The sequence below is a fragment of the Carassius gibelio genome, chromosome A4 (assembly GCF_023724105.1).
Source record: "Carassius gibelio isolate Cgi1373 ecotype wild population from Czech Republic chromosome A4, carGib1.2-hapl.c, whole genome shotgun sequence".
NCBI lineage: Eukaryota > Metazoa > Chordata > Actinopteri > Cypriniformes > Cyprinidae > Carassius > Carassius gibelio.
Genome location: NC_068374.1, coordinates 35,764,655 through 35,836,419, shown reverse-complemented (window position 1 = coordinate 35,836,419; position 71,765 = coordinate 35,764,655). Strand labels below are relative to the sequence as shown.

The following is a 71,765-nucleotide window of genomic DNA, read 5'->3' as shown; positions in this document are numbered from 1 at the left end:
AACTTCACCACTTCCGACCACTTTACCCAAGTATGTCACAGTGGCCCGAGCAAAATCACACTTGGCTAAATTCACAGTCAAGCTAGCTTCCGAAAGGCGCATCAAAACTGCATGCAGACGTTGTAAGTGCAAATCCCAACTGTCACTGAAGACAACCAGATAATCTAAATACACAGCACACCCCTCAAGGCCTGATACCACACGATTCATCAGGCGTTGAAAGGTGGCAGGAGCATTTCTAAGCCCAAAACTCATTACTTTGTAGGAGTAAAGACCTGATGGTGTAATGAAGGAAGAGATTTCTTGAGCTCGCCGAGTCAAGGGCACCTGCCAGTAACCTCTTAGCAGGTCAAGTTTAGTTACATACCTAGCTGAGCCTACCTGGTCAACACAATCGTCCACCCGAGGGAGTGGAAAACAATCAGGCTTTGTCACAGCGTTTACCTTTCGAAAGTCTGTACAAAACCTTACAGACCCATCAGGTTTTCCTACTAATAGACACGGAGACGCCCAGTTGGAACACGAAGAAACTGCAATATCATTTTCTTGCATATACCTAATCTCTGCTTCCATCAAATCTCTTTTTTCTGGTGACACACGATAATAACGCTGTCTGACAGGGGAAGCATTACCCACATCAATATCATGCTCAACCCAATCTGTTCGAGACGGCGTATCTCCAAACAACCCAGGGAAACTCCGCAAAAGTGCACTCAACTCCGCCACCTGCGAAGGAGACAAGTGGACCAGATCATCGTTTAACCTTTCCAAAGACTCAGAATTATTTAAACGTCCACGTAAAATACCATCATCTGGTTCTTTACCCTCATTCTCCATTTGCCCGGAGCAAAACCCAGCTCCAACACCTGAAACAGCAAGGAGAGCAGAACAAACAGGGTTTACTTCCCCATTAGACTTCTCATAATATGGTTTCAGTAAATTCACATGATATAATTGAGTTAACTTTCTCCGAAACGGAGTGAAAATCTCATAATTTTCATCACTCAATTTACGCTTCACCACATACGGGCCTTCAAATTTTGCCTCGAAAGGAGAAGATGGCAAAAGACGTGACACAAGAACTTGGTCTCCTGGCTCAAAAACACGACATTCCACCTGGCGATCATACAACCGTTTCATGCCTGCCTGTTGTTTTTTTTGTTGAACTCTGGCCAATGCTCTAGCCTCAATTAACCTCTGTCTAAACCCATAAACGTACGACAACAGATTTTTCGGTGAGTCAGAAATTTTGACGGAACTTTGTAACACTCCCACAAGCCCACGAACTTTATGACCGAAAACTAAATCATTGGGACTAAACCCAGTGCTTTCGTGCACAACCCCACGTGCAGCCAGTAGTAACCAGGGCAAACCCTCCTCCCAATCTCTGTCCAACTGCACACAATAAGCACGAAGAAGAGACTTCAACGTTTGATGAAATCTCTCCAACGCTCCCTGGCTTTGCGGATGATGCACACTAGCAAGATTATGTTTGATTTTAAGCTGTTTTAAAACCTGTTGGAAGAGATGAGAGGTAAGGTTAGTACCCTGATCACTTTGAATGATTTTAGGAATGCCAAAAAATGACATGAATTGTGACAAAGCTCTTACAATTGATCGCGATGTAATTGTTCGCAATGGATAGGCTGAAGGAAAACGTGTAGCCAAACACATGACCGTAAGCAAATATTTGCTTCCCGATTTTGAAGGTGGCATAGGGCCCACGCAATCAACTATAAGATGTTCAAAGGGATTACAATCAGCAGAAATCGGATGTAATGGAACTGGTTTCAGTTTTTGATTTGGCTTACTGGTTACCTGACAAACGTGACATGACCGTATATAGGTTGAAATATTGCTCTTTAAATGTGGCCAAAAAAAATACTGCAAAACACGATCATAGGTCTTACGCACCCCAGAATGCCCCGACTTTTCGTGTGCAACCTCCAACACGCCACGCCGAAATTTTGTGGGAACCACTACCTGAACAATAGGATCTCCCACAAAATTCTCACCATGAGGACTCCATTTCCTCAACAATAACCCATCTTGTACAAAATAGCCTCTAGTCTTATCTGATACATCGCCATCCTGAAGTGCAGAGGTAAACAGCTCATCCAAAGTGGAATCTAACCGTTGTTCTTTACTCAGGTCATCTGCAGACAGAGGAAAAGGCAGAGAAGACAAATCAGGTACAGGCAAAAAAATGTGCTGTGCCTTTAGCTCACTTCTTTCTTGAGGCTTCAAATGCTCCATACTTTTAGCCATAGCGCGAGTTACAACACCCACAGGGTCTACCACCATTTCGTACTCACTCAACTCTCCACTAGATGAAACCATAGGAGACGGAGACGCATTTGGCCACACCTTATCTCCTGCTAATTTGTTTCCCAAGATAAGGTGTACACCCTCAATTGGTAAAGCAGGACGCAAACCCACTACTACTTCCCCAGTCACTAAGTCAGAGTGAAGCTTAACCTTATGAAGAGGAACTGTTAATGTATTTAAGCCCATACCTCGAACTAAAACACTATTACCAGTTTCAGATTGCACTGAAAACGGCAAAATGGACTCTAAAATGAAAGAATCCATAGCACCTGTGTCACGTAGAATTCTGACAGGAACTTCAACTCCATCTGACAATAACACTCGACCTTCTGTAATAAAAGGAGCATAAGTGGACAAATAATCATTAAACAGTTTATCCTCAGACTCAGCACCACTAGAATGAACAGAATTTGCTACTGCAGCAGGCTTAAACTTATTTACGTCAATCTGTTTATTTTTCTCTTTAAGTATAGGGCAGTCCCCTTTCCAATGGCCTTTTCCCCGACAGTAATTACATATTTTAGACGAATCAAACTTCCCTGAAGAAAAGTATCCACCCTGAGAACCAGCATATGTAACGCGATTCGCGGCAACTTCACGTGTTCTCCAATCAGCAGCAGTGTTTTTATGAGTGAGCACAAAGTCATCAGCCAACAATGCTGCCGCCTCAGGAGACTCAATTTTGTGCTCACTGATATACATCGCAATTGGATCAGAAACGGAAAGTTTAAACTGTTCAACTAGAATCAATTCCAGCAGTTCCTCAAATGTTTTGGCCTTTAGCGACGCACACCAACGAGTAACATGTCGTCTTAAATCTTGCACAAACTCCAAATGAGTCTGTCCTTGCTCTTTTTTACAAGACCTAAAACGTTGTCGATATGTTTCTGGTACACACTCATATGCTTTCAAAACTGCCAATTTAACGGTTTCATAATCTCTACAGTCATCTGTACTCAAAGCAGCAAAAGCTAACTGAGCCTTACCGACCAATACACTCTGTAGTAACAGAACACAATCGGTTTTAGACCAACCTTGTAACACCGCAACACGTTCAAACATAGTAAAGAAAACATCCGGATCAACCTCATTAAATTTAGGAACAAGTTTTAAGCTTTGATTCAGTGGAAACTTCTCACTCTGACCAACAATTGACCCAACGTCACCAACTTTACCTTCTTCAATGAGCTTCAGTTTTAAATACTGCAAGTCCATCCTTGCTTTATCCAATTCTATTTTATCACGCTCCGATTTCTGCTTTATTTTCTCATGTTCCATTTGTAACAATAATAACTCTTTTTGCTGGTCAAAAGTTAAAGCAGACTGTGTAGTCAAACTTTTTACATGCTGGTCACTTTCACTCATTTCAGCTGTCAGAACTTTCTTATCAACCAGTTTATTCCTCAGCTCAGTTTTAATACTACTTTCTTTTATTCTCTTATCGCTAAGTTTTACTTCATAATATTCAGCGATTTTCAAAAGTTGTTCTTTTGTACACTTATTTAACAACACGTACGACGGCGATTCAACAAACTGGTCAATATCAGCCATAAGCAAATAAACCACAGACTGAAAGTATTCAAATGTGCAATCAAATACTTGGAAATTAGCCCACTATCTAACTCCCAAAAATCTACCTACTTAACTAAAACCTAAATCTTCATGTGGATACTGGCGGGGGGAAATTAAGCACACAAGCCCAGTGGGTGGAACTGCAACTGGTTAAACCAGCGACAATTCTCAACACCATGGAAATGCTCCCGAGACAACCGCTACTACCCGCGTTCACCACAACTCTACAAAAAATAACAAAACCCGATATGTTTCAAAGGAAACACACCGCTAAACCTACCAGGGATAAATTCCAAGTCAAAACAAACACTATTGCACAAAAGAAACTTACCAGTCGGAGGATTCAAACGACGACCAAACAACTAGCTACACCAAACGCTTTCAGATGTCCCAAAGCAGCTATCATGACGTAATTATTCAAATTGGGATCCCCCAAACGTCACGACCAAATAATTTCCAATCCCCTTTAAAGGAATAGAAAACAACAAAACAATCCAAATAATCAAACATATTCAACTAAGGCATAGAATTAGCCTAAGAACGGACGAGCCCCCATTTGTTACGTCCCGTGACTCAAAAAGGGGACGCAACAAAAACTGGGACATAAGAAAGCCAATTCGTAAAAAAAAAAACGTTTTATTTAGCTCAAACAAATATACCAAAACGTCTTAAGATAGTATTCAAAGTCAGTAATGGCATCCTAAAGATATGTGCGAGAATGTAATATCCTGTGGTGTGGTCTCGTGATGTGTGCAAAAAAGATACATCAAACTATAACGAAAAACAATCAAGTTGGCCGCCCGCTCTTCTGCCATCAAGCTTGCTTCTTATAAAGAGGCAAGGGAAATTGGGCACAGGTGTCACGGATGCAACCAGGTTACGGTGGGCGGAGTCATCCGACGTCTACTGGAAAAAAGCCCAATGAATACCCAGGTCGTCACAATGTGCTTTCTGGAGAAGATGAGAGAAAAGCAACATGAAAGTGTTCTGAGCATCCAGACCTTCCAGACACAGCAGATCCACACATGGCTCTTTGATCTGGGTTTAACACACATCTAATGTGCTGAAGTCCTCAGTAAAAGATAGTTAGCAGATTATTCATGCTGCTCTTCTCATGCAGTGAGCCGTGCAGCTCCCAGAAGCTCAGAAAACACCCTGTAAACATGTCTTCTGAAGCCATAAAGTGCCTGATGTGAGGAACAGAGCTAATGAAACACTTTCACTGAAAGCAAAAGAGCATCAGAGAAATGCAGAAGCACATCAAATGAGTTCCAGCAGGACGATGCATCAATCTGTCGGCTCTTTCTTCATTAATACATCAGATTGAATATCCTGTGAGTCACAGAGAATATGAGGCTTCTGCTGGAGGATTGTTATGGAAGAGAAAGCCTTCGTGACTCATCTTCACTCTGTGACCTTGAGTTAAAGTCATCTCGCTCTGAGTGGAGACAGAAATATAAGAGTTCAGGGAAACAGAGGGAAGAATGACTGGACGAGCACAACATGAAACCAGCACAGTGTGTGTGTGTGTGTGTGAGTGAGAGAGAGAGTGTGTGTGAGTGAGTGAGAGAGAGAGAGAGAGAGAGAGAGAGAGAGAGAGAGAGAGTGTGTGTGTGTTTGTCTCTGTGTTTGACCATACATGTGTGTGTGTGTGTGTGTGTGTGTGTGTGAGTGAGAGAGAGAGTGTGTGTGAGTGAGTGAGTGAGAGAGAGAGAGAGAGAGAGAGAGAGAGAGTGTGTGTTTGTCTCTGTGTTTGACCATACATGTGTGTGTGTGTGTGTGTGTGAGTGAGAGAGAGAGTGTGTGTGAGTGAGTGAGTGAGAGAGAGAGAGAGAGAGAGAGAGAGAGAGTGTGTGTTTGTCTCTGTGTTTGACCATACATGTGTGTGTGTGTGTGTGTGTGAGTGAGAGAGAGAGTGTGTGTGAGTGAGTGAGTGAGAGAGAGAGAGAGAGAGAGAGAGAGAGAGAGAGAGAGAGAGTGTGTGTTTGTCTCTGTGTTTGACCATACATGTGTGTGTGTGTGTGAGTGAGAGAGAGAGAGAGAGAGAGAGAGAGAGTGTGTGTGTTTGTCTCTGTGTTTGACCATACATGTGTGTGTGTGTGTGTGTGTGAGTGAGTGAGAGAGAGAGAGAGAGAGAGTGTGTGTGAGGGAGACAGAGAGAGAGAGAGAGTGTGTGTGTTTACCCACTTAAAGGAATAGTTCATCCAAAATAGTAATTCTCTCATCCTTCACTGTTCCTGTATGAGTTTCTTCTTCTGAAAAAGATTGAAGAATGTTTTTTGTAATTCTATGGAAGTCAGTGGCTACCAGAAACTGTACCAGAAACTCTAACATTCTTTAAATAACCTTGTGTTTGTGTGTGTGCGTCCGTGCGAGTGTGTGTGTTTGTCTCTGTGTTTGTGTGTGTGTGTGTGTGTGTGTTCAGCAGAAGAAGGAAACTCTAACAGGTTTGGAACAGCTTGAGGGCGAGTAAATGTTGACAACATGTTCATTTTAAACTATAGTAAACTCTCTGGCGCACACACACACACACACACTCTAAGAACTGAGACTATAATATCTAATACAGATGTTTCCTCAGAAACATGTCAGAAACGTCCCAGCTAAGACACAATTGTTCTAAGAATGGTTTCCTAATGTTTCCAAGATATTAAAACGTATTTTCTGAATGCTCTCTGAACATCCAGTTATTTCATATTTTAAAATGGTGTTTTTCCTGGTTATTTGAATGTTAAGGAAACATTACCTTGTATCATTTTGCAAACATTATAGCAATGTTACTTTTGAATGTTTCTTAACGTTCTGAAATAAACAGTAACAACTAAAAAAACACGCTAGATGGACGTCCAAATAAAAAAAAGTTTCAGAAAAAACATTCCATAAATATGTTTTTGCGGTAACGGTTTGAGAACAACAACGTTAATGTTATCTTTGAGAGAGCTTCAGCAGTTCTGTAGCTGAGCTGAACATATTCTCACAAACTTCCTCTCATGATGCAAACACACACATTTCTGATTGTTCCACATCAAATGTTAATTTGCTGACTTTAAATGTTTATATAGACTGATATATGTTCCCATCATTCCCTGTGTGTGTACGAGGAAAATAAAATATTCTGATATATTTCAGGCTATGAGCGTCCTCTAGTGGACGCAAAGTATATTTATACTTATATACTTCTTTTTGTGATGAATTATAGCAAATACAAAGAGAAGGAAGTTCCCGTATGTTTGCGCTCGAGAAACTCTCATCTGATTACATTCATTTAGCGGACGCTTTTATCCAAAACGACTTACAATTGCTATATATGTCAGAGGTTGCACGCCTCTGGAGCAACTAGGGGTTAAATGTCTTGCCCAGGGACCAAATGAATGGGTTCCACAATCCAGCCCCTGGTGTTTCTCTTCTGTCTGCCAGTGGTACATCATACAGATGGTCTCCAGAGTGTTTGACGTGTGTCTCGTTCCACTGTCACTGTATTATCCTCCGAGTCTCTGAGGAGCTGCTGGACATTCCCCAAGAGATTGACCTCCTGAAGACCCCAGAACACATGGAGACAGCGCTGGGCTCAAGCTGATGCTGTCTTCTGATCTTAATCCTGAACTATACTGTAAACGGTTGTAAAAAGTACTTTCAATTAGTGACCAATTTGTTTTAATTTGTAAAATATTTTGTATGTATATACAACTTGCACCACAAAAATAAACTACAGAAATTAGGTTGTTCATTGACAATATGACAATTAAAAAACATTTTGGCTAGAACGTGAACCTCTATAATCCTGCCCAGGTTTAATGATTTGCAGGCTGTGCATGCTTACTGATTATGTATTAATGAGTTAACAAGCTGTCCAGGTGGCACAAATTGTTTTCTGTTTGGCTTTAAAAGTCCTGGTTTGGTTGGAATTATATGTATAGTTAGTTTGGCTGCCAGGAGGTTAAGTGAGTGGGAAAGCATGGATGTGATTAAATTTACTTTTTTGGTGTTTCTTTATCAGCAGTTGCTATGGCAAGGTGAGTTTTTAATAATTTGGTTAATGTTTGATTGCAGAAATTCACTGTTGTATTTGTTTCAATGTGTTTTCTCCCAATACTACTGATCAGAAGAACCAGTCATTTTATTGACCCGTTCATCAAAATCTACTTTTTCCTTCCAAAACTCTTTGGTTGAGCAACATTAAGTGACTTGCTTTTAATAGCCAAACACATCCACCTATACGGTCTTGTTCATATTCTGAACTTTGAAGTCTTTATAATGCTTCTAAAACTTGAGAACTGTTTATTACATGGCCTCCCAAGTCTCTTGTTCACTTGTTAATTACTGTTCCATATTCAGCTCTGTGCCTTAACATCGCTTTTTTTTTTTTTTTTTTTTTCTTCTACAAGAAACCCCTATTTATGTCAGCCCAGGAGTAAAGTAACTTGAGCTTAACCTTTTACTTTACATCACTTAAATCTCTCTACAGACAAAGTTGAATGGACACCCGTAACTTGGTTGGTGCATCTCTTTCTGTCCCCCCCCCTTAGGAAACGTCTGGAGTCAGGCTGCGAACACCACCACCACCCCGCCGTCTCTGGAGGACAGCCCTGTAGTTAACCACACCACCACCACCCTGCCGTCTCTGGAGGACAGCCCTGGAGCTAACGGCAACACCACCACCCCACCGTCTCTGGAGGACAGCCCTGGAGCTAACAACACCACCACCCCGCCGTCTCTGGAGGACAGCCCTGGAGCTAACAACACCACCACCCCGCCGTCTCTGGAGGACAGCCCTGGAGCTAACAACACCACCACCCCACCGTCTCTGGAGGACAGCCCTGGAGCTAACAACACCACCACCCTGCCGTCTCTGGAGGACAGCCCTGGAGCTAACGGCACCACCACCACCCCGCCGTCTCTGGAGGACAGCCCTGGGGCTAACGGCAACACCACCACCCCACCGTCTCTGGAGGACAGCCCTGTAGTTAACAACACCACCACCACCCTGCCGTCTCTGGAGGACAGCCCTGGGGCTAACGGCAACACCACCACCCCACCATCTCTGGAGGACAGCCCTGGAGCTAACGGCACCACCCTGCCGTCTCTGGAGGACAGCCCTGGAGCTAACGGCACCACCCTGCCGTCTCTGGAGGACAGCCCTGGAGCTAACGGCAACACCACCACCCCACCGTCTCTGGAGGACAGCCCTGGAGCTAACAACACCACCACCCCGCCGTCTCTGGAGGACAGCCCTGGAGCTAACGGCACCACCACCACCCCGCCGTCTCTGGAGGACAGCCCTGGGGCTAACGGCAACACCACCACCCCACCGTCTCTGGAGGACAGCCCTGTAGTTAACAACACCACCACCACCCTGCCGTCTCTGGAGGACAGCCCTGGGGCTAACGGCAACACCACCACCCCACCATCTCTGGAGGACAGCCCTGGAGCTAACGGCACCACCCTGCCGTCTCTGGAGGACAGCCCTGGAGCTAACGGCAACACCACCACCCCACCGTCTCTGGAGGACAGCCCTGGGGCTAACGGCAACACCACCACCCCACCGTCTCTGGAGGACAGCCCTGGAGCTAACGGCACCACCCTGCCGTCTCTGGAGGACAGCCCTGGAGCTAACGGCAACACCACCACCCCACCGTCTCTGGAGGACAGCCCTGGGGCTAACGGCAACACCACCACCCCGCCGTCTCTGGAGGACAGCCCTGGGGCTAACGGCAACACCACCACCCCACCGTCTCTGGAGGACAGCCCTGGAGCTAACGGCACCACCCTGCCGTCTCTGGAGGACAGCCCTGGAGCTAACGGCAACACCACCACCCCACCGTCTCTGGAGGACAGCCCTGGGGCTAACGGCAACACCACCACCCCGCCGTCTCTGGAGGACAGCCCTGGGGCTAACGGCAACACCACCACCCCACCGTCTCTGGAGGACAGCCCTGGAGCTAACGGCACCACCCTGGCGTCTCTGGAGGACAGCCCTGGGGCTAACGGCACCACCACCCTGCCGTCTCTGGAGGACAGCCCTGGAGCTAACGGCAACACCACCACCCCACCGTCTCTGGAGGACAGCCCTGGAGCTAACGGCACCACCCTGCCGTCTCTGGAGGACAGCCCTGGAGCTAACGGCAACGGCAACACCACCACCCCGCCGTCTCTGGAGGACAGCCCTGGAGCTAACGGCACCACCCTGCCGTCTCTGGAGGACAGCCCTGGAGCTAACGGCAACACCACCACCCCACCGTCTCTGGAGGACAGCCCTGGAGCTAACGGCACCACCCTGCCGTCTCTGGAGGACAGCCCTGGAGCTAACGGCAACACCACCACCCCGCCGTCTCTGGAGGACAGCCCTGGGGCTAACGGCACCACAAGCTGGCTTCAAACGTTGCCTTGAGTCCTGTTGAATGGGTTCCAGGTGCTGTGTAGTTGTCAAACATGGTTTCATTAGCCAAATAAAGCTTTTAAATTACTTGTTCCGTGTCTTTTCAGAGTGAAAGTTTGTAGACCGCTTTAAAGCTGATTGTTCTTGGGGTGGGCTTTATTTTTTGCAGTTGAGCACTTCTGATACATGCCTTGGCTTTTTTTATTTTTTAAATGCATGGTGGTAACTAGAGCTGTAGCCAAGTCCAGCTTTGAGTCGAACACTGAGACCAAATGAGAGAGAGGATCCTCTTCAAAACCACACTTAAAGGGTTAGTTCACCCAAAAATCAATTGTCACTAACTCGCCCTCATGTCGTTCCAAACCCGTGAGCCCTCCGTTCATCTTCTGAACACAGTTTAAGATATTTTAGATTTAGTCTGAGAGCTCTCAGTCCCTCCATTGAAGCTGTGTGTACGGTATACTGTCCATGTCCAGAAAGGTACGAAAAACAAAGTAGTCCATGTGACATCAGAGGGTCAGTTAGAATATTTTGACGCATCAAATACAGTTTGGTCCAAAAATGGCAAAAACTACGGTTTTATTCAGCATGGTCCTGTCTCTTCCATGTCTGAGTTCAAAACGCAGTTTGTGGTATCTGGTTTGCGAACGACTCATTCGACATAACCGGATCCTTTTTGATTTGGTTCACTGAATCGTTTTAAACCGTTCGTGTCTCCATGACTCAATCCACCAATGACTTTAAGCTGTTCACTTTTTTTTTTTTTTTTTTTTTACGTTGTTGACCCAAAACAAACCAATATCCCGGAGTAATTTACTCAAACAGTACACTGACTGAACTGCTGTGAAGAGAGAACTGAAGATGGACGCCGAGCCAGATAACGAACAGACTGACTCGTTCTCGAGTCAAAAACAGTTTCTGTCAGATGCGTCTGATTCGTGAACCGAGGAGCTGATGACACTGCGCATGTGTGATTCAGCGTGAAGCAGACCGACACACAGAGCGTCTGAACCGAACTGATGCTTTTGGTGATTGATTCTGAACTGATTCTGTGCTAGTGTTATGAGCCCAGGTAAACCGAAGGCTTGAATCAAGGCCAATAATCACCAATGATGCCATTACGTCGAGGGCAAAAGAACCGGTCAACCGGTTTTTTTTCAACAGGTTTATTGAATCGATCTGTCCGAAAGAACTACTAGTGATCCAAAAACCGATGCAACCGGTTCTTGACTCGAGAATGAGTCAATGTTTTGTTCATTATCTGTCTCGGCTCGGTGTTCATCTTCAGTTCTCTCTTCACAGCAGTTCAGTCAATGTACTGTTTGAGTGCATGCATTACTCCGGGATATTGGTTTGTTTGAATTGGAGACGCGAACCGTTTAAAATGATTCAGTTCGATTTGGTGAACTGGTTCAAAAAGATCCGGTTACATCGAGTGATTCGTTCGTGAACCGGATATCACAAACTGCTTTGTTTTGAACTCTCTCACAACAGACACGGAAGAGAAGACAATGCTGAATAAAGTCGTAGTTTTTGCTTTTCTTTTTTTGGACCAAAATGTATTTTCGATGCTTCAAAATATTCTACCTGACCCTCTGATGTCACATGGACTACTTTGATGATGTTTTCCTTACCTTTCTGGACATGGACAGTATACCGTACACACAGCTTCAATGGAGGGACTGAGAGCTCTCAGACTAAATCTAAAATATCTTAAACTGTGTTCTGAAGATAAAAGGAGGTCTCACGGGTTTGGAACGACATGAGGGTAAGTTATTAATGACAATTTTTATTTTTGGGTGATCCCTTTAACTACTGATAATGCATGTGATTACTAGAGACCGCATATCTCCTTTTCTAAGATAATTTTACATTATTATTTGTAATCAAAAAACATGTGCAAAGTAACAACTTTGTAGGACTGGTCTCAACTAAATCCTGGAGGGCCAATGCCCTGCAAAGTTTAGCTTTAACTGGCTTTAACACCTCTATCTGGAAGTTTCTAGTGTCTAGTAAGCGCTTGATTGGCTGGTTTAAGTGTGTATAATCAAGGTTGGAGCTAAACTTTAAAGGACACAGACCCTTTTATAATACAGACTTTTGCAACACGATGCATTGTTGTAGATTAAACTACCCAACAGTATATTTACTAGGCAGCTTTAAATTGAATAACATCAAAAATATTTAGAAGTAAAGCAGACATCCCGACCGGCACAAAAGTCATTTCAGGGAGGTATCCCAAGACCCCACCCCCCCACCCCCCAAGGAAGGAAATTACATCTCAGCTGTAGTCACCTTCTCAGTGAGACTTTGCCTATCTGAATGGGAGAGATATATTGGAACAGCCTTCCCTGCTCTTATCCTCCCTATCATGGTGTGGTCCCTAAAAGATATAGCATATAACATTTTATTCTATAAGCTATAGGCCTATGTAATTATTTGTTAATTATGTTTAAATATGTAGATTACTTTTACTATTTATATAATCTGCTTATACAATTTATGTAAACTGCTTTTATTTATTTTCCATTGCAACTTTAAAAAGGTCTAAAGAGTTTGTTGTTTTCATGTAGCCTTGGCAACTAGCCTGAATAATATGCAGATGAAATGAAACTTGTCAACTCACCTCAACATGCCTTTTGCAATCATTTAACCCGCCATGGGCAATGCTAGAGCAAGACTGTCATTATGTTTTACATCTATAAGACAGGGGTACACTTTTTTTTTGTGGCACTTTCCCTCTGCCATGGTGCTCCTGTTTCTAGATAGACATAACTGATTAATTTTGTTCGGGAGAAGGGATAAAAGCCCACCCACACTGACTATTGATTGGTTGATTTGCAGAAACAGGCCAATCAGGATGCTCTCTGTCTGACATACGCTTCGCACACACGCACACTAGCACACACACTCAAGGTCTCTCGCTCCCTCTCCCTCTCTGCCGTGCGCGCGCTACACGGTCGAAAACACAGTATCTGTTTCGCATGCGCGCTTTTGCTCACTCGGTCTGGATTCTGGGAGATTTTAACTAATTTGCGGGTCTCAGGGAGCCACTTTCAATATGCGGGAGACTCCCGGAACTTCCGGGAGACTTGGGATGTCTGGTAAAGCGCAACATACACAGTAGTGCAGAAGTAATATTAATGTAATGTTATTTTTCAGAATAACAGTCAAGTCACCTTTTTTTTTTATATAGCGCTTTAAACAAAATTCATTGCGTCAAAGCAACTGAACAACATTCATTTGGAAAACAGTGTGTCAATAATGCAGAATGATAGTTAAAGGCAGTTCATCATTGAATTCAGTGATGTCATCTCTGTTCAGTTTAAATAGTGTCTGCATTTATTTGCAATCAAGTCAACGATATCGCTGTAGATGAAGTGACCCCAACTAAGCAAGCCAGAGGCGACAGCGGCAAGGAACCGAAACTCCATCGGTGACAGAATGGAGAAAAAACCTTGGGAGAAACCAGGCTCAGTTGGGGTCAGTTCTCCTCTGACCAGACGAAACCAGTAGTTCAATTCCAGACTGCAGCAAAGTCAGATTGTGCAGAAGAATCATCTGTTTCCTGTGGTCTTGTCCTGGTGCTCCTCTGAGACAAGGTCTTTACAGGGGATCTGTATCTGGGGCTCTAGTTGTCCTGGTCTCCGCTGTCTTTCAGGGATGTAGAGGTCCTTTCTAGGTGCTGATCCACCATCTGGTCTGGATACGTACTGGATCCGGGTGATTGCAGTGACCCTCTGGTCTGGATACAGACTGGATCTGGTGGCCTCTTTTGTTTTTATTTTTTTGCCAAAACTCCACAAGTTATCCCTACATCACTTCAGTCCACAATACATGGCTTATCGCCTCTCGTTTCCCCGTGTACACTGCACGACAAACGACGCACGAAAATGCTGAAATTCGGCCCGACCCAAAAAAAGAGTCGCACGAGTCAGAATTCGGCTCAAAATCGGATGAAAATCGCACAGTGTATGCCCGGCCTAAGGAGAGCAGTCTCAGTACAATGATACGGTGTAAATCCTGACTGGAAATCCTCACAGATACCATATTTCTCTAAGAAGGAATATAATTGTGAGGATACCACCTTTTCTAGTATCTTGGACCATATCTAATGCTGTACATTTACTTTTACTCTCAATATCTTAAATATATTAGAGTATGCAAGATAATACTTTTACTTAAAAGGATTTTTTTGGGGGGGTTTAAACATGATTATTAGATTTTAGCCAATATGGTATTGTTAGATATAAAAAGTAGTTTACTTAATACATCTTCTACCAATCACGTTGTCAGAGCTCTAAACAGTTTTCTGTTCCTTCTGTCCCTAAATCAGACTAGACTCCTGTGCAGGATAAAGCTGAATGTTGGAGTGCTGGACGGGTGTTTAATGGTTTTGTTAACCCTGGTGTTTCTCTTCTGTCTGCCAGTGGTACATCATACAGATGGTCTCCAGAGTGTTTGACGTGTGTCTCGTTCCACTGTCACTGTATTATCCTCCGAGTCTCTGAGGAGCTGCTGGACATTCCCCAAGAGATTGACCTCCTGAAGACCCCAGAACACATGGAGACAGCGCTGGGCTCAAGCTGATGCTGTCTTCTGATCTTAATCCTGAACTATACTGTAAACGGTTGTAAAAAGTACTTTTAATTAGTGATCAATTTGTTTTAATTTGTAAAATATTTTGTATGTATATACAACTTGCACCACAAAAATAAACTACAGAAATTAGGTTGTTCATTGACAATATGACAATTAAAAAACATTTTGGCTAGAACGTGAACCTCTATAATCCTGCCCAGGTTTAATGATTTGCAGGCTGTGCATGCTTACTGATTATGTATTAATGAGTTAACAAGCTGTCCAGGTGGCACAAATTGTTTTCTGTTTGGCTTTAAAAGTCCTGGTTTGGTTGGAATTATATGTATAGTTAGTTTGGCTGCCAGGAGGTTAAGTGAGTGGGAAAGCATGGATGTGATTAAATTTACTTTTTTGGTGTTTCTTTATCAGCAGTTGCTATGGCAAGGTGAGTTTTTAATAATTTGGTTAGTGTTTGATTGCAGAAATTCACTGTTGTATTTGTTTCAATGTGTTTTCTCCCAATACTACTGATCAGAAGAACCAGTCATTTTATTGACCCGTTCATCAAAATCTACTTTTTCCTTCCAAAACTCTTTGGTTGAGCAACATTAAGTGACTTGCTTTTAATAGCCAAACACATCCACCTATACAGTCTTGTTCATATTCGGAACTTTGAAGTCTTTATAATGCTTCTAAAACTTGAGAACTGTTTGTTACATGGCCTCCCAAGTCTCTTGTTCACTTGTTAATTACTGTTCCATATTCAGCTCTGTGCCTTAACATCGTTTTTTTTTTTTTCTACAAGAAACCCCTATTTATGTCAGCCCAGGAGTAAAGTAACTTGCGACTTAACCTTTTACTTTACATCACTTAAATCTCTCTACAGACAAAGTTGAATGGACACCCGTAACTTGGTTGGTGCATCTCTTTCTGTCCCCCCCCCTTAGGAAATGTCTGGAGTCAGGCTGCGAACACCACCACCACCCCACCGTCTCTGGAGGACAGCCCTGGGGCTAACGGCGGCACCACCCCGCCGTCTCTGGAGGACAGCCCTGGAGCTAACGGCACCACCACCCCGCCGTCTCTGGAGGACAGCCCTGGAGCTAACTGCACCACCACCACCCCGCCGTCTCTGGAGGACAGCCCTGGAGCTAACGTCACCACCCCGCCGTCTCTGGAGGACAGCCCTGGAGCTAACTGCACCACCACCCCACCGTCTCTGGAGGACAGCCCTGGAGCTAACGTCACCACCCCCGCCGTCTCTGGAGGACAGCCCTGGAGCTAACGTCACCACCCCGCCGTCTCTGGAGGACAGCCCTGGGGCTAATGGCACCACCACCACCCCGCCGTCTCTGGAGGACAACCCTGGGGCTAACGGCACCACCACCACCCCGCCGTCTCTGGAGGACAGCCCTGGGGCTAACGGCACCACCACCCCGCCATCTCTGGAGGACAGCCCTGGAGGTAACGGCACCACCACCCCGCCGTCTCTGGAGGACAGCCCTGGAGCTAACGGCACCACAAGCTGGCTTCAAACGTTGCCTTGAGTCCTGTTGAATGGGTTCCAGGTGCTGTGTAGTTGTCAAACATGGTTTCATTAGCCAAATAAAGCTTTTAAATTACTTGTTCCGTGTCTTTTCAGAGTGAAAGTTTGTAGACCGCTTTAAAGCCGATTGTTCTTGGGGTGGGCTTTATTTTTTGCAGTTGAGCACTTCTGATACATGGTTACAAATTCTGTCTAAATCGTAGCTATGTGCTTGCCTTGGCTTTTTTTTTTTTTAAATGCATGGTGGTAACTAGAGCTGTAGCCAAGTCCAGCTTTGTCGAGTCGAACGCGGAGACCAAATGAGAGCAAGGATCCTCTTCAAGACCACACTTAAAGGGTTAGTTCACCCAAAAATCAATTGTCACTAACTCGCCCTCATGTCGTTCCAAACCCGTGAGACCTCCGTTCATCTTCTGAACACAGTTTTAAGATATTTTAGATTTAGTCTGAGAGCTCCCATTCCCTCCATTGAAGCTGTGTGTACGGTATACTGTCCATGTCCAGAAAGGTACGAAAAACAAAGTAGTCCATGTGACATCAGAGGGTCAGGTAGAATATTTTGACGCATCAAATCCATTTTGGTCCAAAAATGGCAAAAACTACGGTTTTATTCAGCATGGTCCTGTCTCTTCCTTGTCTGAGTTCAAAACGCAGTTTGTGGTATCTGGTTTGCGAACGACATAACCGGATCCTTTTTGATTTGGTTCACTGAATCGTTTTAAACCATTCGTGTCTCCATGACTCAATCCACCAATGACTAAGCTGTTCACTTTTTTTTTTTTTTTTTTTACACGTTGTTGACCCAAAACAAACCAATATCCCGGAGTAATTTACTCAAACAGTACACTGACTGAACTGCTGTGAAGAGAGAACTGAAGATGAACGCCGAGCCAGATAACGAACAGACTGACTGAAGACCCCAGACAACATATAAGAACTCCTCTTTTATTTACACATGACAAAATCTACAGAAATGTACTCATTATTTATGAACAAAATCACACACAAAAAACATAATTTATACAACTTGCACCACAAAAATAAACTACAGAAATTAGGTTGTTCAGGTATGACATTTAGAAAACATATTGAAAAGCTGTACAATGAATAAAAAAATTGTCCATTCTCTTGGTAATTTTTAAGTCTTTCCCCAGCAGGCTCACTTTCTCCAGAATAGTACTAAAACAAGATAAAATGCAAACACTTATGAAAAATACAAAGCAATCTTAACATTAGAAAATATGACACAGCAGGCATGTGTACAAAATACTGAAGTGCTAAAGTTTGGTTTAAACATTTGTAGACATCTCTTGAACAACAGCACTACAGAAACACAACACAGGGAAAGACCATTGCCTTATATAGTGGCTGTCTTGTTGTTTGTGGGCTTTAGGTAAAAAAAAAACACTGGCTTTTAACACTTTCGCTAGGTATTTGGGTAAAAGAAAACACAATACTTACATTTCAATATAAAGTCCCCCAAAGAGCTCTCACCTGCCTTGTTCTTTGAATATAAACTCCGTCGTCGTATGCACACACGTGATTCTGGGATATGGTAGGGTGCGAAGTGTCCATAAGATCTACACTTCAGAGTCCACCCTTCGGAGTGCGCATTCTGACTTTTGGACAGCTTACGTCGTGACGCTGTGACGTAATCGCACATCGGAGTCCACACACTTCAGTTTGGGACATAGCAAAGGATTCTTGCTAGAAAGTGAACCTGCCCAGGTTTAATGATTTGCAGGCTGTGCATGCTTACTGATTATGTATTAATGAGTTAACAAGCTGTCCAGGTGGCACAAATTGTTTTCTGTTTGGCTTTAAAAGTCCTGGTTTGGTTGGAATTATATGTATAGTTAGTTTGGCTGCCAGGAGGTTAAGTGAGTGGTGAAGAATGGATGTGATTAAATTAACTTTTTTGGTGTTTCTTTATCAGCAGTTGCTATGGCAAGGTGAGTTTTTTTATAATTTGGTTAATGTTTGATTGCAGAAGTTCATTTTTGTGTTTGTTTCAGTGCGTTTTCTCCCAATACTACTGATCAGAAGAGCCAGTCATTTGAGTTGTTTCTCAAAATAAATCCACTTATTTTTCCTTCCAAAACTAGTTTCGTTTGAGTAACATTAAGTGATTTGCTTTTAATGGCCAAACACATCCACCTATACAGTCTAGTTCATATTCTGAACTTTGAAGTCTTTATAATCCTGCTAATACTTAATCTTTGTTACTTGGCCTTCCAAGTCTCTTGTTCACTTGTTAATCACTGCTACAAGAAACCCCAACTAATGTGTCAGCCCAGGAGTAAAGTATCTTGAGATTACCGTGTGGGATTTTTTTTTTTTAAACTTTAGAGAGATCTAAGTGATGTAAAGACCATGTTGAATGGACACTAACTTGGTTGGTGCATCTCTTTCTGTCCCCCAAGGAAACGTCTGGAGTCAGGCTGCGAACACCACCGTCAGCACGACGCCGCCGCCTCAGGACGACCCCAACTCTGGGGATAACGCCACCGTCAGCACGACGCCGCCGCCTCAGGACGACCCCGACTCTGGGGATAACGCCACCGTCAGCACGACACCGCCGCCTCAGGACGACCCCGACTCTGGGGATAACGCCACCGTCAGCACGACGCCGCCGCCTCAGGACGACCCCGACTCTGGGGATAACGCCACCGTCAGCACGACGCCGCCGCCTCAGGACGACCCCGACTCTGGGGATAACGCCACCGTCAGCACGACGCCGCCGCCTCAGGACGACCCCGACTCTGGGGATAACGCCACCGTCAGCACGACGCCGCCGCCTCAAGATGACCCCGACTCTGGGGATAACGCCACCGTCAGCACGACGCCGCCTCAGGACGCCACCGACTCTGGGGATAACGCCACCGTCAGCACGACGCCGCCGCCTCAGGATGACCCCGACTCTGGGGATAACGTCACCGTCAGCACAACGCCGCCGCCTCAGGATGACCCCGACTCTGGGGATAACGCCACCGTCAGCACGACGCCGCCGCCTCAGGATGACCCCGACTCTGGGGATAACGCCACCGTCAGCACGACGCCGCCGCCTCAGGACGACTCTGGGGATAACGCCACCGTCAGCACGACGCCGCCGCCTCAGGATGACCCCGACTCTGGGGATAACGCCACCGTCAGCACGACGCCGCCGCCTCAGGATGACCCCGACTCTGGGGATAACGCCACCGTCAGCACGACGCCGCCGCCTCAGGATGACCCCGACTCTGGGGATAACGCCACCGTCAGCACGACGCCGCCTCCTCAGGATGACCCCGACTCTGGGGATAACGTCACCGCCAGCACGACGCCGCCGCCTCAGGATGACCCCGACTCTGGGGATAACGCCACCGTCAGCACGACGCCGCCGCCTCAGGATGACCCCGACTCTGGGGATAACGCCACCGTCAGCACGACGCCGCCGCCTCAGGATGACCCCGACTCTGGGGATAACGCCACCGTCAGCACGACGCCGCCGCCTCAGGACGCCACCGACTCTGGGGATAACGCCACCGTCAGCACGACGCCGCCTCAGGACGACTCTGGGGATAACGCCACCGTCAGCACGACGCCGCCGCCTCAGGACGCCACCGACTCTGGGGATAACGCCACCGTCAGCACGACGCCGCCGCCTCAGGACGCCACCGACTCTGGGGATAACGCCACCGTCAGCACAACGACGCCTCAGGACGACTACTCTGGGGATAACAGGACCACGAGCTGGCTTCAAATGTTGCCTTGAGTCCTGTTGAATGCGTTCCAGGTGCTGTGTAGTTGCATTGTCAACATTGTTTCACTAGCCAAATAAAGCCTTTAAGTTATTTTTCTTGTTCCGTGTCTTTTCAGAGTGAGTGCTAAAGTTTATAGAACCACTATCTGGAAGTGTCTAGTAAGCACTTGATTGGCTGGTTTAAGTGTAATCGGGGTTGGAGCTAAACTGTAAAGGACACTGGCCTTCTAGGACTGCGTTTGGAGCTGAAGGGTCAAATAATTTTTATATACTTTATTTACATTTACCTTTATAATGCGGTTTGCTCATGTCTGTGGTCCATTTAAAGGGACGGCGCACACACTCAAAGCTCTGAATATGACATGCATGTGGTTAAGGTTAGAGGACATATGTTTGGCCCTACTGGGTATGTGCACAAATACAGCAAAATTTGTCCTATGGACTAGGTGCACAAGATGGCGCCGGTGAGCTTCAGTGTGTGCATACACTTCCGGTCTTCTGACGCTCGCATTGACTGGAAGGGGAAACTTGCATACAAAACTTGGCTAGATGTATATGATTTTCAAATTTAACAGCTGATCGTGGTATATTAAAAAACATGGGGAAACCACATTCTCCAAACATTTAGCGTACGTCTGTGTGGAAATTTCATTAAAATCGGTTCCTAGCCCTGCTTAAATAGTGCGATACCTCACGAGAGGCGACCAACATTTCTGATGTGTCAGAAATCCATCCGACTAACCGACTGCCGGTCGGGAGAGGCTTATCGCCTCTCGTTTCCCCGTGTACACTGCACGACAAACGACGTACGAAAATGCTGAAATTTGGCCCGACCCAAAAAAAGAGTCGCACGAGTCAGAATTCAGCTCAAAATCGGATGAAAATCGCACAGTGTATGCCCGGCCTAAGGAGAGCAGTCTCAGTACAATGATACGGTGTAAATCCTGACTGGAAATCCTCACAGATACCATATTTCTCTAAGAAGGAATATAATTGTGAGGATACCACCTTTTCTAGCATCTTGGACAGTATCTAATGCTGTACATACCTTTACTTTTACTCTCAATATCTTAAGTATATTAGAGTATGCAAGATAATACTTTTACTTAAAAGGATTTTTTTGGGGGGGTTTAAACATGATTATTAGATTTTAGCCAATATGGTATTGTTAGTTATAAAAAGTAGTTTACTTAATACATCTTCTACCAATCACGTTGTCAGAGCTCTAAACAGTTTTCTGTTCCTTCTGTCCCTAAATCAGACTAGACTCCTGTGCAGGATAAAGCTGAATGTTGGAGTGCTGGACGGGTGTTTAATGGTTTTGTTAACCCTGGTGTTTCTCTTCTGTCTGCCAGTGGTACATCATACAGATGGTCTCCAGAGTGTTTGACGTGTGTCTCGTTCCACTGTCACTGTATTATCCTCCGAGTCTCTGAGGAGCTGCTGGACATTCCCCAAGAGATTGACCTCCTGAAGACCCCAGAACACATGGAGACAGCGCTGGGCTCAAGCTGATGCTGTCTTCTGATCTTAATCCTGAACTATACTGTAAACGGTTGTAAAAAGTACTTTCAATTAGTGACCAATTTGTTTTAATTTGTAAAAAAATATTTTGTATGTATATACAACTTGCACCACAAAAATAAACTACAGAAATTAGGTTGTTCAGGTATGACATTTAGAAAACATATTGAAAAGATGTACAATGAATTAAAAATTTCTATTCTCTTGGTAATTTTTAAGTCTTTCCCCAGCAGGCTCACTTTCTCCAGAATAGTACTAAAACAAGATAAAATGCAAACACTTATGAAAAATACAAAGCAATCTTAACATTAGAAAATATGACACAGCAGGCATGTGTACAAAATACTGAAGTGCTAAAGTTTGGTTTAAACATTTGTAGACATCTCTTGAACGACAGCACTACAGAAACACAACACAGGGAAAGACCATTGCCTTATATAGTGGCTGTCTTGTTGTTTGTGGGCTTTAGGTAAAAAAAAAACACTGGCTTTTAACACTTTCGCTAGGTATTTGGGTAAAAGAAAACACAATACTTACATTTCAATATAAAGTCCCCCAAAGAGCTCTCACCTGCCTTGTTCTTTGAATATAAACTCCGTCGTCGTATGCACACACGTGATTCTGGGATATGGTAGGGTGCGAAGTGTCCATAAGATCTACACTTCAGAGTGCACCCTTCGGAGTGCGCATTCTGACTTTTGGACAGCTTACGTCGTGACGCTGTGACGTAATCGCACATCGGAGTCCACACACTTCAGTTTGGGACATAGCAAAGGATTCTTGCTAGAAAGTGAACCTGCCCAGGTTTAATGATTTGCAGGCTGTGCATGCTTACTGATTATGTATTAATGAGTTAACAAGCTGTCCAGGTGGCACAAATTGTTTTCTGTTTGGCTTTAAAAGTCCTGGTTTGGTTGGAATTATATGTATAGTTAGTTTGGCTGCCAGGAGGTTAAGTGAGTGGTGAAGAATGGACGTGATTAAATTAACTTTTTTGGTGTTTCTTTATCAGCAGTTGCTATGGCAAGGTGAGTTTTTAATAATTTGGTTCATGTTTGATTGCAGAAGTTCATTTTTGTGTTTGTTTCAGTGCGTTTTCTCCCAATACTACTGATCAGAAGAGCCAGTCATTTGAGTTGTTTCTCAAAACAAATCCACTTATTTTTCCTTCCAAAACTAGTTTCGTTTGAGTAACATTAAGTGATTTGCTTTTAATGGCCAAACACATCCACCTATACAGTCTAGTTCATATTCTGAACTTTGAAGTCTTTATAATCCTGCTAATACTTAATCTTTGTTACTTGGCCTTCCAAGTCTCTTGTTCACTTGTTAATCACTGCTACAAGAAACCCCAACTAATGTGTCAGCCCAGGAGTAAAGTATCTTGAGATTACCGTGTGGGTTTTTTTTTTTTTTTTTTTTTTTTTACTTTAGAGAGATCTAAGTGATGTAAAGACTATGTTGAATGGACACTAACTTGGTTGGTGCATCTCTTTCTGTCCCCCAAGGAAACGTCTGGAGTCAGGCTGCGAACACCACCGTCAGCACGACGCCGCCGCCTCAGGACGACCCCGACTCTGGGGATAACGCCACCGTCAGCACGACGCCGCCGCCTCAGGACGACCCCGACTCTGGGGATAACGTCACCGTCAGCACGACGCCGCCTCCTCAGGATGACCCCGACTCTGGGGATAACGTCACCGTCAGCACGACGCCGCCGCCTCAGGATGACCCCGACTCTGGGGATAACGCCACCGTCAGCACGACGCCGCCGCCTCAGGACGACCCCGACTCTGGGGATAACGCCACCGTCAGCACGACGCCGCCGCCTCAGGATGACCCCGACTCTGGGGATAACGCCACCGTCAGCACGACGCCGCCGCCTCAGGATGACCCCGACTCTGGGGATAACGCCACCGTCAGCACGACGCCGCCGCCTCAGGATGACCCCGACTCTGGGGATAACGCCACCGTCAGCACGACGCCGCCGCCTCAGGACGACCCCGACTCTGGGGATAACGTCACCGTCAGCACGACGCCGCCGCCTCAGGACGACCCCGACTCTGGGGATAACGTCACCGTCAGCACGACGCCGCCGCCTCAGGACGACCCCGACTCTGGGGATAACGTCACCGTCAGCACGACGCCGCCGCCTCAGGATGACCCCGACTCTGGGGATAACGCCACCGTCAGCACGACGCCGCCGCCTCAGGATGACCCCGACTCTGGGGATAACGCCACCGTCAGCACGACGCCGCCGCCTCAGGATGACCCCGACTCTGGGGATAACGCCACCGTCAGCACGACGCCGCCGCCTCAGGATGACCCCGACTCTGGGGATAACGCCACCGTCAGCACGACGCCGCCGCCTCAGGATGACCCCGACTCTGGGGATAACGCCACCGTCAGCACGACGCCGCCGCCTCAGGATGACCCCGACTCTGGGGATAACGCCACCGTCAGCACGACGCCGCCTCAGGACGACTCTGGGGATAACGCCACCGTCAGCACGCCGCCGCCGCCTCAGGACGCCACCGACTCTGGGGATAACGCCACCGTCAGCACGACGCCGCCGCCTCAGGACGCCACCGACTCTGGGGATAACGCCACCGTCAGCACAACGACGCCTCAGGACGACTACTCTGGGGATAACAGGACCACGAGCTGGCTTCAAATGTTGCCTTGAGTCCTGTTGAATGCGTTCCAGGTGCTGTGTAGTTGCATTGTCAACATTGTTTCACTAGCCAAATAAAGCCTTTAAGTTATTTTTCTTGTTCCGTGTCTTTTCAGAGTGAGTGCTAAAGTTTATAGAACCACTATCTGGAAGTGTCTAGTAAGCACTTGATTGGCTGGTTTAAGTGTAATCGGGGTTGGAGCTAAACCGTAAAGGACACTGGCCTTCTAGGACTGCGTTTGGAGCTGAAGGGTCAAATAATTTTTATATACTTTATTTACATTTACCTTTATAATGCGGTTTGCTCATGTCTGTGGTCCATTTAAAGGGACGGCGCACACACACAAAGCTCTGAATATGACAAGCATGTGGTTAAGGTTAGAGGACATATGTTTGGCCCTACTGGGTATGTGCACAAATACAGCAAAATTTGTCCTATGGACTAGGTGCACAAGATGGCGCCGGTGAGCTTCAGTGTGTGCATACACTTCCGGTCTTCTGACGCTCGCATTGACTGGAAGGGGAAACTTGCATACAAAACTTGGCTAGATGTATATGATTTTCAAATTTAACAGCTGATCGTGGTATATTAAAAAACATGGGGAAACCACATTCTCCAAACATTTAGCGTACGTCTGTGTGGAAATTTCATTAAAATCGGTTCCTAGCCCTGCTTAAATAGTGCGATACCTCACGAGAGGCGACCAACATTTCTGATGTGTCAGAAATCCATCCGACTAACCGACTGCCGGTCAGGAGAGGCTTATCACCTCTCGTTTCCCCGTGTACACTGCACGACAAACGACGTACGAAAATGCTGAAATTTGGCCCGACCCAAAAAAGAGTCGCACGAGTCAGAATTCGGCTCAAAATCGGATGAAAATCGCACAGTGTATGCCCGGCCTAAGGAGAGCAGTCTCAGTACAATGATACGGTGTAAATCCTGACTGGAAATCCTCACAGATACCATTTTTCTCTAAGAAGGAATATAATTGTGAGGATACCACCTTTTCTAGTATCTTGGACCGTATCTAATGCTGTACATTTACTTTTACTCTCAATATCTTAAGTATATTAGAGTATGCAAGATAATACTTTTACTTAAAAGGATTTTTTTGGGGGGGTTTAAACATGATTATTAGATTTTACTTAATACATCTTCTACCAATCACGTTGTCAGAGCTCTAAACAGTTTTCTGTTCCTTCTGTCCCTAAATCAGACTAGACTCCTGTGCAGGATAAAGCTGAATGTTGGAGTGCTGAACGGGTGTTTAATGGTTTTGTTAACCCTGGTGTTTCTCTTCTGTCTGCCAGTGGTACATCATACATCATACATCATACATCAAAAATATTTACAGGATTAAAAAAATAAACTATATGTTTTGTGAAAAATTATAAACTGCAATAAAACAAATTAATAAAATATAAGAACTTCTCTTTTATTTACACATGAATATGCAAAACAAAAATACAAAATCTACAGAAATGTACTCATTATTTATGAACAAATCACACACAAAAAACGAATAATTTATACAACTTGCACCACAAAAATAAACTACAGAAATTAGGTTGTTCAGGTATGACATTTAGAAAACATATTGAAAAGCTGTACAATGAATTAAAATTTCTATTCTCTTGGTAATTTTTAAGTCTTTCCCCAGCAGGCTCACTTTCTCCAGAATAGTACTAAAACAAGATAAAATGCAAACACTTATGAAAAATACAAAGCAATCTTAACATTAGAAAATATGACACAGCAGGCATGTGTACAAAATACTGAAGTGCTAAAGTTTGGTTTAAACATTTGTAGACATCTCTTGAACGACAGCACTACAGAAACACAACACAGGGAAAGACCATTGCCTTATATAGTGGCTGTCTTGTTGTTTGTGGGCTTTAGGTAAAAAAAAACACTGGCTTTTAACACTTTCGCTAGGTATTTGGGTAAAAGAAAACACAATACTTACATTTCAATATAAAGTCCCCCAAAGAGCTCTCACCTGCCTTGTTCTTTGAATATAAACTCCGTCGTCGTATGCACACACGTGATTCTGGGATATGGTAGGGTGCGAAGTGTCCATAAGATCTACACTTCAGAGTGCACCCTTCGGAGTGCGCATTCTGACTTTTGGACAGCTTACGTCGTGACGCTGTGACGTAATCGCACATCGGAGTCCACACACTTCAGTTTGGGACATAGCAAAGGATTCTTGCTAGAAAGTGAACCTGCCCAGGTTTAATGATTTGCAGGCTGTGCATGCTTACTGATTATGTATTAATGAGTTAACAAGCTGTCCAGGTGGCACAAATTGTTTTCTGTTTGGCTTTAAAAGTCCTGGTTTGGTTGGAATTATATGTATAGTTAGTTTGGCTGCCAGGAGGCTCTGGGGATGACGCCACCGTCAGCACGACGCCGCCTCAGGACGACTCTGGGGATGACGCCACCGTCAGCACGACGCCGCCTCAGGGGATGACGACGCCGCCTCAGGGGATGACGACGCCGCCTCAGGGGATGACGACGCCGTCAGCACGACGCCGCCTCAGGACGACTACTCTGGGGGTAACAGGACCACGAGCTGGCTTCAAATGTTGCCTTGAATTTCTGATAAAGCATGTTTTAACTTTACTTGATAACATAATTTACTAACTGTACAATTAAACAATTGAAACTTTAAACAATTTAAAACTGCGTAAAATAAAATGTGAAAAAGATGAAATCGACTGATGTATGTGTACAACTGAGAAATGGATACTTCTGAAGATAATAATTCCTTACATTTATATAGCGCTTTTCTAGGCACTCAAAGCGCTTTACATAGTCAAGGGGTATCTCCTCATCCACCACCAGTGTGCAGCATCCACCTGGATGACGCGACGGCAGCCATATTGCGCAAGACACCCACCACACACCAGCTTACTGGTGGAGAGGAGACGGAGTGATGAAGCCAATCAGTGGATATGGGGATTGTTAGGAGGACATGATGGCCAGAGGCCAATGGGTAAATTGAGCCAGGATGCCGAGGTCACACCTCTACTCTTTTTGAAAGACATCCTGGGATTTTTAATGACCACAGTCAGGACCTCGGTTTAACGTCTCATCCGAAGGTGCTTGTTGACAGTATAGTGTCCCCATCACTACACTGGGGCGCTAGGGCCCACACAGACCACAGGGTGAGCGCCCCCTGCTGGCCTCACTAGCACCTCTTCCAGCAGATACCTAGTTTTCTCAGGAGGTCTCCCATCCAGGTACTGCCCAGCTCAGCCCTGCTTAGCTTCAGTGGGTGACCAGTCTTGGGCTCCAGGGTGATATGGCTGCCAGCTATATGGGGATAAATCGCAGCCCAAGTCTCATGAGGTAAATATTTAATATAAAAAAAAATAAAGCCAACATTTTTGAGAATTAAGTGATTTATACATTATATAGCTGTGTATACACACCGTGAGTTCAACTTTCATCTCGTGAACATTCGTGTATTTAAATCATTCGCCAGACCCAAACATACGCAAGTTTCAAATCCACTGGCTCAGTTAACATTTATAGTATAGTGATTTATAGCAGTGTAATAGAGGTCTTCACAGTGCACCCAAGACCCGTCGACCCTGGACACGACCCGGGACCCGTATGGGTTCGGGTCTATATTTTTAAATCATCAGCCGGGTCCGGGTTGAGTCCGAATCTATTACCTCGGGTCCCGGGTCTGTTTAACACATTGTGTGTAATACCCGTGCGATCAGAGTCATCGGACTCGGATAACATCCGGCCATGATCAAAGACTGCTTGTGTTTTTTGTAACTTGCAACTTGTAAAATTAGGAAAAGAAAAGAGTGAGCCAAAAAAAAGTGATCTCTCTCTCTCTCTCTCTCTCTCTTGCTCGCACACTCAGAGTTAATATACAACCCTTACGAAAAATGACCATGGTTTTATTATAGTAAAACTGTAGTAACCCATGGTTTTTTGGCGTGTTGACCACCATTTGTACAACCACAGATTTACTACAAATACCATGGTTAAACTATGGTTAATATAGCAAAACCGTGGTTATTTTGTGGTTACCATGGTTTAACTATAGTAACCATGGTTTTTTGGTTTTATTTGTAGTAAAACCATGGTTAATTTTCGTAAGGGAAGTGCACGCTTGGTATTAATGCTTGCAGACTTGACACACTCATATTTAATATATTTCAAATCAGCAACACAATCTGAGGTGAACTGTCACATGAATGTTTTCTATTACGCTCAAATTGCGTTAAAGCGTCTTTTAGGTTGATACAGCTAGCACGCATGTGCAGTCTCAAGCGCATTTCATGTTTCTATGGCAACCAGTGAGGGACACTTAGACTGCCAAACCGCGTTTTACATTTTCTCCCATTTTTATAATATTATAAATGAACCGTTTAATCTTAAAGTTTTAGTGGTTCAGATTCAGACTCTATGCTGAGCAGAGAGCACAGACAGAGATCAGATGATAGTAAATAAATAACGTCAGCGGCCCAGGCATTGCACGAGCCATCGTTATTATAGTTCAAAAGGCAAACAGTGTAAGTTATTACGCGAATTAACTCGAGTCAGAATGTACATGTGCACAGTAGCATTTGTCATCCGTCACCGTGACATCAAGTGGACTTCTGAAGCTGAAATAATGAGTGGATTCAGCTTGGACTTGGAATAACGAGAGGAATAACATGAATAACTTTCTTGACGGAGGATTGTAATGCATCACAGGCAGTCAGGTACAAGGAAGAGAGACCACGGCTCTTTAAATTAGGTAAGACAAAAAGCTGTATTCTTCGCAACAGGTTTATTTACTTGTAATAGCAATTTAAGGTGGAATATGTGAATGTCGGGTCCAGTCGGGTCTGTGTCTTCCCGGCGGGTTCGGGTCCAGATTTCAAATAATATACGGGTCCGGGTCGGATCCGGGTAGACATTTCTCGGATCTACACGGGTCCGGGTCCAGCTTTTGAAATATTAGACGGGTCCGGGTCGGTTCTGTGTAGTACATTACGGGTCTCTGTCGGGTTCGGGCACAAATTTTTGGACCCGTGAAGACCTCTACAGTGTATGTCTTATTTGCGTTTGAAGTGATATTATAAATCCTGTAAACATATACAAGGTCATATTTGGACTTCTCCGGGTTCTCTGCACTGAAGTTTAGCACAACCGGAAAAATATCTACGCACACACTAGTAAAACCGAACATCCAAGATGGCGGACATATGCAACTAGCCCATTGCACTAGGGCTTGCATAGACTAGTCAAGCACTGTCGGACACGATGGACTACTCCAGCATGCATTAACCATAATGCATACAAAGTGTTTGCAAGTATGACGTGAATTTAATGATTACAATATTGCGTGGAGCTGTTACTATCTATGACCTTATCTGTTGCATGTCAAAACAAAATATTTAATGAAATAATTTTTGGTGTGCCTGAAGCCAAATACATTATTCGGAATGGCACGGATGATGACTTCAAAAACGAATAATGGACAAGGAATAATTCTGCTCAGAATTTTCATCTGAAATGGACACAGACTGGTGTTTGCTAGATAACAGTTGTTCCAGGGGATCGGCGCAATATTATACACAGATCTCCAAAGTCATGCAATAGAGTATGAAGTGAATGAATGAATACTTTATGAATGAAAAGGGCGCAAATCAAACACCGCATTGCTTTTGCCTTTCCGTGCATCTCTCATAAATCAGAACTTTGCTAGAGTAATTTCACCTATAATTATACATCATACACATTATTTTTTTGTATATATTTAAAAGGCAATGATTTAAACCTTAGGCTACGACATGAAACAACTGAATAGAATAAGCACTGCACGCTCACCAATCAAACAGCCTCATTGCGTGTCTCAGTCTCTCAAAAACCCATTCTCTCTCAAGACTAATAATCAACTTAGATACAGATACATTTTCTACTTGTCCTACATGTTTGCATCTTTAGCCTCTGCTGGTTTGCGTGGCACATGCACATCTAAGTTCAATAAACATTAAGACTCTCTGAAAGAGTTCTGCATGATGAAAATGTGAATGGATTGAATGGATTCAGTCGTGTTTATATCACTAAATGTTTGTCATGACATCTCTCTGTTTGCATGATGAATATTATTTTAGAAATTAATATTTATTTTAGTTTAACACAACATACTTGCTCAGTGATAACTATATAAAAAAAAAAAAAAAAAAGATTATCATGGTCTTATCAAGTAACTCTACGACATTGTATCCGAATACAGATAGGAAAAATGTTGTAATTGTTACAGATACAAATACTGGCTGCTACATGAAAATTTAAATATGTAAAGTCATAATTATAAAGTTTTAAAAAATGTACATATATAATTGTTGCATAAGGCTATACATTAATAAGCATTTATTGATTAAAAATGATTTAATGTGTTTTCATTTACAATCGCATGAACTACGAGCAGTCGAGTAACTCAAGTATTTTTTAAATAAAAAAATAGACTAGGAAAAAATCAGTCTTGCAACCCCTATACTGTACAACATTAATTAGTATTTCATTATGGTAAAGGGTAAGTTTAAGGCTATATAGGTGTAGACATAAATAAAACACAATCTAACAGCTAGAAAATTAAATTAGAAACATCTATACTTTTCAGAAGCAGCAAGTGCTTGCTAAGTGCCAGCTAAGCCAAGATGGAGAAATTTGAGCTGATCATAGCTGTACAAGGATAGCCATTTTATTAAATGAATTTATCAGCAGAGCTACTCCAAGGTATTTTTAGGCCTGGAAATCCATTTATTCTTTGCTGAAATTTCTGCGTCTTCATGGAGATCGGGCCATGGTTGCCTTGCAACAGCAGATGCCACTGGAGCGCAAGCATTGAGCACAGGCCATAGGGTGCTTTGGAAAAAAGGAGAAAGTGGCAGTGCAGCTAGCGTTTGCAAATATGGTTTTGTTTTGAAAGATAATTTTATTTATTTTTTTGCTGGACTCGGTCGAGACCAACGAGAACATTTGGTCGAGTCCGAGACAAGTCCGAGTGCAAACACCAACAAGTCCGAGACGATAGAAAAATGTCCAAGATCGGACTTGAGTACTAAAGCTCTAGTGGTAACTCATTGAGACCTTCCACCCACTGCGAGACTGCAACAATGATCTGTTTAGACACATTGATCTTCCAGGAATTGGGTATGTTGGTGTCAGTTTAGTCAAGTAACCTTTTATACTGCTTTTATATAATACAGTTTTTTTCAAAGTAGCTTTACAATAAGGAAATGATTTGAACTGATGGAAGCAATTTGGGTATGTTGTAAAGCAGCTCTAAAAGCCCCCAGTAAACAATCATTCTGCTGGAAGCAGTTATTGTTCCAGTGTGGTTTAATAACTACACTAAAACTGCTGTTTTTTTTTCCAACCCAATATTTGGGTCAAGACTGCTGGGTATGACGTTGGGTTGTTTTAACCCAAACTTGCGATGAAAATTGGTCTCTATTATAACCCAGTGATGCTGGGTTGCGGATGTGAAAGGGAGCACTTGGCTAGGCCAGTTGTTTGGAATGAATGCATCAATAGAGCCACCATCTTGGAACAGGGGAGACCCTCCATTTTAATGGATCAGTATCAATGTAAGCAAAGGTCTAATGGAAATAGGATAACTTCACAATGACCAATGCACATTCTCTCTCCTCCTTCTCTCCACTCTCAGAGATGTTTCCAAACTTATCCTGTCCTGTCCTTGTCCACTTGATCTGATCCCCACTCACCTCCTTCAATCCTTCGATCTCTTCTTCAGTCATACCTTCACTTACTCACACTATCAACTCCTCTCTTCACTCTGGAACATTTCCCTCAGCATTCAATCAGGCTCGGGTAAGCCCACTGCTCAAGAAACCATCTCTGAATCCAGCGCTTCTTGAAAACTAAAGACCGATATCCCTTCTTCCATTCATTGCAAAGACACTTGAGAGAGTTGTGTTCAACCAGCTCTCTGTGTTCCTTGTACAGAACAACCTCCTGGACAGCAACCAATCTGGCTTCAAAAGTGGCCACTCAACTGAGACTGCTCTGCTCTCGGTTACTGAAGCCCTGAGTCAAGAGCAGCTTCAAAATCCTCGGTACTCATCTTACTGGACCTGTCTGCTGCTTTTGACACCGTTAATCACCAGATTCTCCTGTCCACCCTCAGAAAGATGGGCTTCTCTGAAACCGCACTCCTATTGTTTAAGACCTACATCTCTGACAGATCCTTCAACGTGTCTTATAGGGGTGATGTTTCAAAGTCACAACACCTTGCTACTGGGGTTCCTCAAGGCTCAGTACTTCGACCACTTCTCTTCTCCATCTACATGACACCCAACTCTACTTTTCATTACAACCAGATGACCCGACGGTAGCTGCTCGCATTTCAGCCTGTCTGAGTGACATCTCTAGCTGGATGAACGACCATCACCTTCAACTTAACCTTACTAAGACAGAACCCTGGTGACTCCAGCTAACCCATTGCTTCATCACAACTTCTCTTTACAGATGGGCTTGTCAACCATAACTCCTTCGAGGACAGCCAGAAACCTAGGAGTTGTGATGGACCATCAATTAAGCTTCACTGACCACATTGCTACAACGACTCGGTCCTGCAGGTTTGCCTTATACAACATTAGGAAGATTAGACCCTTCCTGTCAGAGCAAGTCACCCAACTTCTTGTCCAAGCCCTTGTTCTCTCCAGACTGGACTACTGTAATGCTCTCCTGACTCTTCCTGCATGTACTGTCAATCCTCTGCAACTGATCCAGAATGCAGCAGCGAGGGTTGTCTTCAATGAGCCAAAAAAAGCTCACATTACTCCTCTCCTCATCAGGTTACACTGGCTACCAGTAGCCGCTCGCATCAAATTCAGGGTACTGATGCTTGCCTACAAGACGACCACTGGCACGGCACCAACATACCTAAACTCACTGGTTAAATCCTATGTGCCCTCTAGAAGTTTGCGCTCTGCAAGTGAACGGCGCCTTGTGATGCCATCCCAAAGAAGTTCAGAATCTCACGGACCTTTTCCTGGACTGTGCCCAGCCCAGCCCTAAACCTACAATCACTATGACGTCAGCCATATCATGGCCTAAAAACAGCCTGATCTGGTAACTCCCATTACTACCTTTCAGAAACCTATACTTGTATTTGTGTAATATGAAGAAATGGTCACTGGACAAATCAGTGAACAAATCTGAACGAATAATTTGAAAGAATAAAAATTTCCATCACTAAATAGCACGCAACATAAATTGATTTTTTACATTTTCTTTTCAAAGACCCACCCCGTGAATAAAGTGCCAATTTCTTTGCATGGTTCGACATGACCTGAGGGTCATGAGACGACCCGCGCATCACTACTGCACTCGGATAGTGCGCTGTTGTCCGCGAGCCCTCCTGATGACGAAAATTATGTAATGCGGATGGCTGACGTATATTTTTCCCTTTACTCTCTTTCCTTGTCCAAACACCTACACTATTGGCCACTTGAGAGCGCATGCACGCGACAGAGAGTAAATGTGCAAGACTGTCCAGATCTTAAAAATGCCAAAGCACAGTGCCCTTAACGCATACTAAAACTCGAATACAAGGCTTAGTGTATACTATCATATATCATATGGCGGAAATAAGTTGGGAGACTTTTTCCCAAGATCACGATAGGTCACGGAAACCTTTCCAGTGTAAGTTAAATAATAATAATAATTAGATTTAACATATAATTTGGTAGTAAAACAAAGTGATACATTGCTGCATAGACTAGTATATTTATTTTGTACAACATTTGGAACTGTTTATCAATTAATTAGAAATATTACAAATTAAAATGATCATGTTATAGGGATGATGACATTTAGAAGTTGATTTTAAAATGCAAATTAATTAATTCAACGACAATTTTGTTAGTTAACTTTTATTTTTATTTTCAACTGCAGTTTCAAAAATTGAGTTTCAAAATGTTGCACTTTGCACAATTTACAAAACAAAAAAGTGTGCTCCCCACAAATTATAAACAAACTGGCCCTACAGATTTGCCTTTAAAAACATCTATCTGCATACTCAGTTATGCAATCACAATGAATAAATTCCAACACGGCAAAGTTATTGGCATTTACATGTTTTTTCCACAGTGTCAAACAATCTGTACAACTTTACATTTTAAAACAACTTCTTCACAGTAAACCCCATTTTTAAAACATCTAAAATTGCTACTGTCACAAACAAGCATATATAAATGCTACTGACATTCGTACATTAACCTTAACCTTAACTTCATTAACCAGTTTTTCACGCAGTATGACATATAACACAAAGATCAGCCTATAGTAGACTTCAAATTACAAAAAAAGATAAAATTTACTCTGGAACAAGTAGAGATTTCAGAAAATACTGTTCTTCAGACGCATTACTTTTGCACTGGGTTTCAGTCCATCAAGTTCAAGAAAAAGCTTCTGAGGTATATTTAAGTTCTTTGGGGTAACTCAGATTCAGAGCATATATTATGCCCATCAGCAGAGCACAGCACCTTGAGATATCCATTCCATTTCGGATTTTGATGCCCTCAACCAACCTCAACCTCAAGTCTTGTGGTCAAATCCTGAAGTACGTTGATCACCAATGATGGCAATTGTCATCACTCAATGTCTTCCTCAAACTCTTGTGTTATTGTAAAGCAAGGGAAAATATAGTTAGAGCTAATGAATTGGATTATTATTTCTTATTTTTTTCAGTTAATCACTGGAAACTTTGTTCTATTATAACTTTAACTATTTTCTTTTTCATATATATATATATTTTTAATGACCATGCACCTAGTTACTCAAATGGCCAAAATAGGTTACATCAATAAGTAACGATCAAAAATATTTTATCATAAAAATAATAGTAAGTTTCAGGAAATAATTCAAATGGGTAAGTGAAAAGCAACAGCCATACATATTTTTACAAGTCTTTTTCAATACATCTTTTTTTTTTTTTTAAATTAAACAAAATAGCTCATCTTTATGATATCTCTGACTTGGGTAGACCCCGTGTGTGACCAGTGTCATATACCTACAATTTGAACTGAAAGAGAGCAATGCAGGAGCACGTTGTTGCCCTGTGTGTTTACACTGTGCCAAGTGAAGATTTAATTTTATTCAATCTTTAAACCTCTAAACAAATGAATATATTTTATTTGTAAATGAAATAAAACTCAGATTACTCACCTTGAAATGTCCTTTGTGTCATACTGGTCAGCCTAAAACATGCCTGAATTTGCTCCTTGCTTGTTAATTGGGGGAGGAGCTTTGAAATCCTGAACTCAAATCACACTCAAAGTGTGGAAAAATTAAGTTAGCAAGCCAATTTCATTTGGTTGCTACAACGTAAATATTGTTTTAAACTAATCAACACATATATTTATGTTTACATACATTATTAAGTTGATGTAATTATCAACATTATTCTGTCATGACAACTCATTAAAATAATGCTGGCAACTTGAAAGGTTTAGTCAAATTAACAATTTAGAATTTTTAATTTACAACAATGTATTAAATTATGTAGTGGTAACCAATCCCTTGAATTCTTTTTTAGAGTAAAGTATGTCATTCAATACTGGCGAGAAAGTGAACCTCTTTAATCCTGTCCAGGTTTAATGATTTGCAGGCTGTGCATGCTTACTGATTTTGTATTAATGAGTTAACAAGCTGTCCAGGTGGCACAAATTGTTTTCTGTTTGGCTTTAAAAGTCCTGGTTTGGTTGGAACTACATGTATACTTAGTTTGACTGCCAGGAGGTTAAGTGAGTGGGAAAGAATGGATGTGATTAAATTTACTCTTTTGGTGTTTCTTTATCAGCAGTTGCTATGTCAAGGTGAGTTTTTATAATTTGGTTTTTGTTTGATTGCAAGTTTTTTTCTTCTCAATGTGTTCTATTGCTACTAGTGGTTAGAGCCAGTCAGTTTATTGGCTCAAAGTGAACCAATTTATTTTAATAAAAAAAAAAAAAAAACTAGATCAACTTTAATGTTAAGTGATCTTACAAATTCCACAAACACAATGTATGTAGCCTCAATTCTGAATCTTGAAGTCTTTAATCTAGCTAAAAACTTTGAAGTGTTACTTGGCCTCCCAAGTCTATGGTTCATTTGTTAATCACTGCTCCGTATTCTGTTCCGTGGCTCTCCTACTACAAGACTTCAACTTAAGAAACCCCAAATCATTTGTCAGTCCAGGAGTAAAGTAACTTGTTTAACGCTTTACACTCTGATCAAATCACATAGTTTACTCAACAGACAATCTGTTGAATGGACACCGTAACTTGGTATGCGCATCTATTTCTGTCCCCCTAGGAAACGTATGGAGTGTTCCGGCACCTCAGCTGGACTATCCCGCAGTTAACACTACCACCAAGGCGGCGCCTCAGGCGGACGATCCCTCCGCTAACGCCACCACCACCAAGGCGGCGCCTCAGGCAGACGATCCCGCAGCTAATGCCACCACCACCAAGGCGGCGCCTCAGGCAGACGATCCCGCAGCTAATGCCACCACCACCAAGGCGGCGCCTCAGGCAGACGATCCCGCAGCTAATGCCACCACCACCAAGGCAGCGCCTCAGGCAGACGATCCCGCAGCTAATGCCACCACCAAGGCAGTGCCTCAGGCGGACGATCCCGCAGCTAATGCCACCACCACCAAGGCGGCACCTCAGGCAGACGATCCCGCAGCTAATGCCACCACCACCACCAAGGCTGCGCCTCAGGCAGACGATCCCGCAGCTAATGCCACCACCACCAAGGCGGCGCCTCAGGCGGACGATCCCGCAGCTAATGCCACCACCAAGGCAGTGCCTCAGGCGGACGATCCCGCAGCTAATGCCACCACCACCAAGGCGGCACCTCAGGCAGACGATCCCGCAGCTAATGCCACCACCACCACCAAGGCTGCGCCTCAGGCGGACGATCCCGCAGCTAATGCCACCACCACCAAGGCTGCGCCTCAGGCGGACGATCCCGCAGCTAATGCCACCACCACCAAGGCGGCGCCTAAGGCGGACGATCCCGCAGCTAACGCCACTACCACCAAGGCGGCATCTCAGGCGGACGATCCCGCAGCTAACGCCACTACCACCAAGGCGGCGCCTCAGGCAGACGATCCCGCAGCTAATGCCACCACCAAGGCGGCGCCTCAGGCAGACGATCCCGCAGCTAATGCCACCACCAAGGCGGCGCCTCAGGCAGACGATCCCGCAGCTAATGCCACCACCAAGGCGGCATCTCAGGCGGACGATCCCGCAGCTAATGCCACCACCAAGGCGGCGCCTCAGGCGGACGATCCCGCAGCTAATGCCACTACCACCAAGGCGGCGCCTCAGGCGGACGATCCCGCAGCTAATGCCACTACCACCAAGGCGGCGCCTCAGGCGGACGATCCCGCAGCTAACGCCACTACCACCAAGGCGGCATCTCAGGCGGACGATCCCGCAGCTAATGCCACCACCAAGGCAGTTATCACCACGAGCCGGCTTCAAACGTTATCTTGAGTACTGTTGAATTGGTTCCAGGGGATATCTAGTTGCACTTTGTCACATGTTTTACTAACCAAATAAAGCTTTTAAGTGTCCCTTCAGAGTGCGTGCTAAAGCTTGTAGAGCTGCTTTAATGTTAATTATTCCTGTGGTGGGCGGCTTTTTGCAGTTGACCACTTCTGGTACACTGCGGTTACAAATTCTGCCTAACTGTAGCTTTGGAAAGAAAGTGAATATGTATTTACCCACTTAAATGTATAACTTGAAACCTTTTATCAGACTTACAAATCTTGCATGCTCGGGTCCTCTCGGTATGAGACGACGGCCTCTGTCGAGCTTCTTCATCATGCCACCTCCAAGGACCTAGTTCTCTCTTAGCAAGTGTAACGTAAAGGGTTCGATGGTTCTGGCACCTCACTTGTCCTCTGGACCCCAAAGGTGTCCAAGAAAAGTATTTTCATTCTCTACCATGGCACGGTGCAGGTGAATTCGTTCCCCATATGCATTATGAGTGAAGTATCAAAGGGGAACGTACAACGTTCTCCCAAGGTTTTTTTTTCTCCATTCTGTCACCGATGGAGTTTCGGTTCCTTGCTGCCGTTACCTCTGGCTTGCTTAGTTGGGGACACTTCATCTACAGCGATATCGTTGACTTGATTGCAAATAAATGCACACACTATTTAAACTGAACAGACATGACATTATAAATTGTTCAACAAAGCATTGATAGTTGTGTAAATATTGTCATACTAACTGAAATTTTGGTTGATTTCAATCCATTACATACCTTTCTATCAAAGTTATCTGACATGATCAAGATGACCTTGTTCTGACACAGTTTAACTTTGGGTTCTTATATTTTATTGCCAATTTCTGAACTATAGCAAATAAACTGTGATAATGTAAGAAATGCTGAATGCAGTGCTATTTTACCTTTGATTATTCGTTTTCTGTACCTGGACATTTACAAACTTGAAAAAACGTAAACATTGTGTAAATAGCACAAATAAATGAATAGAACAAACATACAAATTAAACCATTTCAAACAGGACCCATTGATACTACCTGCACCTTGCTAACCCCAGCCACGACCCTGTGCACATCTGCCATGCTTGCTTTTTTATTTATTTTATTTTTTCCATGTATGTAGTTCTGAACTGAATCATTCACTAAAAAAGCAATTAATTGTGCACAATATTAGCCATAAGAGTGTGCACAGATCCACACTTCAAAACGAGCGTGACACATGCGCAGTACCACCTACATGTACTTGCCTTACATCTCAACAGTCACCTCGCACATATCCGCGTGGTCTCAAAACATAGCCTGCACATGGATGGGGTGCGTGGTTGTCTGCGAGCACTCCTGGTGACGGAAATTATGTAACGCAGATGCGGATTGCAGACATATACTTTGCCCATTATTCTCTTGCCTTGTCCAAATACCCACACTTGCGGTCTTGGTCACTCGAAAGCGGGTGCGCATGACAGGAAGTACACACCAAAAGATAATCGCGAGAAGTCACAGAAACCTTTCCAGTATAAATTAAATAGTAATAATAATTAGACATTATGTAGAATTTGGTAGTAAAACAAAGTGCTACACTTTTTATTGTTGCATAGATTAGTATATTTATTTTGCATAACATTTGGAGCTGTTTTTTATCACTTAATTTGAAGCATCACAAATTAAAATAGTCATGTTAGAGGGACTACTGAACAGACATTTAGACGTTGATTTTAAAATGCAAACTAAAGCTTTGTAAACACTTGAATTTTTACAACAAGTGTGTTCCATCAGGTGATGAAAAGTTTGACACACACTTGTGGTCTTTATCCTCACTTGAACACTTGGGCCAAATTCAGGAAGTACGTCATACAAGTTATCAACTGGACAAGTGCAAAGACCGGTGTGGGTATTTGGACAAGGATTCTGGCGAGAAAGGGAACCTCTTTAATCCTGTCCAGGTTTAATGATTTGCAGGCTGTGCATGCTTACTGATTATGTATTAATGAGTTAACAAGCTGTCCAGGTGGCACAAATTGTTTTCTGTTTGGCTTTAAAAGTCCTGGTTTGGTTGGAACTACATGTATACTTAGTTTGACTGCCAGGAGGTTAAGTGAGTGGTAAAGAATGGACGTGATTAAATTTACTCTTTTGGTGTTTCTTTATCAGCAGTTGCTATGGCAAGGTGAGTTCTTATAATTTGTTTTTTTGTTTGATTGCAGGAGTTAATTTTTATGTTTGTTACCACGTGTTCCCTCAATACTAGCGATTAGAAGAGCCAGACATTTGATTGGCTCAAAATGAACCAATTTATTTTACAAAATAAGTCCTTCCAAAATAATGAGTTTAATTTGAGTGACATTAAGTGATCACTTAACAACTAAATTCTACCAACACCTTTGTCTTTGCAGTCTTGTTCATATTCTGAGGCTTTCTTTTAATGAAGATAAAAGATTTAATGTTACTTGGCCTCCCAAGTCTCTTGTTCACTTGTCAATCACTGCTCTGTGTTCCACTCTGTGGCTTAACATGGCTCTTTATTACTATAAGACTTCAAATTAAGAAACCCCAAAACATGTGTCAGCCCAGGAGTAAAGTTACTTCAGTTTAATGCTTGACCTTTTACATTTGATTCAGTCCCTTTATTCTCTCTATAGACAATCTGTTGTATGGACACTAACTTGGATGGGCCATCTATTTCTGCCCCCCTAGGAAACGTATGGAGTGTTCCGGCGCCTCAGCTGGACTATCCCGCAGTTAACACTACCACCAAGGCGGCGGCTCAGGCGGACGATCCCTCCGCTAGCACCACTACCACCAAGACGGTGCCTCAGGCGGACGATCCCTCCGCTAACACCACTACCACCAAGGCGGCGCCTCAGGCGGACGATCCCGCAGCTAATGCCACCACCAAGGTGGCGCCTCAGGCAGACGATCCCGCAGCTAATGCCACCACCAAGGCAGTGCCTCAGGCGGACGATCCCGCAGCTAATGCCACCACCACCACCAAGGCTGCGCCTCAGGCGGACGATCCCTCCGCTAATGCCACCACCACCAAGGCTGCGCCTCAGGCGGACGATCCCACAGCTAATGCCACCACCACCAAGGCGGCGCCTCAGGCAGACGATCCCGCAGCTAATGCCACCAAGGCGGCGCCTCAGGCGGACGATCCCTCCGCTAACGCCACCACCACCACCAAGGCGGCGCCTCAGGCGGACGATCCCTCCGCTAACGCCACCACCACCAAGGCGGCGCCTCAGGCGGACGATCCCGCAGCTAATGCCACCACCACCAAGGCTGCGCCTCAGGCGGACGATCCCGCAGCTAATGCCACCACCACCAAGGCGGCGCCTCAGGCAGACGATCCCACAGCTAATGCCACCACCACCAAGGCGGCGCCTCAGACGGACGATCCCTCCGCTAACGCCAACACCACCAAGGCGGCGCCGCAGGCGGACGGTCCCGCAGCTAATGCCACCACCAAGGCGGCGCCTCAGGCAGACGATCCCTCCGCTAGCACCACTACCACCAAGACGGTGCCTCAGGCGGACGATCCCTCCGCTAACACCACTACCACCAAGGCGGCGCCTCAGGCGGACGATCCCGCAGCTAATGCCACCACCACCAAGGCGGCGCCTCAGGCGGACGATCCCGCAGCTAATGCCACCACCACCAAGGCGGCGCCTCAGGCAGACAATCCCGCAGCTAATGTCACCACCACCAAGGCGGCGCCTCAGGCAGACGATACCGCAGTTAACGCCACCACCACCAAGGCGGCGGCGCCTCAGGCGGACGATCCCTCCGCCAACGCCACCACCACCAAGGCGGCGGCGCCTCAGGCGGACGATCCCTCCGCCAACGCCACCAAGGCAGCGCCTCAGGCGGACGATCCCTCCGCTAATGCAACCACCAAGGCGGCGCCTCAGGCAGACGATCCCGCAGCTAATGCCACCACCAAGGCGGCGCCTCAGGCTGACAATCCCGCAGCTAATGCCACCAAGGCGGCGCCTCAGGCAGACGATCCCGCAGCTAATGCCACCACCACCAAGGCGGCGCCTCAAGCAGACGATCCCGCAGCTAATGCCACCACCACCAAGGCGGCGCCTCAGGCAGACGATCCCGCAGCTAATGCCACCACCACCAAGGCGGCGCCTCAGGCAGACGATCCCGCAGCTAATGCCACCACCAAGGCGGCACCTCAGGCGGACGATCCCGCAGCTAATGCCACCACCAAGGTGGCGCCTCAGGCAGACGATCCCGCAGCTAATGCCACCACCAAGGCGGCGCCTCAGGCGGACAATCCCGCAGCTAATGCCACCACCAAGGCGGCGCCTCAGGCGGACAATCCCGCAGCTAATGCCACCACCAAGGCGGCGCCTCAGGCGGACGATCCCGCAGCTAATGCCACCAAGGCGGCGCCTCAGGCAGACGATCCCGCAGCTAATGCCACCACCACCAAGGCGGCGCCTCAGGCAGACGATCCCGCAGCTAATGCCACCACCAAGGCGGCGCCTCAGGCAGACGATCCCGAAGCTAATGCCACCACCACCAAGGCGGCGCCTCAGGCAGACCATCCCGCAGCTAATGCCACCACCAAGGCGGCGCCTCAGGCAGACGATCCCACAGCTAATGCCACCACCAAGGCGGCACCTCAGGCAGACGATCCCGCAGCTAATGCCACCACCACCAAGGCGGCGCCTCAGGCAGACGATCCCGCAGCTAATGCCACCACCAAGGCGGTGCCTGAGGCAGACGATCCCGCAGCTAATGCCACCACCAAGGCGGCGCCTCAGGCAGACGATCCCGCAGCTAATGCCACCACCAAGGCGGCGCCTCAGGCAGACGATCCCGCAGCCAATGCCACCACCAAGGCGGCGCCTCAGGCAGACGATCCCGCAGCTAACACCACCACTAAGGCAGTTAACACCACGAGCCGGCTTCAAACGTTATCTTGAGTACTGTTGAATTGGTTCCAGGGGCTGTCTAGTTGCACTTTGTCACATGTTTTACTAACCAAATAAAGCTTTTAAGTGTCCCTTCAAAGTGTGTGCTAAAGCTTGTAGAGCTGCTTTAAAGTTAATTATTCCTGTGGTGGGCTGCTTATTTTGCAGTTGACCACTTCTGGTACACTGCGGTTACAAATTCTGCCTAAATGTTACTGTAGCTTTGGAAAGAAAGTGAATATGTATTTACCCACTTAAATGTATAACTTGAAACATTTTATCAGACTTACAAATCTTGCTCGGATTACGTTACAATGGAGTACAAGTGACCTTCATTATTCATAAGTATTGACTGTTTCTGTAAATATTGCACATGCATTCACTTATGACTGACGTCACAAACTTGCACCTTTTCTTTTCGGTCCACAGTAAGAGAAACGGAGCTATAGACAGGAATACACCTTGTCATCAATATTGGGTCTAATAAAAATGAGGCGTGTGTTCACCTTAGAACAAATTACTTATTTTAATCTGTGATCAAATAAAGGCTTAAATCTATTAACTTGCTAAAATGGAATTAAATAACTAGTACATTTTGTGGTCAAACTTTAAGTTGGCTTGGAAAAAGCCTATCCAGAAAGTTTCAAGATAGCATTTGAACCCCCTGTGTCCTCCCCCTGTACCCAAAGGGCCTCTTTTCAAGTTGCTACAGTCAGTTGACCTTTTGGCCCTTAAATTTCTAAACCGCACTGCTACTTGCACTAATTTGGGCCCAATGACTCCAAGGTCATAAAACCCAGCTCTCAACCCCGTTCAGAGCACAGGGCATTTGCCTCTCAACCTAGTGGAGTCTCTTTCAAGGACATCTGTGAGGCAGCGGGCTGGTCCTCGCCATCCACTTTTGTTAGATTCTATAAGCTGGACATCCCGACCTTGCATGCTCGGGTCCTCTCGGTATGAGACGACGGCCTCTGTCGAGCTTCTTCATCATGCCACCTCCAAGGACCTAGTTCTCTCTTAGCAAGTGTAACGTAAAGGGTTCGATGGTTCTGGCACCTCACTTGTCCTCTGGACCCCAAAGGTGTCCAAGAAAAGTATTTTCATTCTCTACCATGGCACGGTGCAGGTGAATTCGTTCCCCATATGCATTATGAGTGAAGTATCAAAGGGGAACGTACAACGTTCTCCCAAGGTTTTTTTCTCCATTCTGTCACCGATGGAGTTTCGGTTCCTTGCTGCCGTTACCTCTGGCTTGCTTAGTTGGGGACACTTCATCTACAGCGATATCGTTGACTTGATTGCAAATAAATGCACAAACACTATTTAAACTGAACAGACATGACATTATAAATTGTTCAACAAAGCATTGATAGTTGTGTAAATATTGTCATACTAAATGAAATTTTGGTTGATTTCAATCCATTACATACCTTTCTATCAAAGTTATCTGACATGATCAAGATGACCTTGTTCTGACACAGTTTAACTTTGGGTTCTTCTCATATTTTATTGCCAATTTCTGAACTATAGCAAATAAACTGTGATAATGTAAGAAATGCTGAATGCAGTGCTATTTTACCTTTGATTATTCGTTTTCTGTACCTGGACATTTACAAACTTGAAAAAACATAAACATTGTGTAAATAGCACAAATAAATGAATAGAACAAACATACAAATTAAACCATTTCAAACAGGACCCATTGATACTACCTGCACCTTGCTAACCCCAGCCACGACCCTGTGCACATCTGCCATGCTTGCTTTTTTATTTATTTTATTTTTTCCATGTATGTAGTTCTGAACTGAATCATTCACTAAAAAAGCAATTAATTGTGCACAATATTAGCCATAAGAGTGTGCACAGATCCACACTTCAAAACGAGCGTGACACATGCGCAGTACCACCTACATGTACTTGCCTTACATCTCAACAGTCACCTCGCACATATCCGCGCGGTCTCAAAACATAGCCTGCACATGGATGGGGTGCGTGGTTGTCTGCGAGCACTCCTGGTGACGGAAATTATGTAACGCAGATGCGGATTGCAGACATATACTTTGCCCATTATTCTCTTGCCTTGTCCAAATACCCACACTTGCGGTCTTGGTCACTCGAGAGCGGGTGCGCACGACAGGAAGTACACACCAAAAGATAATCGCGAGAAGTCACAGAAACTTTTCCAGTATAAATTAAATAGTAATAATAATTAGACATTATGTAGAATTTGGTAGTAAAACAAAGTGCTACACTTTTTATTGTTGCATAGATTAGTATATTTATTTTGCATAACATTTGGAGCTGTTTTTTATCACTTAATTTGAAGCATCACAAATTAAAATAGTCATGTTAGAGGGACTACTGAACAGACATTTAGACGTTGATTTTAAAATGCAAACTAAAGCTTTGTAAACACTTGAATTTTTACAACAAGTGTGTTCCATCAGGTGATGAAAAGTTTGACACACACTTGTGGTCTTTATCCTCACTTGAACACTTGGGCCAAATTCAGGAAGTACGTCATACAAGTTATCAACTGGACAAGTGCAAAGACCGGTGTGGGTATTTGGACAAGGATTCTGGCGAGAAAGGGAACCTCTTTAATCCTGTCCAGGTTTAATGATTTGCAGGCTGTGCATGCTTACTGATTATGTATTAATGAGTTAACAAGCTGTCCAGGTGGCACAAATTGTTTTCTGTTTGGCTTTAAAAGTCCTGGTTTGGTTGGAACTACATGTATACTTAGTTTGACTGCCAGGAGGTTAAGTGAGTGGTAAAGAATGGACGTGATTAAATTTACTCTTTTGGTGTTTCTTTATCAGCAGTTGCTATGGCAAGGTGAGTTCTTATAATTTGTTTTTTTGTTTGATTGCAGGAGTTAATTTTTATGTTTGTTACCACGTGTTCCCTCAATACTAGCGATTAGAAGAGCCAGACATTTGATTGGCTCAAAATGAACCAATTTATTTTACAAAATAAGTCCTTCCAAAATAATGAGTTTCATTTGAGTGACATTAAGTGATCACTTAACAACTAAATTCTACCAACACCTTTGTCTTTGCAGTCTTGTTCATATTCTGAGGCTTTCTTTTAATGAAGATAAAAGATTTAATGTTACTTGGCCTCCCAAGTCTCTTGTTCACTTGTCAATCACTGCTCTGTGTTCCACTCTGTGGCTTAACATGGCTCTTTATTACTATAAGACTTCAAATTAAGAAACCCCAAAACATGTGTCAGCCCAGGAGTAAAGTTACTTCAGTTTAATGCTTGACCTTTTACATTTGATTCAGTCCCTTTATTCTCTCTATAGACAATCTGTTGTATGGACACTAACTTGGATGGGCCATCTATTTCTGCCCCCCTAGGAAACGTATGGAGTGTTCCGGCGCCTCAGCTGGACTATCCCGCAGTTAACACTACCACCAAGGCGGCGGCTCAGGCGGACGATCCCTCCGCTAGCACCACTACCACCAAGACGGTGCCTCAGGTGGACGATCCCTCCGCTAGCACCACTACCACCAAGACGGTGCCTCAGGCGGACGATCCCTCCGCTAATGCCACCACCACCAAGGCGGCGCCTCAGGCGGACGATCCCGCAGCTAATGCCACCACCACCAAGGCGGCGCCTCAGGGAGACAATCCCGCAGCTAATGTCACCACCACCAAGGCGGCGCCTCAGGCAGACGATACCGCAGTTAACGCCACCACCACCAAGGCGGCGGCGCCTCAGGCGGACGATCCCTCCGTCAACGCCACCACCACCAAGGCGGCGGCGCCTCAGGCGGACGATCCCTCCGCCAACGCCACCAAGGCAGCGCCTCAGGCGGACGATCCCTCCGCTAATGCCACCACCAAGGCGGCGCCTCAGGCAGACGATCCCTCCGCTAACGCCACCACCACCAAGGCGGCGCCTCAGGCGGACGATCCCGCAGCTAATGCCACCACCAAGGTGGCGCCTCAGGCAGACGATCCCGCAGCTAATGCCACCACCAAGGCGGCGCCTCAGGCGGACGATCCCGCAGCTAATGCCACCACCAAGGTGGCGCCTCAGGCGGACGATCCCGCAGCTAATGCCACCACCAAGGCGGCGCCTCAGGAGGACAATCCCGCAGCTAATGCCACCACCAAGGCGGCGCCTCAGGCTGACAATCCCGCAGCTAATGCCACCAAGGCGGCGCCTCAGGCAGACGATCCCGCAGCTAATGCCACCACCAAGGCGGCGCCTCAGGCAGACGATCCCGCAGCTAATGCCACCACCACCAAGGCGGCGCCTCAGGCAGACGATCCCGCAGCTAATGCCACCACCAAGGCGGCACCTCAGGCGGACGATCCCGCAGCTAATGCCACCACCAAGGTGGCGCCTCAGGCAGACGATCCCGCAGCTAATGCCACCACCAAGGCGGCGCCTCAGGCGGACAATCCCGCAGCTAATGCCACCACCAAGGCGGCGCCTCAGGCGGACGATCCCGCAGCTAATGCCACCACCACCAAGGCGGCGCCTCAGGCAGACGATCCCGCAGCTAATGCCACCACCACCAAGGCGGCGCCTCAGGCGGACGATCCCTCCGCTAACACCACTACCACCAAGGCGGCGCCTCAGGCGGACGATCCCTCCGCTAACACCACTACCACCAAGGCGGCGCCTCAGGCGGACGATCCCTCCGCTAACACCACTACCACCAAGGCGGCGCCTCAGGCAGACGATCCCGCAGCTAATGCCACCACCAAGGCAGTGCCTCAGGTGGACGATCCCGCAGCTAATGCCGCCACCACCACCAAGGCTGCGCCTCAGGCGGACGATCCCACAGCTAATGCCACCACCACCAAGGCGGCGCCTCAGGCAGACGATCCCGCAGCTAATGCCACCACCACCAAGGCGGCGCCTCAGGCAGATGATCCCGCAGCTAATGCCACCACCACCAAGGCGGCGCCTCAGGCAGACGATCCCGCAGCTAATGCCACCACCACCAAGGCGGTGCCTCAGGCGGACGATCCCTCCGCTAACGCCACCAAGGCGGCGCCTCAGGCGGACGATCCCTCCGCTAACGCCACCAAGGCGGCGCCTCAGGCGGACGATCCCTCCGCTAACGCCACCACCACCACCAAGGCGGCGCCTCAGGCGGACGATCCCTCCGCTAACGCCACCACCACCACCAAGGCGGCGCCTCAGGCGGACGATCCCTCCGCTAACGCCACCACCACCACCAAGGCGGCGCCTCAGGCGGACGATCCCTCCGCTAACGCCACCACCACCACCAAGGCGGCGCCTCAGGCGGACGATCCCGCAGCTAATGCCACCACCAAGGTGGCGCCTCAGGCGGACGATCCCACAGCTAATGCCACCACCAAGGCGGCGCCTCAGGCAGACGATCCCACAGCTAATGCCACCACCAAGGCGGCGCCTCAGGCAGACGATCCCGCAGCTAATGCCACCACCACCAAGGCGGCGCCTCAGGCAGACGATCCCGCAGCTAATGCCACCACCAAGGCGGCGCCTCAGGCAGACGATCCCGCAGCCAATGCCACCACCAAGGCGGCGCCTCAGGCAGACGATCCCGCAGCTAACACCACCACTAAGGCAGTTAACACCACGAGCCGGCTTCAAACGTTATCTTGAGTACTGTTGAATTGGTTCCAGGGGCTGTCTAGTTGCACTTTGTCACATGTTTTACTAACCAAATAAAGCTTTTAAGTGTCCCTTCAAAGTGTGTGCTAAAGCTTGTAGAGCTGCTTTAAAGTTAATTATTCCTGTGGTGGGCTGCTTATTTTGCAGTTGACCACTTCTGGTACACTGCGGTTACAAATTCTGCCTAAATGTTACTGTAGCTTTGGAAAGAAAGTGAATATGTATTTACCCACTTAAATGTATAACTTGAAACATTTTATCAGACTTACAAATCTTGCTCGGATTACGTTACAATGGAGTACAAGTGACCTTCATTATTCATAAGTATTGACTGTTTCTGTAAATATTGCACATGCATTCACTTATGACTGACGTCACAAACTTGCACCTTTTCTTTTCGGTCCACAGTAAGAGAAACGGAGCTATAGACAGGAATACACCTTGTCATCAATATTGGGTCTAATAAAAATGAGGCGTGTGTTCACCTTAGAACAAATTACTTTTTTTAATCTGTGATCAAATAAAGGCTTAAATCTATTAACTTGCTAAAATGGAATTAAATAACGAGTACACTATGGCTTGGAAAAAGCCTATCCAGAAAGTTTCAAGATAGCATTTGAACCCCCTGTGTCCTCCCCCTGTACCCAAAGGGCCTCTTTTCAAGTTGCTACAGTCAGTTGACCTTTTGGCCCTTAAATTTCTAAACCGCACTGCTACTTGCACTAATTTGGGCCCAATGACTCCAAGGTCATAAAACCCAGCTCTCAACCCCGTTCAGAGCACAGGGCATTTGCCTCTCAACCTAGTGGAGTCTCTTTCAAGGACATCTGTGAGACAGCGGGCTGGTCCTCGCCATCCACTTTTGTTAGATTCTATAAGCTGGACATCCCGACCTTGCATGCTCGGGTCCTCTCGGTATGAGACGACGGCCTCTGTCGAGCTTCTTCATCATGCCACCTCCAAGGACCTAGTTCTCTCTTAGCAAGTGTAACGTAAAGGGTTCGATGGTTCTGGCACCTCACTTGTCCTCTGGACCCCAAAGGTGTCCAAGAAAAGTATTTTCATTCTCTACCATGGCACGGTGCAGGTGAATTCGTTCCCCATATGCATTATGAGTGAAGTATCAAAGGGGAACGTACAACGTTCTCCCAAGGTTTTTTTCTCCATTCTGTCACCGATGGAGTTTCGGTTCCTTGCTGCCGTTACCTCTGGCTTGCTTAGTTGGGGACACTTCATCTACAGCGATATCGTTGACTTGATTGCAAATAAATGCACAAACACTATTTAAACTGAACAGACATGACATTATAAATTGTTCAACAAAGCATTGATAGTTGTGTAAATATTGTCATACTAAATGAAATTTTGGTTGATTTCAATCCATTACATACCTTTCTATCAAAGTTATCTGACATGATCAAGATGACCTTGTTCTGACACAGTTTAACTTTGGGTTCTTCTCATATTTTATTGCCAATTTCTGAACTATAGCAAATAAACTGTGATAATGTAAGAAATGCTGAATGCAGTGCTATTTTACCTTTGATTATTCGTTTTCTGTACCTGGACATTTACAAACTTGAAAAAACATAAACATTGTGTAAATAGCACAAATAAATGAATAGAACAAACATACAAATTAAACCATTTCAAACAGGACCCATTGATACTACCTGCACCTTGCTAACCCCAGCCACGACCCTGTGCACATCTGCCATGCTTGCTTTTTTATTTATTTTATTTTTTCCATGTATGTAGTTCTGAACTGAATCATTCACTAAAAAAGCAATTAATTGTGCACAATATTAGCCATAAGAGTGTGCACAGATCCACACTTCAAAACGAGCGTGACACATGCGCAGTACCACCTACATGTACTTGCCTTACATCTCAACAGTCACCTCGCACATATCCGCGCGGTCTCAAAACATAGCCTGCACATGGATGGGGTGTGTGGTTGTCTGCGAGCACTCCTGGTGACGGAAATTATGTAATGCAGATGCGGATTGCAGACATATACTTTGCCCATTATTCTCTTGCCTTGTCCAAATACCCACACTTGCGGTCTTGGTCACTCGAGAGCGCATGCGCATGACAGGAAGTACACACCAAAAGATAATCGCGAGAAGTCACAGAAACCTTTCCAGTATAAATTAAATAGTAATAATAATTAGACATTATGTAGAATTTGGTAGTAAAACAAAGTGCTACACTTTTTATTGTTGCATAGATTAGTATATTTATTTTGCATAACATTTGGAGCTGTTTTTTATCACTTAATTTGAAGCATCACAAATTAAAATAGTCATGTTAGAGGGACTACTGAACAGACATTTAGACGTTGATTTTAAAATGCAAACTAAAGCTTTGTAAACACTTGAATTTTTACAACAAGTGTGTTCCATCAGGTGATGAAAAGTTTGACACACACTTGTGGTCTTTATCCTCACTTGAACACTTGGGCCAAATTCAGGAAGTACGTCATACAAGTTATCAACTGGACAAGTGCAAAGACCGGTGTGGGTATTTGGACAAGGATTCTGGCGAGAAAGGGAACCTCTTTAATCCTGTCCAGGTTTAATGATTTGCAGGCTGTGCATGCTTACTGATTATGTATTAATGAGTTAACAAGCTGTCCAGGTGGCACAAATTGTTTTCTGTTTGGCTTTAAAAGTCCTGGTTTGGTTGGAACTACATGTATACTTAGTTTGACTGCCAGGAGGTTAAGTGAGTGGTAAAGAATGGACGTGATTAAATTTACTCTTTTATTGTTTCTTTATCAGCAGTTGCTATGGCAAGGTGAGTTCTTATAATTTGTTTTTTTGTTTTATTGCAGGAGTTAATTTTTATGTTTGTTACCACGTGTTCCCTCAATACTAGCGATTAGAAGAGCCAGACATTTGATTGGCTCAAAATGAACCAATTTATCTTACAAAATAAGTCCTTCCAAAATAATGAGTTTCACTTGAGTGACATTAAGTGATCACTTAACAACTAAATCCTACCAACACCTTTGTCTTTGCAGTCTTGTTCATATTCTGAGGCTTTCTTTTAATGAAGATAAGATTTAATGTTACTTGGCCTCCCAAGTCTCTTGTTCACTTGTCAATCACTGCTCTGTGTTCCACTCTGTGGCTTAACATGGCTCTTTATTACTAGAAGACTTCAAATTAAGAAACCCCAAAAAATGTGTCAGCCCAGGAGTAAAGTTACTTCAGTTTAATGCTTGACCTTTTACATTTGATTCAGTCACTTAATTCTCTCTATAGACAATCTGTTGTATGGACACTAACTTGGATGGGCCATCTATTTCTGTCCCCCTAGGAAACGTATGGAGTGTTCCGGCGCCTCAGCTGGACTATCCCGCAGTTAACACTACCACCAAGGCGGCGGCTCAGGCGGACGATCCCTCCGCTAACACCACTACCACCAAGACGGCGCCTCAGGCGGACGATCCCTCCGCTAACACCACTACCACCAAGGCGGCTTCTCAGGCGGACGATCCCTCAGCTAACACCACCACCAAGGTGGCATCTCAGCTGGACGATCCCGTAGCTAATACCACCACCACCAAGGCGGCATCTCAGGCGGACGATCCCGCAGCTAATGCCACCACCACCAAGGCGGCGTCTCAGGCGGACGATCCCGCAGCTAATGCCACCACCACCAAGGCGGCGCCTCAGGCGGACGATCCCGCAGCTAATGCCACCACCACCAAGGCGGCGCCTCAGGCGGACGATCCCGCAGCTAATGCCACCACCACCAAGGCGCCGCCTCAGGCGGACGATCCCTCCGCTAACACCACCACCAAGGCGCCGCCTCAGGCGGACGATCCCTCCGCTAACACCACCACCACCAAGGCGCCGCCTCAGGCGGACGATCCCTCCGCTAACACCACCACCACCAAGGCGCCGCCTCAGGCGGACGATCCCTCCGCTAACACCACCACCAAGGCGCCGCCTCAGGCGGACGATCCCTCCGCTAACACCACCACCAAGGCGCCGCCTCAGGCGGACGATCCCTCCGCTAACACCACCACCACCAAGGCGCCGCCTCAGGCGGACGATCCCTCCGCTAACACCACCACCACCAAGGCGCCGCCTCAGGCGGACGATCCCTCCGCTAACACCACCACCACCAAGGCGCCGCCTCAGGCGGACGATCCCTCCGCTAACACCACCACCACCAAGGCGCCGCCTCAGGCGGACGATCCCTCCGCTAACACCACCACCACCAAGGCGGCGCCTCAGGCGGACGATCCCTCCGCTAACACCACCACCACCAAGGCGCCGCCTCAGGCGGACGATCCCTCCGCTAACGCCACCACCACCAAGGCGGCGCCTCAGGCGGACGATCCCTCCGCTAACGCCACCACCACCAAGGCGGCGCCTCAGGCGGACGATCCCTCGGCTAACGCCACCACCACCAAGGCGGCGCCTCAGGCGGACGATCCCTCCGCTAATGCCACCACCACCAAGGCGGTGCCTCAGGCGGACGATCCCTCCGCTAACACCACCACAAGCCGGCTTCAAACATTTTTGAGTCCTGTTGAATGGGTTTCAGGTGTTGTCTAGTCGCATTGTCAAACATGTTTTACTAACCAAATAAAGCTTTTTAATGGGTTCTTGTTTAATGTCTTTTCAGAGTGAGTGCTCAAGTTTGTGGAGCTGCTTTAATGCTAATAGTTCTTGTATCATTTTAATCAAGTCATTCTTGCGCTGGGCTGTTTCCTGCAGCTGACCACTTCATACATTTGCGGTTACAAATTCTGCCTAAATATAATCAGAATGAGCTTTATTGCCAGGTATGTTTACACATACGAGGAATTTGTTTTGTGACAGAAGCTCCGCAGTACAACAGAATCACCGCGACAGAACATAAAACACATAATAAAAGAATAAAAAAAATACAAATAAGTAGATAGTGAATGACAATATACAAATGAAAATTGTAGGCAGGTATATTACAAAATGCAGTTATGTATGTCTGAACCAGACAGTTACTGAAGTGCAGAGGATGGATTCGATGATGGTGGAGTAAAACTGTTTCAGCAGCTCCTGTGGCAGGTTAAACTTCCTCAGCTGGCGGAGAAAGTACAACCTCTGCTGGGCCTTTTTCACAATGGAGTCAATGTGAATGTCCCACTTCAGGTCCTGAGAGATAGTGGTTCCCAGGCACCTGAATGACTCCACTGCAGCCACAGTGCTGTTCATGATGGTGAGTGGGGGGAGTGCAGGGGGGTTTCTCCTGAAGTCCACCATCATCTCCACTGTTTTGAGCGTGTTAAGCTCCAGGTTGTTGAGAGTGCACCAGACAGCCAGCTCTTTTACCTCCTGTCTGTAAGCAGACTCGTCACCGTCCTGAATGAGGCCGATGAGTGTGGTGTCATCTGCAAACTTCAGGAGCTTGACAGAGGGGTCCTTAGACGTGCAATCATTAGTGTACAGGGAGAAGAGCAGTGGGGAGAGAACGCAGCCCTGGGGAGCACCGGTGCTGATTGTGCGGGTGCTGGATGTGTATTTTCCCAGCCTCACTATCTGCTGCCTGTCTGTCAGGAAGCTGTTGATCCACTGACAGACGGAGGTGGGCACGGAGACCTGATTTAGTTTGGGCAGGAGGAGGTTTGGGATGATCGTGTTGAAGGCCGAGCTGAAGTCCACAAACAGGATTCTCACATAAGTCCCCGCTCTGTCTAGGTGTTGCAGAACATAATGCAGTCCAATGTTTACTGCATCGTCCACAGACCTGTTTGCTCTGTAGGCAAACTGAAGAGGATCCAGCAAGGGCCCAGTGATGTCCTTCAGGTGGGCCAGCACCAGTTTTTCAAATGACTACAGACGTTAGAGCCACAGGCCTGTAGTCATTTAGTCCTGTAATTTGGGGTTTCTTTGGTATGGGGATGATGGTGGAACGTTTGAAGCATGAAGGGACTTCGCACAGCTCCAGCGATCTGTTGAAGATCTGTGTGAAGATGGGGGCCAGCTGGTCAGCACAGGATTTCAGACAGGCTGGTGTAACACAATCTGGGCCTGGTGCTTTTTTCCTTTTCTGCTTCCGGAAGACCTGGCGCACCGCATCCTCGCTGATCTGAATTGCAGGTGTGGGGGAGAGGGGGGATGCAGGAGGTGAGAATGGTGAGAGTGCTTGATTGGAGAGGTGTTCAGGATGGGTTGCAGGAGCTGTTAATGGTGTGAACGGTTGTTTGGAGAGGCATTTGGGGCTGGTTGCAGGAGATGTGAAGGGTGTGAATGGTTGTGTGGGGAGGCATTCAGGGGGGTGGTGTCTTGTAATTGGTGATCTTCTTTAGACTTTTCCACACTGATGCGGAGTCGTTGGAAGTGAACTGAGTCCTTATTTTTTCAGAATAATTCCTCTTTGCCACTTTGATCTCTTTTTCCAATGTGTATTTAACCTGTTTATACAAGACATTGTCCCCCTTCACGTAAGCATCTTCTTTGGCCTGACGGAGCTGTTAGGGTTAGCAGCTTAACAGGGTTTAACAGCTTTTGTAAGTCTTGCACATGTTCACTTACAGCTGATGTCACAAACTTATGCCTCCCCAGTTCCACAGAGAAATGGCGCTATAGACCCAAATACACATAAAACATTGGTGTCTTCAATATTCGGCCTAATGGCATCGGTCAAGCATGTTGGTGATCTGCAGGCCCTCTCGGTGAGCTCTTCATTCCTCGAGTTAGGCATGGCTACGTCCATAAAGTGCTCTCAGTTGTTAATGTGCTCTGTGACTGTTGTTAGGGTGTCGTTGCTAGCGTGGCTTTAGTGGTTGCTATGCACTTAATATAATGTTCCTGGTGACTGCTTGGGTCTTGTTAAGTGGTTGCTAGGGTGGTCTAAACACACCAACACACACACATTTTTGTATTTATTAAATTGATTGATTATAAAATTTCATTTTAATTTCAGTCAACAGCATTCATCATTTTATGGGTGAATTTAATGAAAATTATTTACTTCAAATTGCAAGTAATTATATTATGCACAAAGAAAATAAAGCTGATTACTTTATTACAATCATATTCTCATTACCGTAGTGCACCTGGATATTCTCTTATGATTTTTATAAATTAAAATCAACAAAGTCACAAAATATACTGTAACTGATTTTGCATCAAAATAATGAGACTTGGGGTGAACTGAACGATTTTTCAGTTCTATTTCTTTTTAGATTACTGCAAATAATACATTTATCAAAATCCACAAATTAAAGTCATGAAACTAAACTATAATCTGTAAATAACACAAAATATAATTGATTTTATGAATTGATTAAACTATTAATTGAATAAATCAATAATTGATTTTGGATGAAAACAAAGAGAATTGGGTTGAAATGACATGAAAATAAAGTCATGCACTAATGACAAAAAAAAATTCTTCATGCATTCTTTTTTTTAGCTTCAGATTACTGTAAATAATAGATTTAGAAATAAACGATAAAACAAGAAAATCAACTAATTGAATTCAGTCCAACCATCTCTAAATACATGCAAAATCTAATTGATTTTGCATTAAACTAATGAGAACTGGGGTGAAGTGATGTGAAAATAATGTCAAAGTGCAAACAAAACAACTAATGTGCTTCATGCATTCTTAATTTAAAATCCATTCTGTAAATATAACTGATTTTGCATTAAAATAATAAAAACTAAGGTGAACTGACATGATAACAATGCCACCATGCAAACAATTTGCAAGTCATGCATTTTTCATTTTTCTTTCTTAAAAGCAGTACAGCCAATACTGCAAAATCTTATTGATTTACGTCCAAATGAAAGTTTTTTTTTTAAATGCCATAGTGCACAAAAAAAAACATGCTTCTGCATGCAAAACATGAATCTGTTGAGATGCTTGTATGAATAGCAACATAAGAACGCTGTCATCTTTCCATGTTTGCATGCTATTTTCCCCAGATGTGCAGGCTCGTAAAGCAGCGGTCAGCTTCGGTTGGTGATGATGACTGATGTGCCGGTGTGCGCGGCACTGGTCTCAAACTCATAATGAGCGGGTAATCTGCGCACTCTGTCCCGGGTGGAGAACAGCAGCGGGCTGCGGGACAGGCTATCCGTCCCGGGACTGCTCAGACCGGACAGTGACACCGGACTCCCGTCCATGTCGTCCCGGCACAGGATGAGGCGGGTCCCCGGCGTCCCTCGGCAGACGGAGGAGAAGTAATCGCTCATGCGGACGTCCTTCACTTTAATCGGCTCCGGTTTGGCTTCTATCAGGCTCTCGGATTCCCGCGGGCTCACGCGAAACACCCTGTTGCCATGGCAGCCTCCTCCCGAATCGCCCGTTGAGCCCGGAGAACTGTCGTCCCAACGAGCTGCCAATGAGATTTGATGACACTGCGTCATGCGCGTGCGCTTTCTGTGACGCTCTGCGTGCTGAAACTCCCTGAGGACTGATTATGAAGTTTTTGTGCGTATTTATAAATGTTTAAATGTAGATATTTTTAGTCTATTATCCGCATGTTAGATTGCCTTCAGTAATTGTGTTAAATTAAAGTCGTGAATAAAAAAAAAACCGTAGGCTACATGAAAAAAACTTTTAAATATAAAAACTTGCTTTTTCAGAGAACATTGACTAAATTGAACCAAATTAGCCACTGGCCAAGATTACATGAGGGCAAAGCCATTTTAAAATTTAAAATTTAAAAACAAAATTGTTTCGATGAAAGACTGTGGTTTTCACAATAAGAATGTATTAAAGTAAAACTTGTAGCATCAGTAAGATTTTTGTTTTGTTTCGAAAGATATTGACATTTTTATTCACCAAGGATGCATTAAATTGACCAAAGTGACAGAAAAGACATTTATACTGTTACAGTAAATGCTCTTCTTAAAAAAAAAAATCATTATAATCATACTTAACTAATACTGACACCATAAAAAACCTTTTCATTACTTGAAATAAAAGAAACATGAACTGAAATAAATTATTTATGAACTCCAGATTTCTATGAATTTATATATGTATATACCAGGGCTGTGCAGAGACCTTTGGAGGGGCAGGTGCTCAAAGTATAAAAGGGGCACATGGAACAAGGTTTAAATAGCGCGGTTCAAAATAGCAATACAACAATATATTGTGATGCATTCCTTGCCGATTTGCGTATTGATATGGATGATTATGTTTTGATACGGCAGCAAATGCTGGAATGCAGTTTTGAAAAAGAAAAATATTAGAAGAGACAATTTTAAGTTTAAAAGTAAAAAAAGAAAAATTATTTCCACCTAATAATAACTCTGGGATTAGAAACTGAAATGTCTTTAATTGTCCCAACCTGATGGCTTTTTCTTCTCTGTTCTACAGAATAATTAAGAACAGCGGTTATAGTAAAAACTACAGAAAACACTCTACATTTTCCTCTTTCTCACCAGCCTCTGTCTCCTGGCTTGCTGTTACCTGCTCTTTCTGTCACTTGTGCGTCTACATTTGCCTCTTTTTCTTCCTCTATCTCCATCTCCTCATCTGATCTATTACTTTCCAGTCTCTGTCCATCTAGGAACAAGGCACAATCTACTATTTCATTATCAATCTATTATTTTACCCATCACTACTATTCTTGCACCTAATCAATAAGTCCACCTTAAATATTGATACAAAACAATAAACAACTGAGTCATGCAATGAAAGCACTGTATAACTTATATAGGCTTATGTTTTATTTATTTTTCCTTTTTATTCAAAACAATTCCAAACATGCTTAATATATCAGGAAATATCTCGATTCTCAAACGTATAAGTAAACGCGTTTTGCACCTTTATAGATTGTTATTTGATCAATAAATGGAAAGGTAGTGTAATCTATTAACTACACATAAAACCCCGACTTTTTACTTAAGTGCCATATCATGCCATAAAGTACTTTTAATACGACTGAATTTGCATTTAATGTAAATTTTAATAACAATATTGTAAGTTACTTATTTTAACACTTTCATTTTGCAGAGAGTAAAGAACATTTACATTATCAAATAACATTTTCATTCAGTCTAGCCAGAGTTCAGGCACTCTCAAAAACTACCATCTAACTTCAATCACTGAAGCACTTTACATTACATTATGCACATCAGGATTTTTTTAGTTTTTCTCTCTCTCTCCGAAGAAAGAATTCGCTAAATAATTCAGTCAGCGAGCAAGTGAACAAAAACAGCGCGTTTCATGATGACTCTTCTGCACGTCTCTGATTGGCCATTGCATTCGCGCAACAGAACCGTTGATTGGTTATCATCATGAAGCGTTGTACGAACGTCTCTGGCTCAGCGCCAGCCAGCGAACACAGATTTGAATTTAGCAGCTGATGCTATGCTCAGAACGATCTAATCACAACAGTGTGATTATATCAAATATATAAAAAATATTATTCTGCTGTTTTTTTTTTTTTTTGTTTTTTTTTGTCGTTTGGAAGCTGCATTTAAAATCAACTTGGCTCAGAAATCTTTGAATGGGCATGACGCCTCTGCCCTCTATGCCTGTGAAACGTTTCTCCCTCAAACAGCACACTAACGTTACTCTACACTACAGGCTACACACCGCAATATAAACAACATATCTGCATATTCTCACATCACGTCGTTCTTGTAAAATAATAATAAGTAAATAAATATCAGAATCACTTCGCTGAGAATGAAACACCACTTACCGGCTTCCGCTGTGTTGAAAATATCCTCTGACAGTTAAAAAATGCGCGTGCAGCGTGTCGAATCGTCATGGTCAGATGAGGAGGTCGTCGTCGTCAGGTCAAAGGTCATCATGTTGGTCAATTTATTGACGGCTAAATTATTATTCAAAATTTGACTAATATTTAGATTGGGCATGAGCAGGCATTCACAAAAGGAAACGGTATGACAAAAAAAAAAAATATATAGGAAATTTTGCTTGGACAAAAGGGCACTTTGGGCACCAAAGGGCAAAGGGGCAGGTGCTCAAGCACCCAACGCCCCCACCCCCCCCCCTGCACGTGCCTGGTATATACTACTAAAAATGACAAAAATGAAAGCACATAACTAAATAGCTTTAACTAAAATAAAAAATGAAGATCATGTGACACTGAAGACCGGAGGAATGATGCTGAAAATACAGCAGAGCATCACAGAAATACATTACACTTTAACACAGATTCACACAGAAAACAGATGATTTACATTAGAATAATATTTAGCTGTTTTTACTGTATTTTTAATCAAATAAATGTAGCCTGTGTGAGCAGGAGAGACTTCTTTCAGAAACATCTTAATAATTACAAAAACACATAAATTACTGTTAATCAATGTAAACCTTTTCCAACATTGATAATAATGAGAAATGTTTCTTGAGCAGTGTATTAGCATGATTCCTGAAGATGCTGTGACTCACCGTGAGTATGAAGGTACGTTCCTCCGTTGTGTCGAGGAGCTTCAGGTCATGCGGCGTCCCACCATCCCTCTCTCTCTCTCTGATCACACCGCTGTGTGTGTGTTTGAGCGTGACACTGCGAGCCACACACCGCTTCTGACGTGTCACTGTGATCCAGTCGCTGCGGGGAGGCGGAGTCTGTCAGAGGGCTGCTTCCCCATTGGCTGTCGCGGTTGGAATCTGAGCGCTCGGGTTGGAACGATGAGAACTGCTGAAAAAAACAGAACAAGAAGTTAGGAGAGAAATTCTCACATGGATTATTATTATTATTATTATTATTATTCATTCTAAAACTTAAAGGGGAACCTGTTCATTATCTAGTGAGATCCAGCTTAAAGGGCAGTTGACATGATGTGTAATTTTACTTAACGTAACTAAAAAATAACTAAAACTAAAACTAGTAGACATTAAAAAAAATAAATAAAAAAACACAAAACTAAATTCCTGAAACATTGAAAAATCTAAATATGAAGAAAAACAAACTGTAGTAGTATCTTAATGATTCAAAAAAATATGACAGTAATTTATACTTTTATTCAGCAAGTACACATTTGATCAAAAACGACAGTAAAGGCGTCGACTACATTATAGTTCACATGAAATAACCTTGAAAAATACATCTAATTATAATCTTATCATTTACTGACATATTAATTCAAATCGAAAGTTGATCACATTATTTATAGAGAAATAAAGCTGAAAAAAATTAATCTCTGATCACAGGAATAAATTACATTTTAAAATGTAATACAATATAAAACTGTTATTTTGAACTGTAATATATTTTCATAATATTACTGTTTTTACTGTATTTTTAAGCAAAGAAATGCAGCCTTGGTGAGCATAACTCAAATGATAGTGTGTGAAAAGAAAGAAAGAATAAAAGAACCAGAGAAGATAATATGGTGAGTGATAACTGTGACTAAAAACTAATATATGTAACATCTAGAATATGCATTTGAGGTTGAGTGAGACTGAAAGTGTTTCAGAGCAGAAGTCAGGGAGTCACCTGAGAGTAAGAAGAAGGCTGGCTCTTCGTCCCGCTGCGGGACGCTGGAGGGTCGTCCTCGGGCTCATGACGCTCTCTGTAGAGGAACACAGGTCTGCTGGGCTTCAGCTGGTCCAGAGACAGCACCATGCCTTTATACTCTGTGTCCCTAAACACACACAATCCATCGCATTATTACAGTAAATATGATGTTTGAGCATGACATTCATAATGCTTTTGAGTAATTTTGACACAAACATTTGTAAAAAAAAACATAGTTATTACTACAGGAAAGAAACATGTACTATATGGATTATGGTGATTAAAATAGACATCATATATTTTTTTCAGATTTGTAAAAATTATTTTTAAAGAGATATGAAACTTTTTATATTCGGGTCATTTTTGACCCAGAAGTTTTTTGTACAGTACGACTTAATAACTTTTGTACATTACGGCTTAATAGAGTGTTTAAGCTGCCTATAACTATAGCAAAGCTTAATGACTAACACAGACAACATGTTAAAGCATGCAAGCTACATGCTAATTCGTGCTAGCAATATGCTAATCATGTTAGGGAACATGAAATATCATGCTAGCAATATATTAAAACATGTTAGCCACATGCTAATCATGCTAATTATGCTATTAACATGCTAAAATGCTAATCATGTTAGCAACATGAAATATAATGCTAGCAACGTATTAAAACACGTTAACAAACTGTTAAGCACGTGTTAATCATGCCATCAGTATTCTAATTGTTAACAGCAAGCTAATGATAATAGAAAATTCTACTAACATGCTAAACATGATAACAACATCTTAATTCAATGCTAGCAATGTGCTAATCATGTTAGCAACATGAAATATCATGCTAGCAACATATTAAAACATGTCAACAAAATGTTATCCACATGCTAATAATGTTAACAACATGTTAATTATGCTAACAGCATGCTAATCATGATAGAAACATGCTATCAACATGCTAACCATGATAACAACATGTTAATTCATGCTAGAAATGTGTTTATCTTGTTAACAACATGAAATATGTTTGCAACATATTAAAACATGTTTCCAACATGTTAACAATATGCTAATCATGCTGCCTTTAACTATCATTTTGCATTATTGACACACTGTTTTCTTAATGAATGTTGTTCAGTTGCTTTGACGCAATGTATTTTGTTTAAAGCGCTATATAAATAAAGGTGACTTGACTTGGCTAACAACATGCTAATTTTCATGATAACAGCATGCTAATCATGATAGAAATGTGCTAGAAAAACATGCTAACCATATAAGCAACATGCTAATCATGTTAGAAACATGAAATGTCGTGTTATCAACATATGTATTATTACATTTATTATTAGAATTATCAATGTTTTCAATTATAATATTATCCATATATTTTTTTAACCCGATACTTTTTTTAGGATTCTTTGATGAATAAAAAGCAAAAAAGAACAGAATTGATTCAAAATAGAAATCTTTTCTAACAATGTAAATCTTTGCTATCACTTTGCAAATAACAATTTAACACATCCTTGATGAATGAAGGTGTTAATAAAAAAATATATACTTAAAATAATAACGTTTGAACTGTAGTGTATATAAGTACGTTCATTATTCCATTGTGGGGTGTGTGTGTACGTGAATGTGACTCACGTGAGGACGTAGTTGACGCTGACGATGCAGTGCGGACGAGACGAGCGGATGTTGTGAACAATCGTAGCGTAACTCTGCACCCAAACCCAGCCGCCATATTTGGACAGGAAGCGGTAATATTTAGTGGTCACCTGACCCTTGACCAGCACTGCAGATATATAAAATAAATACAATTCTAATATATAAATATGCATGTGTGTGTGTGTGTGTTAAATATGTAAATACATGCATGTAAATACAAAGTGTTGCAATACTTATTAATCTTTGTTAACATTAGTCAATAAAAACAAAACTGTTTATTTTTAGTTTATGTCAGCACACATCCATTAAATAATATTAATAGATACAACTTTTGATTTTAATTCTTGTATTAATAAATATTGAAATTAACATGAACAAAGGTTAAGTATTTCTCATTGTTAACTAATGTGAACAAATGGAACCTCATTGTAATGTGTTACTGTTTATTACAATTTATATAACACAGTATACAATACTATATTATATATTATAACATATAATATATAAACCGTTTATATTTATTCTATATTTATATATATACACACAAATAATAGTTTTGTACATTATTATTAGTAAATATATATATATTTCTATTATTTTATATAATACAAATATTTTATTAATAATATTATTTATTAAATAATGATTATACATTTTTATATGCTTTAAATGCTTTTTGCATACACACACACACGCGCACACACACACACACACACATATATCTCTCAAACACTTTTTAATTTCTTTTTACATTTTTTTCTCACTGTAGTATGCATTAAAAAGACTGAGGTCTCTGGATTCCTCTCTGTAAGATGAATACTGATATGATTTGTACTCACGGAGCTGATGAGCGCAGCGCAGGTGAAAGCTGTCACAGCTGTGCACGTGATGATACAGGGTCTTCTCAATCAGGTCCTGTGGTTCATATCCTGTCAGCTCTGAAACCCTTAGAGGCACAGAACAGCCCTGGATCAGTGGAACACGAAGTCATTTATCCATCACACACCTCACACTCACCTGGAGTCCAGGAAGATGAGCTTCATGTCTAGACTGGCTCTGAACATGAACATGTTGTTGTGAAGCTTGATCTCGGTGACGGCGCTTGGAGGTAAAGTGTGTCCCACCGCCACCAGCCCCACGTTCTGACAGCAGTCCAGCGCAGACGTCTTCAGATAGCCACTGCAGTGGATGACCTGCGGGGTCAAAGGTCACGCTCCGTTAGTGTCCGTCAGCTGACGCGGCGTTCATCTGTGTGTGTGTGTACCTTATATCCTCCGCTCGTCAGTCCGGCGTTACGTTTGACCAAAACACACTTCATTCTCAAGAAGAACGAGCGCTCCGCTTCATGCTCTGAAATCAGCAAATACAACACCGCATTCATCCGTCTGGCTTGTATGCGTGATATTAATGCTAATTTGGTCATATTTTTGTCTGACTGACTGACACTGAAAAAAGAGAATTGGATTTGAAAAAATGTGTACTCAGAAATTGCAAGTAAGTTGCACAGAAATATTCACAAAAAAAATTTAATTAAGTGAAATTCTGAAACAGAAAGTCTAAAATTATTCTTGTAAAGTTTAAAAACAGTCCTAATTATGTTTTTAGTGAATAATAATACACATTATTCTTGTCTTGTACAGATGTTTTTCTTCTTATTTGAAGGGATGATCCTTTTCAGTGAGGGTTGGGGAACTTTCTTCCCCTTCAGTCTCTATTGACTGTGGAGTACCTCAGGGCTCCGTTTTGGGGCCTATTCTGTTTTCACTGTTTCTGTTGTCTTTAGGTCTTTAGGATTACTGCAATGCACTTTATTTGTGATTAAGCCAATCTCTTATTTCAAAATTCCATTTGGTCCAGAATGCAGCTGCGAGGCTCCTTACTAGTACGAAGAAAAAGGAGCACATTACTCCAGTTTTGGAAAAGCTGCATTGGCTTCTGGTTAAATATCGTTGTTATTGTTGTTTTTACTATTCTCATCTAGTTGCGTTGCTTCACACTTTACTTTGTAGTGGATAGGGCTCTAGAAATAAAGTAGACTTGCGACTACAAGACACTTTAAAATAATCTTTCTGAAACTGAAATTAGTTTTTTTTATATGTATTTTGTATCATAGCAAATTATTTAATTTAAAGATTTTTTTTGGTGCCCAAAACAGTCCTAATTATAATTTTTATCACAAATAATTAATGTAAAGACTAAAATTATTATTAGAAAATTCCAATAATTCCAATAATCTTTGTTTTATTTACAAATCTGAAAAAGCATTATGTATTAAAATTGATATAATAAAATATTAAATAATATATATATATATAAGAATTTTAGAATATGCATCCAAATAATATTTTCTATATTATTATTTGTAAATAAAATATAATAACATTTTGAATTTATAATTATAATAATATTTTGATATGCTTTTTATGTTATTATGTATACAGTATAATATTTCAAAATTTATATATTTTTTTCATATTTAAATATTTTGTATCACATTTCATAGTTTTTTTTTTTATTGTCAGATTGTCATAATTAGGTTTTTTTTTGTTTTACTTCAGTCTCCATTAGAAAGGCATGAGAGTTCCTCTGCTGTGCTGCGTGTGGACACGTGTAGATGTTGGTGTGGTCTCACCGTGGATGAGCTGTGTGTGGAGCGAGGGCTGAGGCGTCAGGACCGCGCTCATCTCGTCGTGATCCGCCGGATGGACGTACTCATAAATACTGTTCCCGGTCAGCTCTACCTGTGTGAAAGCAGCTGTGTGTTTGCACTGGAGGAACACCAGCACAAACACAGATGTTAGTCAGCTCTTCACCTGTGAAAGACCCAGGTGAACCGACGCCGTCTCTGAGATGTACATGATCTTCCCATCGCAAGCCACCACGAATATAAAGCCGTCTAACGTCTGCAGATCAGAGAACATCAGACAGATCACCACAGACACAACCAACGCCGGGACAATCTGGAAAGATGCTTCACTAATCATGTTAAAATTACATCAAAAAAGCAACAAACTGTCTTCTAACGCATGTGCATGTTTATGAAACATTAGCTTCACTGTACAGCCATAATTCTAAATGTCAGTAATAATAATAATAATAATAATAAAGTTGTCACATTACCTGGAGCACCTTGCTGATTATTACCTGCAGTAAATGCGATCCGAGCTCAAGGTTTGTGTTTTCTAAAGATCTGCTTTGACCCCAAACCTACAGCAACACGCACACTCACACACACACACACACACACACACACAGCTCTGGTTCATTAGTTTGCACACTGAGGTGATTAAGGTTCACTATATATTAATACATATAGCTATAGTATAATACATTACTAGCCTATTCTGCATATTTTAATACAAATTATAATAATTAGGCCTATCATAAAAAATAATATCAAAATATAATGTATTTTACTACTTTATTGGATTATATTTGCATAGCTATTCCATATTTAAAGTAGCTTATCATAAATATGAAATAGGTGAAAAGGCAACGCTAAAATATTGTTTTCATTAGACTGGAGGCACAAAATAAATACATTACATACAAAATAAATTTCAATAAACGGGAGACTAAATGAAGAGTGATTTTATTTCTTCCAGTTGTTAAAGGTTATCCGTGTTTCTCTCACACGCCGAGCGTGCATCAATTAGAAACGCATCTGATGTTAAGTGACTCGTGCTCGCGGGCTCCGGCCGGTCTGCGCGCGCTCCCGCTGTAATGAGCGCGGCGGGTGCGCAGTCACGCGCGTGACCGGGAGAGAGCAGAGCAACTCGATCCTCTCACAGTAAAATACTGAAGCGATTTCAGAAATTAGGATTCGTAGAAAGGACATCATTTTTATTTCTAACCATCTAAAACACGGATTTATTAAATGCAAAGTCAATCAACTCCAATCTAGACAAATATTTGAATCGTTAGCTATAAACTCAAATCGATATGAATTGTAGAGCAATGGATAATCAAGATATTATAATGAATTTGAAATATAACTGTTTTCAAAGCGCTGTTTAGTGGTTTGTGCACTTTCCTTAATTTTACACACAATCTCTGCACACACACATATAATACAATATAATATAATATGATAATCTGTTATAAAATAGATATCATATTAAAAAAATATGTACATTATATTTTATAAAACAGCCTAATTACAATAATATGAATAACAAGTAATAATAATAACAATAATAAACGATAGAAGTTTTGTTGTTTATATTGCTATTATTATTATTATAATCATCATTTAAATGCAGCTTTACAGATTTGATTACTGTATGTGTGACAGAAAATGTATAATTTGGGTGTAAACTATAAATCTGTAGATCTGAGGTCGACAGCCAAAAACTAGAACTTAAATTCATAAACTAGAATAAAAGATGAAATTCACTAGCTTTTGTTGGTTTTACAGTATTTCTCTCGTGCAGTATTATTTGTTTTCCTCTGATAATGACGAGTCTTTCAATCCTCACATATGAACACAGCTCATCTCGAGATCGAACACCAATTCTTCAGCAGTATATTATTAGAAACACGGTAAAAGTGTGAGTTCTGTTGTTTCTACCGGATGTGGTCGATGAGAATGAGTTAATCACCTGACTTCTCCGCTGTGCAGGTAACTGTTAGATTGGAGTTAATTAGTGTGGAGTGTTAATGAGGCACCTGACCTCGCGGGAGCACCTGTCGCATCTTCAGGTAACTGCTGGTCAGTTGGATGATGGACGCTTTGTCCAGCTGACACGTGATGGCCGACGGTAACGGCAACATACGGGCGAGCGCGTCAAACTCGCGGTTCTCCATCTCGCGCCGCGTCCTCGCCGCCGTCTTCTCCTTCATCGCTGCGTCAGACGCGTTCAGATCCCTCGAGACTCCAGACGCGTGCACGCGCATCTGACCCGCGCAGGCCGCTGCCAATCGCTGCCAATCACGGCACAACTTAACTTCTCTAATGAATTAAACAGCACTCTCAATTGTTTTATACCTCAAATACATCATGACACGGGCGGCACATTTATTTTTACTAACACATATTTACTAATTAATTCTGTTATAGCTAACAAATAAAAATAGTAGTTTTATTTATTTATTTTTATTATCAGTCCACAGCGAAACTCGCGAAAACATATTAACATTAAATTATACTCACCACCTTCAGGATCAGGAGCTCCACACTTTACACAGACTTTGCATTCTATTCTATTCTATTCTATTCTATTCTATTCTATTCTATTCAAATTAATTATATTACATTCAGTTCTATTTACAATAAATTATATTTACATTAAATTGAATTATATTACATTCAATTCAAATAAATTCTATTCTATTCTATTCTGTCCTGAAGGGTGGAATCACACGTGAGCACATCATCAGGAACCGGGTGTGTGTGTCTGAAACGGTCTCGTGCTGTCCGGTCTTACCGTCACTCACGCGCTCATTGGTCAGAGAGTCTCACTGGGAGGATTGGAGCTTCTGAAGTGTGTGTGTGTGTGTGTGTGCGCGCGCACAAAGGAAACTTGAGAACTTCCTATAACAAGTTCATTTTCGTGGACTACAAATTCAAGACTTTTTAATTGACTGTATATATTTAATAGGTAATGGATGTTTATGTATGGATTATAGTTCGCCAGTTTAGATGGAGATAGCCTTTATTTGCCACAACAGTAAATACACAGATCTTCGTTTATTCAGATATTGTTCAGATGCTGATCTGAGTGAAGAATGCAGCCTCTACTGTAACAACCAGAACAAATAACTGATAAAGAACACTAAAAAAGAGGAGAAGGTGTTGATTTAAATGGATATTGTGGACTTTTTTATTTTTATTTTGAGGATGTTGAAATGAATCGAGAGAGAGAGAGAGAGAGAGAGAGAGAAATTACGCGCAGTAGCTGCAGATCACGCGCGCGCTCACACGCTTTAACCTCACTGGATCTATTTATCACCAACAAACGCCTTTTACTTTTGCAGGAAAACATCAGGCTTCTCTCTCTCTCTCTCTCTCTCTCTCTCTCTCTCTCTCTCTCTCGCTCTCTCTGTCTCTCTCTCTCTCTCTTCCTGGACGTGCATGACAAAATTCTTCTCAGAGCTGTTTGCACATAAGAAATGAATGAGATATTTTTGGAAAGTATAATGTGACAAACACCTGGACGTGAATAAATAAATACAAATAACATAAACAAGCATATATCAACTATATAGCCTATAAATACAACGCTCATTTTATTATCATTACTAATTATGCTATTTATTTATTTATTTACTTTGGCCATTCTATTATTAGTATCTAAACTAACTAGCCTATAGTTAATTAAATGACTGCTTGCTGTCAACAAATTATAGGCTGATAATAATCAATACGGATAACGTATGTTGCTGCAAAACATTATTATCATATATATATATATATATTAAATGACTGTGTTATGATAATAATTCGTGGTAATTTTAGCTAAATGTGTGTGTGGCTGTGACTCGTTTATTGGAGCTGTTTCGCACACATTACAGGCGAGTGTGAAAAGAGAGATTTTGGAGATGTGGAAGCAGCTCATAATCTGCCGATCATATTAATCATCACATTAATCTGTGTGTGTTTGATGGGAGCGTGATCGCGCATACTCCCGTGTCATTAGCTGTGGGCGAGAACGCGCACCCCCAGAACGCGCCCCAGAGTCAGCGCTTAATAAAGCGTTTCTGCTGATTTCAGAGCAGTGAGAGTGACCTTAACACAGAAACTCGATCGGAGATGTTTTGAATGTGTAAAAATACTAGGCTAGTTTACACGTACGTCTGCAAGAGGTCTGATAGACGTCTCAAAAATGTCAGTTTTTCATGCATTCTAAATCACAAATACATCTTCTTAACGTCTTTTTGGAATCTGATAAGAAGCATCCTGTAGTCGTGTCTTGCAGATGTAAATGCGACGTCAAATAGACGTCTCTGAGATGTGCGTCGCAATCAGCGCTGATTTTAATAATAGCTTTTGCATGTATTTCTAGCTCGTTTCTAATCCATAATATCCTCCAACCAAAAATCTTAATGCCAGTTTGTAAGTATTTATATTTAATCTGTAAAAAAATTAAAATAATAAACTCATCTAACGTTTTTTCAGTAGGCTTTATATTTAAGTTATCTGGTCTTAAAAAGTTATCGTTCATTGACTTTTTTTCAAAACGTTTTAGTTGGACATTCCTCTAACAGTTTTTAAACATTATTACTTGTTTCAGAATGTTCAGATAACATAAAAATAGTAACATTCCCATAAATGTTCGCCTAATAAAACGAGTCGTTCCTTTAAAGTTCACATCAGCACGTTTCAGAAGTGTTTGCACATCTGCAGTACATTTCCCATCAGATGTCAAATAGAAGAAGATGTCTTTAAGATTTAGAATGAATGTAAAACTGAGATCTTAAAGATGTTTCCAGATCTTTAACAGACCTCTTACAGACGTACCTGTGATACCTGGGTTAGAAAAAAGTGATTTAAAACACATTTTTGTTAGTCTTTAATAGTCAATAATACAGGCGCCATTCGTGACAACTTGCCCCACTTGTAAAAAACAGTCACATTTTTTTTTCTAATCAAGACATGAATGTTTCTATCTCTCCTGACCTCCAAACATTAACCTCTTTACTGCTGTAAAAAAAAAATAATAAAAAATAATAATAATAATTGTGTGACAACTAGCCCCGGTCTCATTCAAAATGAAGTCTCTAAGGCTGCAGATCTCCCTGTTACCATGGTAATGCACACTGACCATTAACCTTTTCATTGCTGACCAGACCCCGACCCACAGACAGATCCAGAGAGAGATCTGTGCCAAACTGAGACAAGCGTCCTGTTTCCCGTGAGCTGGATTTCAGAGGCTTTAAGAGTGAAATGAGAGCTGTGCAGACGATTAAAGAGAAACTCGACATCAAGGCCGGTCCGGCAGACAGAGAGCAAATGTGAAACGTTACTGATATGAAAAGCTGGATTTGGTCTCTCCACAGTTTAAGCAAAACTCATTTTCCAGGACTTTCTCCAGGATGAAGTCACGGTTTTATTTGAGGGCTTCAGATTTAAAGCTATAAAACTCTGTTCTGTGCCTCTTTAATGTAATATTCATTTACAAAAGGTTCCTTACAGTGTTGGGTTCTCTTCATGATCAGGTGTCAGATGTTATAAAGCACGAGAGGATCTCAGGACTGAGCTGTGTTTGACTGCTGGCAGCTGTTCATGTGTTTATCATCTCTGTAGATTGTGATTGGTTCGTTTCAGAATCTGTGTGTGTGTGTGTGTGTGTGTGAGAGAGAGAGAGAGAGTGTGTGAGGTTCTGTGTGTGTGTGTGTGAGAGAGAGAGAGAGAGCGAGAGAAAGCGCCTTCCTACATCTCCTCCATCAGTGCGTCTGAGGGTGTGAGGTGAAATCTTTCTGAGTGTGTTTATCTTGAGGTCATCACAGGGCATGCGCCGCAGGAAGTCACAGCACACAGCCATTTCCTGTTTGAGCCCCAGATGATTGGTGATGCTGAGCGAGTGGCCAGGCACAGAGGAGACTCATTAACAGAGACACGATGATGCTGGCAGCACAGACTGAAAAAAAAAACACCAAAAAGGAGAATTTCCTCTCTCATAAGACACATCAGAGAGGGATAAAGGCTGCTCGTGAGGTCGGAGGCCTGCAGAGGCAGAGGTATTCACAGATCAGTGATCTCAACTCATTCTCAGGAGTTTCTGGTAGTTCAGAGCTGATCGATGATGATGATGATGATGATGATGATGATGATGATGATGATGAGTGTGAATCATGGAGCAGCGGCGCCCTCTACTGGAAACACAAACAACAACCACTGGGCGCTTTCAAAATTATGTCTTTTTATCATTAAACATTTTTAAAAAATTGAGTTCGTCCAACATTTTACCTCCTTAAGCCAGTTCATCAAGGAATTTTCAGTTGCAGTTATTTCCTGCTTTAAAAGGCAGGTACAACTGCGTGTCATCAGAATAACTGTTATATGAAATGGCAAATTTAGAGCCCAGTGGAACCATTTATAGAAAAAAAAGAAAAGGCCCTAAAATAGAGCCCTGAGGTACCCCACAACTTACAGGAGCAATACAATTACTCCCAATCTTTACAGTAAAAGTTCTATCCCCCGGGTAAGAATGGAACCAAAGTAAAGCCACCCATTCACAGCAACACACCACTCAAGACGCTTTAATAAAATAGTATGATCCAGT

The 71,765-nt window shown here is 43.3% G+C and overlaps 4 protein-coding genes and 1 long non-coding RNA gene across 8 annotated transcripts; 3 read left to right on the top strand and 2 right to left on the bottom strand.

The window, feature by feature from the left end:
- The first annotated feature begins 7,707 nt into the window (after positions 1-7,707).
- LOC127979749 (mucin-2-like) lies at positions 7,708-10,363 on the top strand. The gene is made up of 3 exons (XM_052585368.1): positions 7,708-7,913; positions 8,427-9,053; positions 10,170-10,363. Exons 1-3 carry the CDS (start codon positions 7,856-7,858, stop codon positions 10,286-10,288), a joined length of 804 nt encoding a protein of 267 aa, XP_052441328.1. The 5' UTR covers positions 7,708-7,855; the 3' UTR covers positions 10,289-10,363.
- Positions 10,364-22,560: 12,197 nt separating this feature from the next.
- LOC127979758 (cell surface glycoprotein 1-like) lies at positions 22,561-24,434 on the top strand. 3 transcript variants are annotated; one of them, XM_052585380.1, is made up of 3 exons: positions 22,561-22,697; positions 23,178-23,660; positions 24,246-24,434. In XM_052585380.1, the coding sequence occupies exons 1-3, from the start codon at positions 22,640-22,642 to the stop codon at positions 24,353-24,355; spliced, it is 651 nt and encodes a 216-aa protein (XP_052441340.1). In that variant the 5' UTR covers positions 22,561-22,639; the 3' UTR covers positions 24,356-24,434. The 3 variants fall into 3 exon arrangements, with proteins under 3 accessions (XP_052441340.1, XP_052441345.1, XP_052441355.1); XM_052585385.1 differs by having other exon boundaries at positions 22,564-22,697; positions 23,178-23,606; XM_052585395.1 differs by having other exon boundaries at positions 22,567-22,697; positions 23,178-23,552.
- Positions 24,435-36,082: 11,648 nt separating this feature from the next.
- Positions 36,083-53,060, top strand: LOC127979740 (mucin-5AC-like). The gene is made up of 13 exons (XM_052585362.1): positions 36,083-36,208; positions 36,687-37,603; positions 41,165-41,365; positions 41,978-42,103; positions 42,194-42,335; positions 42,519-42,706; positions 46,680-46,760; positions 46,983-47,165; positions 47,256-47,783; positions 47,826-47,916; positions 47,965-48,083; positions 52,073-52,687; positions 52,736-53,060. Exons 1-13 carry the CDS (start codon positions 36,151-36,153, stop codon positions 53,009-53,011), a joined length of 3,525 nt encoding a protein of 1,174 aa, XP_052441322.1. The 5' UTR covers positions 36,083-36,150; the 3' UTR covers positions 53,012-53,060.
- Positions 40,980-47,264, bottom strand: LOC127979780 (uncharacterized). 2 transcript variants are annotated; one of them, XR_008158889.1, is made up of 3 exons: positions 47,128-47,264; positions 42,066-42,155; positions 40,980-41,123 (listed from the first exon to the last, which is right to left on the bottom strand). It is a non-coding gene; the product is annotated as an uncharacterized LOC127979780 (long non-coding RNA). The 2 variants fall into 2 exon arrangements; XR_008158883.1 differs by lacking the exon at positions 47,128-47,264 and adding an exon at positions 42,519-42,611.
- Positions 53,061-59,723: 6,663 nt separating the features above from the next.
- Positions 59,724-67,383, bottom strand: LOC127971190 (single-minded homolog 1-like). The gene is made up of 11 exons (XM_052574030.1): positions 67,210-67,383; positions 65,686-65,748; positions 65,355-65,444; positions 65,174-65,282; positions 63,806-63,891; positions 63,559-63,734; positions 63,381-63,487; positions 62,521-62,668; positions 60,865-61,012; positions 59,947-60,066; positions 59,724-59,738 (listed from the first exon to the last, which is right to left on the bottom strand). The coding sequence occupies exons 1-11, from the start codon at positions 67,381-67,383 to the stop codon at positions 59,724-59,726; spliced, it is 1,236 nt and encodes a 411-aa protein (XP_052429990.1).
- Between the last annotated feature and the right edge of the window lie 4,382 nt (positions 67,384-71,765).

Coding starts and splice junctions, on each gene's coding strand:
- LOC127979749 (XM_052585368.1), top strand. CDS start 7,856: ATGGATGTGATTAAATTTACTTTTTTGGTGTTTCTTTATCAGCAGTTG. Junction 7,914..8,426: donor TCAGCAGTTGCTATGGCAAG/GTGAGTTTTTAA, acceptor CCCCCCCCTTAG/GAAACGTCTGGAGTCAGGCT. Junction 9,054..10,169: donor CAGCCCTGGAGCTAACGGCA/ACACCACCACCC, acceptor GAGCTAACGGCA/CCACCCTGCCGTCTCTGGAG.
- LOC127979758 (XM_052585380.1), top strand. CDS start 22,640: ATGGACGTGATTAAATTAACTTTTTTGGTGTTTCTTTATCAGCAGTTG. Junction 22,698..23,177: donor TCAGCAGTTGCTATGGCAAG/GTGAGTTTTTAA, acceptor CTGTCCCCCAAG/GAAACGTCTGGAGTCAGGCT. Junction 23,661..24,245: donor CGTCAGCACGACGCCGCCGC/CTCAGGACGACC, acceptor CGACGCCGCCGC/CTCAGGACGCCACCGACTCT.
- LOC127979740 (XM_052585362.1), top strand. CDS start 36,151: ATGGATGTGATTAAATTTACTCTTTTGGTGTTTCTTTATCAGCAGTTG. Junction 36,209..36,686: donor TCAGCAGTTGCTATGTCAAG/GTGAGTTTTTAT, acceptor CTGTCCCCCTAG/GAAACGTATGGAGTGTTCCG. Junction 52,688..52,735: donor CCACCAAGGCGGCGCCTCAG/GCGGACGATCCC, acceptor GCGCCGCCTCAG/GCGGACGATCCCTCCGCTAA.
- LOC127971190 (XM_052574030.1), bottom strand. CDS start 67,383: ATGAAGGAGAAGACGGCGGCGAGGACGCGGCGCGAGATGGAGAACCGC. Junction 63,488..63,558: donor CTCATCTTCCTGGACTCCAG/GTGAGTGTGAGG, acceptor TGTGCCTCTAAG/GGTTTCAGAGCTGACAGGAT. Junction 60,067..60,864: donor AGCCTTCTTCTTACTCTCAG/GTGACTCCCTGA, acceptor TGTTTTTTTCAG/CAGTTCTCATCGTTCCAACC.